The 54,687-nt window shown below is 44.9% G+C and overlaps 2 protein-coding genes across 3 annotated transcripts; one reads left to right on the top strand and one right to left on the bottom strand.

The window, feature by feature from the left end:
• The first annotated feature begins 1,639 nt into the window (after positions 1–1,639).
• LOC124676019 (myricetin 3-O-rhamnoside 1,2-glucosyltransferase UGT709G2-like) lies at positions 1,640–3,356 on the top strand. Its single transcript, XM_047212101.1, has one exon. It carries the CDS (start codon positions 1,806–1,808, stop codon positions 3,237–3,239), a length of 1,434 nt encoding a protein of 477 aa, XP_047068057.1. The 5' UTR covers positions 1,640–1,805; the 3' UTR covers positions 3,240–3,356.
• A 12,511-nt stretch (positions 3,357–15,867) lies between these two features.
• On the bottom strand, positions 15,868–26,812 carry LOC124670668 (protein VASCULAR ASSOCIATED DEATH 1, chloroplastic). Of its 2 annotated transcripts, XM_047207139.1 has the most exons (18): positions 26,642–26,812; positions 26,458–26,520; positions 25,757–25,807; positions 24,925–24,990; positions 24,002–24,097; positions 23,829–23,930; positions 23,631–23,728; positions 23,355–23,518; positions 23,214–23,254; positions 23,052–23,139; positions 22,884–22,970; positions 22,711–22,765; positions 19,457–19,523; positions 18,680–18,776; positions 17,032–17,093; positions 16,902–16,944; positions 16,499–16,767; positions 15,868–16,402 (listed from the first exon to the last, which is right to left on the bottom strand). In XM_047207139.1, exons 1-18 carry the CDS (start codon positions 26,804–26,806, stop codon positions 16,166–16,168), a joined length of 1,851 nt encoding a protein of 616 aa, XP_047063095.1. In that variant the 5' UTR covers positions 26,807–26,812; the 3' UTR covers positions 15,868–16,165. The 2 variants fall into 2 exon arrangements, with proteins under 2 accessions (XP_047063095.1, XP_047063096.1); XM_047207140.1 differs by lacking the exons at positions 15,868–16,402; positions 16,499–16,767; positions 16,902–16,944; positions 17,032–17,093 and adding an exon at positions 17,100–17,350.
• Between the last annotated feature and the right edge of the window lie 27,875 nt (positions 26,813–54,687).

The following is a 54,687-nucleotide window of genomic DNA, read 5'->3' as shown; positions in this document are numbered from 1 at the left end:
GGCCACTCGCTGCAATTATTTCTCTCGCATTTTACTTACTCGTACTTATTTCATCCGTTACATCAAAACCCCCGAATACTTGTCCGTGAGCATTTACAGTGAAACCTTCATCGAAACTGCTTGTCAACACCTTCTGCTCCTCGTTGGGATCGACATTCTTACTTATCGAAGATACTACGATACACCCCCTATACTTGTGGGTCATCACTATGGTATATGTTTATATAATTTAGATAGAAATATGGTTGTATCGGTGTGAAAATAGACACACACAAAATAAGGGCAACCGGTCGAGGGGTGCCGATGGGGTCAGTCGCCCCGATAGTGTTAGACATTTTTTCGGACACCCTATAAGATGTCCTCTATTGGGACTGCTGAACATTGTATGAGAGACGTTGGTGAAGATGCTCTAGGAGAATGCACTAGAGCATCTTCATCAGATCCGGAAAATGGACTAGAACGCCTTTTCTGGTTTTGGGTTGTTTTGGTGCCCGATTAAATCCACGAAAAACGGCCCGGCCTAGATATTTTTATCTAGGTACATGATATCGGCTCACCCTCCGCTATATACCTAAGTCGGAGGGAGAGTTAGGGTATCAATTCCCGAGCCTCTTCGCGGCGCCAACGCACGAGCTTTGGTGAGAACTCCCACCAAAATCGCATGGCGCGTGGCTCCTCACATCCCTCCTCTGTGGCAGGTCAAACGCGGTTCGTCGAGCACATAGCCCTCTCTCCGGCGGCGAGGCGGAACATCAACTTCGACGTTGCTCGGAAGCGGTGTGTGCTGCAGAGTCCTGTCATGCCAGATGCTCACACCCCCCACGTACGAGGGCTTCACAAGCATTCTTAAAGTGCACGAGGAGGTGTGTGCCCACCGTTGCCCGCGGGGGAGGGGGCAATGATGCGGAGGCGGGGAGCGGCAAGCGCGTGCCTACGTCATCCTCTCCCGGAGCAACCCGGTGGAACGGTGGGCCACAGTTGGGATCTACGGAAGAAGGTGATGCTTCCGCATAACCTCCGATGACATGCAGCGGACTGGGGCGCAAGGCGGAGGTAGTGAAGAATCCCACCGACGCGGCCTTGCGGTGGGGAGCCGCAGGAGGAGTGCGGCCTGCAGGGGATCCTCGAAAGCCTCAAGATCTATCACGGCTTCATCCGCTCTCTGGCGAACTCTGGTGAGCTCCGCTCCCACGAAGAGTTTTATGTGCTATTAGGGTTAAGGCTTGTGAATCTAGTTAAGTATCGAGATTCATTTTTTGTTTATGTGAAGATGAATTGTTTGTGTGATAAAATGACGATAAACTTGTTGAAATCCCAAATCAAAAAATCCACGTGTACATTTTTTGAAAGATATCCAATTTGTAATTTGCTCAGATAAAACTTTTTTTTATGGGATAACACCTTTCAGGAACTGTTTGGTGCTCTCCATAACGGCTAGAGAGGGTAGTCTCCATGTGCAGAAAGCATGTAGTAGTGGCCTACTGGTACTGGCCCTGCCCCCAATGATCTAAGCATGTGGCTCCAATGATTCACCGCCACATCAGAACAACAGACTACACCGGCCAATGCTTAAATAAAATATACATCAACGCGATTCACACCGATGGCGCTCCATATTAAAAGCTTCGCTGATCTTTATTTTTGTTGGCAAAGACTCGCCACAGGATGGAGTGAGTGGACTGCACTCAAGCTGAGCACTTGAGCAGAACTCCAAGAACTCAACACCAATATAGAGAACAGCTAGCTAGCGCACCGTTGAACCGGCCGGCCAGCAGGCGAGGAGGCGACGGCCGACGGAGGCAGACATGGCGCCGGTGCACGTGCTAGTGTTCCCGTGGCCGCTGCAGGGCCACATCAACTCCATGCTCCACTTCGCCGCGGGGCTCCTCGACGCCGGACTCCACGTCTCCTTCGTCCACACGGAGCACAACCTCCGCCGCCTTGACCGTGCCAAGGCCGCCGCTTCGCCACGCCTCCGCCTCGTGTCCATTCCGGACGGCCTCCCCGACGACCACCCCCGCTCGGTGGACGACCTCAAGGATCTCTCCAAATCCCTGATGACGACGGGCACTGTCCCGTACCGTGCCCTGCTCGCGTCGATGCTCTCTGCTGGGAGCCATGCCGCCGATGGCGGATTTCCGCCTCTGTCGTGCGTCGTGGCCGACGGCTTGCTGCCGTTCGCCATCGATATCGCGGAAGAGCTCGGCGTGCCGGCGCTCGCTTTCCGAACGGCAAGCGCGTGCAGTGTCTTGGCTTACCTGTCCGTGCCCAAGCTCATGGAGCTCGGCCAGGTCCCCATCCCTGTCGGCGCCGACCTCGATGAGCCGGTCCGTGGCGTTCCGGGGATGGAGGATTTCCTGCGGCGACGAGATCTTCCAAGCGCTTGCCGCCTCCGCGCCGACACCAACGCCGTCGACCCCCTGCTGCACATACTCGTCAACTACAGCACTCACAGCGCCAAGGCACGGGCGCTCATATGCAACTCCCCGGCGTCGCTGGAGGGATCGGCGCTCGCGCACATCGCGCCCCAGATGCGCGATGTCTTCGCCATTGGCCCTGTCCACGCCATGTGGGCGGCGCCGGCGCTGCCCACCAGCTTGCTGCGCGAGGACGAAGGCTGTATGGCGTGGCTCGACGGGCACGCCGACCGGTCCGTCGTGTATGTGAGCTTGGGGAGCCTCGCCGTCATTTCGCTGGAGCAGTTCACCGAGTTCCTGTCCGGGCTCGTCGGCGCCGGCTACGCTTTCCTGTGGGTGCTCCGGCCGGACATGGTCGGGGAGAGCCAGAGAGGCGTCCTCCAGGAAGCCATCGACGCGGCCGGGAACGACAAGGTTCGCGTCGTGGACTGGGCGCCGCAGCGAGACGTGCTCCGGCACCGCGCCGTGGGGTGCTTCCTGACGCACGCCGGGTGGAACTCCACGCTGGAGGGCATCGTCGAGGGCGTGCCGCTGGTGTGCTGGCCGTTCTTTGCCGACCAGCAGATCAACAGCCGGTTCGTGGGCGCCGTGTGGGGGAACGGGCTGGACATGAAGGACGTCTGCGAGAGGGCCGTCGTGGAGGGGATGGTGAGGGAGGCCATGGAGTCCGCCGAGTTAAGGATGAAGGCTCAGGCGCTGGCGCAGCAGGTGAGGCGGGACGTTGCTGAGGGGGGCTCGTCGGCGACGGAGTTCGAACGGCTCGTCTGCTTCATCAAGGAGCTCACAGTCAAGGCTGCAACCGCAAGTAACAACACCGTGTGACTTTGCTTCGGAAAAGTTTTCCGGGGGAAGGAACTGGTTGACTCGCTCCGCGACGTGTTCAAAGTAGGATCGTTTGTAATGGATGAATGAATAAAGTACTGTACTACTACTCCAGTATAAGCTTTCTTAAAAAATAAATGAAGCAAACCAACATTGTTGCGAAGCAAATTAAATCAAGGCAAAGGCCTAATTGGTTGAGGGTGTACCTATTTAGTGGATTTGATTTTCTAGTCCTTGAGACATGGTTGAAACGGTTGAGGTGGAAATCCTCGGTGAATTCGATATCAAATGATGCAGGGGTACCATCTTCAAAAGGTGGTGCCACTTGTGCTGCCACCGACGGCTGCTTGTGTTTATCTACAATAAAAGCTTCAACTAATTAATTTTTTGATCCAATAAAAATAGGCAATAAACATTTCTCTACACATTCTACAAAAGAATTTCCTCTAAATTGAAAAATTAATCATGCTCCTTAAGAAAAATAGTTCAAGACAAGACCTTCTAGATTGATAATGGCTAGAGATAGATCGAGAAATTGATGCAAATAAATGAGAGATTGGAGGAGAAACATACCTTTGATCGTTGGTGTGCCAACAATCAAATAAAAAATGAGTGGAGATGGAGATCCAATAAGATGTTTTGATGTGTGGAGGAAGAAGAAAGAGAGATTGACGATTTTAGGATTACCTTCCTCATATAAGGCGGTTGTGTACATGATACGGGTGGGCGGTAGGTCACAACCCTCACGTACTGAGTGTCGTTATCTGTGAGGTAGTCGGGCTCCCACACGATGATCTCGGTACGGGCACGCGGTACGGCCACATGCGCACGTACTAGCGGTCGTTAACCATGCATACAGTATGTTTATGTTATTTCGATGTTTTGACTTCGATACTCGGTACGGGCGCACAGTACGAGCGAGGTGCGTCCGTACTGGTGCTCGTTAAAACCTCTGTTCTCATTGTTAAAAATTAGAAATTCCATTTACTCAGATGTGATGCGGTATGGGCATGTGCTACGTTAAGGCCTCTATGAGTCTGCAAAACTAATTTTTCTTAGTAGAATTTTATACACGGCTTTTCACATCAACTAAACTTTGAAAATGACATTAAAATATATAACCAAAGCAGTACTTTCGTTGACCACGTGTTAGTGAATAAAATGGAGTGAGATTCACATGTTCTTCTCCTCTTTGCATAGGATCTTTGAGCACTCCTTATTAGCACACATAAAAAAACAAAACAAACACTAACAACAAAAAACTTCTTATTTTCACGTGAGTTTCCTCCCATAAAGCGCTTCTAGTTAAGCTCAATTAGCTTGACCTAGATGGTGATTATTTTGGTTTTAGAGTGGAACACCCACTCCAAAGTAATTAGCTCTTAAGGTTATGATCCCATCTTCATTATTTTTACCCTTCTTCTTTCTAGGGAAGTGAAATACAAATGGTTCTCTAGAGGGGAATCATATTCTCACATTCCCTTCATGCAAATTAATCAAGGTTCATTATTCTCAAAAATAGCCTACCAAGAATTATAGGCGCTATAAGATCTTCAAAACAAGATCAATAAGTGCGGGACATCCTTTGATGTTTATAGCAATATTTTATTTAATTCCCACAGGTTGTTTATAAGTAGAATGAGCTAGATGGATTTTTAATTCAGTAATCTCAAATGGAAAAGGTTTACTTTATCAAATAAACTTTTAGAGATTGTTTAAACACTCGCACCAAGATCACAAGTAATGTCCAATGTGTTTTACATTCTCAGGTTTGAGTCATCGTGAGAGGGTAAGAGGAGAATGAGCTGAAAAAGTAATTACGGTGCCACAACTGGTTAGTTGAAGCTGCCACCAGACCGTGAAAACAAGACTAGACTGATCGATGCCAAAATCAGTCAACTAGCAATGGAATGGATCCAGATGAAGAGTCCAACCGGTCCCAGCTTGGGTCAACCGGCCCGGACACCAGACCAGCTCACTGGATCACCCAGTTCATACTAGACCATGGTCGAATCAAGACAGGACTGGATAAAGTTTGCATTTGATTGGGACCTGCTCCCACTCTAGGTTGACCAGACCAGCCGGTCCATGAGTCGGTCTAACCAACTTGAAACCAGATGTCCTACAAATAGACCCTATGGTTCAGATGTTTGAGATTAGAAAAGATTGAGAATAGACACGAGCATGTGCTCTTGTCCCAAATGGCATTTGAAGGCCTCCACCGAGATTCATTTACTAGAGTTGTACAAGACTTCCCCAAGCACTTGATCTCTCATGTATGTGGATTCTAGTAGCCACTAGGTATCTGCCTTGAAGGGATTATACTTGGTGCTACTCTCTCCCCATGTATGGTTCTAACAAGGTTTTTCCAATCTCTCGCATAGGATTCTATCGGTAGTCGATCTCTCACCTGATTTCGGGTTGGTGGATTGGACCATGGCGATCAAACCAGTTTGTATGAAGTGATTCGTGTTTGTCTTCCATTGTGTTGTGTCCATCACGTGTTCTTTTCCCTCACGTGTCGATTCGTGAAGATTGGGCCACACCTTAGGAGTTGACCCTCATGACCTTGAGTCCCTGGACTAGTCAAAAAGTCAATGTGTTCTAGGTTCGACCAAGTATACAAAAGGAATATCAACAACTACATATTAAATAAATACATCATGAAAATACGTATAATGGTGGATATATTGGATTCATTTGGTATTGTAGATCCTCATATTTGTGTACATATGCTTGGTCAAACTTAAAAATAAATAACTTTTTGACTAAATTTACATGTATTTGGAGACGGTGGTAGTAGTATGTTGTGCTTTTATCACAATGTAAAGCACAACAAATACAGAATATTCCATGCTAAGTGTAGTAATAAAAAATTAACCTTCAAAGGTGTATGTCCATGGACAAAATGCCTGGTCGTGGTTAAAAAGGCTGGTTTGTTTGTCATGTGAAGTGGATCGTTGGAGATCTGAGTATATATCTACAATGAGTGCATCAATCGGTGCCAGAGTTGGTGGAACCTGATTAAAAGTAGAAGAACTATTGGTCCATTTTATTTTATTTTAACAACAAAATGAAACTAATAGTTGAAAATTATGGTATACTAGTTTTAACAACAACTAACAAGTAAAGCAAAATTAACTTGCCACAAAACTATGGAGAAGTGTTTGCATGCTTTCATTTCCTTGTTATTTTTTACCTTATTCAACGTTTTAGTGTGTTCATATGGAGCGGGAAGCATACCTATATTTCCTTATGTTTTGCTGAAATCCATCTGTTCCACTCTGTTCTGTTCATTAATCATGACAGGGTTCATACCAGGGCAAACTTTTTTTAAAGAAAAGGCATATGCCTGACTTCATAAATAAAGCCAGCAAAGGTAGTGATACAACCAACCAAAGTGGACAACGGAAGGTTCAAGTAATAAGCTATTACGACCCAGTGAAAATAAAATTACAAATAACATCCAGGAGACAAGGAGCTCAAGGGGGTGGAGCTAGAGGACCAATTTTATGATCTCTTGCAGCTTCAAATGCATTTTCAGCTTCATATGCCTTTTCAGCCCGCTTGACCAAACCGAGCAGAACTTTAGCCGCATCAAGCCTAATTTTACGGGCATTGTACATTTCCTTATAGATTTCCAAGCAAGGCACCTTCATGATTTTACGCTTATATTTAGGTGCATCATCCCTGAACCTCTTCAACTGTTGTTTTCGGAACAGCTGAAAGAAAGAAAGAAACACGCTGGCATTAGCTGAATGAAAAGCTGACATCCATTGCATGCACATCCACAGGATATTACTGCTTACCCGTGTGGCGGCTTCAATTTTTTTTTCAGGGTAACATATCACCTTAAGCGCGGTCGCAAGTTTCATTAGATCCCAGCCACTAGTATCGATGTGGGAAATTTTCTTAATGCGCTCAGCAGCACCGCACAAAATGTAATTATCTTTATATTTGTTCACACAAAAATCACACTCGTATATGACGCCTGCCATCTCAATGATACGTTTAGTAACCTGGATATAAAGAGCATTGCTACGTCAATAATACGGGAAAGAAAAACACGTGCAGGCAAAATTGTGGAAACAATATTATTGCATATATAATTGTAATCCATGCCCCTACTCCCCCTCCTTCCTCACCGCATTGTCAGGACCTAACCGTCGCCTGTTTCTTCTCCTTTCTATCTATCTACTTGACAGTTGACACACAAATTTCGTGTCCGTGCAAAAAAAAAATGCATATACTTTGGTCAGTGGAAATTAAACACAGGGACCAATAAAGCAGGAGGCACTTGGATGCCACACATATAGGAAAAGAGGTGATGATCGATGGGCTCACCATCATATCTGGTTTGACTTCAAAGCCATGGAAATTCAGGAAACACTGCATTCCTGCACTCATCGGGAGGCGATCCTCGTTGATCAGCTCTGGATTTTCCGCAGGCACCAACTTCCGCATCTGAAACTTCAAGCCCCACATCAACTCCTCCACAGCAGGACCATACAGGCAGGGTATGCCCTGGAATAACAATCAACAGAAAAGTTGGTGCTCAAGATTGATCACAGACGTTACTGGTACTAGCAAACAAGGGAGCTTTAATCTAACACTACTAACCAAGTCTTTCTCAATGATTCTTCTGTACTCTTGATTTCCAACAGCTAGTGTCTGCCCACGGAGAACCATATGTTTCCGGATCATTGCGGCAAGCGCTTCACTGACACCAGTGCTTGGATTAATGGCGCTGGCCTTGTCCTCAAAAGTTTGAAAGCCTTTCAGCCAAACAATGGCCTGTTAAACGAATGACCAGATGAGATTGTGTTCATATATACTTGTTTGTTCATTCAGACGCAAAGAAGAATAAATAAAGGGACAGTCTATTTGACACTCGGTTGTTTTTCAATTCATCATCACTCGATTTTTCTTCCAATCAATTGATGACACATGAATATTTTATTTATATTCATGAAAACTGGAATTTTGTAATTTATAATGTACATACAAGTAATTTACATGCAATTTACAGTGGATATACATTTACTTTACATGTAATTACATTGTTAGTGGTTAGTAATTTTACTCCTAATTTACATGTAAATATGTTGTAATATGCGTAAAAGTAAGAGAGTAAACAAAGAAAAAGGCAAGTGACCCAGTCAATTTACCACACGTGCAATGGACAGAAAAATCTGAGTGTTGACGAAACAAAGAACACTCGGTTGTCAAATAGCAAAAGTGTAAATAAAAGTTCCAAACATGGGCCAGGCAAGATCGCTGCAGAGTTTAACCTGAGCGCGAACATCATGATAGTAATAAAACATTAAAAATAGAACCAGGGGACAAATTAAGGTGTACACTAACTTTTATTTTGCCGACGAAGTCTGCCCAGATTTTCTGCACGGCATAGAGAATTAATACAGCAAAAAAAAGTAAATTAGGTCGACGAGAAAGAAAGATGTACAACAAGAGAAAAACAGGCGGGAAGGAAGAATGAAACAAGCAAGTACCTGGCAGCCATCTGGTTCAACGATCTTGCTCCCGTCGTAACTGAAAATTGCAAAGCCAGAGGGCGTCTCACAGAGCACCGAGAGCTGACCATAGTTCCCCAAAACGGCAACTGGTAAAACAGCAGAATTCAAGCAAATTCAGTATTACAAGGGGAGGAAAAACGTAAGTTTGAATGATAATATTTCAAGCGTGAAGTCAGTTGTTGGCTAAAGGCTCTCTCGGATTCACCAACGCATGCAGCCTAACCACAAAAGCCCTAGGCCCTCGCTAGCGGCAGTTAGTACCCTTCCGCCCGAATCCGCGGCTCCGGAGTAGATCGACACCGGCGATGCAGCGACCCTACCCCTGGATTCGTCCAGGGCTCCGCTCAACCCCCCGAACACTAACTACAAGGTACTCCGTAGAAGGCACTAGGGTTTCCTTCCGGCGTGGGTGGCTAGCTAGGTGGGGCAAAGAGAAGAGGATGGCCGCGGGTGGGACGGCTTAGCTCACATGGACTCCCCTCCGCAGGCGCCAGCACGTCTGTCACAATCTCCTCCTCATTCTCATCGTCGTCGTCATCGTCATCATCTTCTTCCTCCACGATCTCCAAGTCGCTCTCCGAGTCCGTATCCCACTCCGAGTCCGAGGACGTTTCCTCCTCCATCTCAAAGTGCGCCTCCTTCCTCGACTCCGAGGGCGTCTCCTCGCCCTGCAGCGACTTCTCCTTGCCCTCCGCCGTCGAGGCCTTATTCCCCATACCCCTCGCCATCCACCGCAAGATCTAGTATATATGATCGACCTCTGGTGGGCGACCTCCACTATTATAGTAGGAGTATATACTTCAACCGACACGATACGATTTTATCCCTTTTTTGCATGCATGTTTGTTTTTCTGACTCTTTTTTTTTTTTGAGAAACACAGTACAAACGCAGGCGCTCACATACACGCGCATACACTCACCCTTATGAACGCACACACGCACATCCTACCCCTATGAGCACCTCCGGAAGACCGAGCCGGCGGATTGGATCTTGAAATTGACGAAGTCACCACAGGCGCCTCGCTGTCGACGGGAACGTCACCTCCCACTGAAAGAATATTCCGCCTTTATGAGACACACAGATGTCAAACCTGAACTTGAATATATATATCATGGACTCCACAACCACTCTTATCAGCATGGGCGAGGCTAAACAAAAATGACAAACCTCTTCTAATCTGACGGATCCTCCTTAATAGGGCACGTACAAGATACTAGAAATTTTTGAGGTTTTCAAACTCTTTTTTCTTCCATGAAATAATCTAGTAGTACTTTGTTGAAGGCCGTCAAAGATAGATAATAAATCATAGACTTGTAAATACTAACGAAGATTTAAAAGAAGATAAGTCTCTTATTTGTTTCTCTCTCCTCCAACTTCACAATTATCCTACATGTGCCTTGCTCGGACTGGGAATTTAAGCCGGGGAAGATGAAGGATGCAAGCTTGCCCCCATAGATGAGAGCGGAGCGTTGTTGGTGCGGAGATCTTGCAAAGGTAAAGGACTTGGAAGATTTCTTTGATAAGTTTGGTATGAAGTTTTTCATGTGTACCGACTATGATCATGATGCACCGGCAAGCTCGGCGTACCCGAGGCCTCCGCTATGTTTTAAGCATGGGTAATAGACATATTATTTGTTTCATTTTTGTTTGTAGTAACTTTCTTATTTTTGTTGTAGTCAAATGTATCTTTATTTCAGTTTTAGTGTAGCATTGTATTCCTGCTAAAATATTTCGCGCCATAATTGTCCCGCCTTGATTTTCGCGCAGTTATATTCTCTCCGATTATTTTAAGCCTGGAGAGCAAGAGTAACATACCAGGCCAAACGACCTGGGAGATGTAGGAGGGCACACCTCAAGCCCCACAGACGAGGAATCTTGAGAGATGTTGGAGCCGTATTGCATGATGGGCAAGCCAAGGGACTCCACAGTGTCGTAGCAGCGGTCACGAGGAACGGCCAACCCCATCTTGGTCGGCGAACCCTTGGAGCGAGTGGTCAGCACCGTCCCGGCTAGAGTAGACTGTCCCACAGGGGGCACCGAGACAGAGGGTGTGGCAGGGCCACCCCATGTGGCATGTAACGGGGCATCACCGTCCCTGTTACCGACCGAGCCATTCTCCGAGTCGCCGCCTAAGGACATATCATTCTCCTCAACATCGTCGTCGTGGCGTGGCTGGTCCGGGTCAGGAGAGGGAGTCGTGGACCTAGACTGCTCGCCGTCGCCCGCCACCTCGACCACCAAGGTTTGGCCACCCTTTCCGAAGAAGAAGTGTGGGAGGGTACACACCAGCTTCGACGGATCAGGGTGCGGGATCAACATGTGAACCGGGCCCAACCCCGGAAGGGAGCGGGATTCCACAGTGACAAGCTTGCCAATGGCCTAGGAAATCAGCTCCATGAAGGGTTCCTTCCTCGCCTCCTCTGGAATGTCGTGCACCAGAACACAAACCTCGGAGAGAGTAGCAACGGTCTCACGATCCAAACACGATGGCTTGATAGACACCTTGATGTTTTTGGTTGTCAGTATGGTCATCTCACTCCAAGATAGGGCGCGAAGAAGCTCGGCCTATGGGAAAGCCACCGCAAACTCGGAAGGCGATATCTCCCTCACATTCCACATGCAAGTCAACTCCAACTGAGCGAGCTCGGCGCAGATCATGTCAACCGTCACCTTCATAGTCAACGAAAGATCCTCGGGAGCACTCTGATCTCGACCAGGTTCTGCAGAGAACGAATGTCCGCCCTTCCCATATCGATGTAGTAGAAACGTCTGTCGATCCCGTGTCCCAAATACTTGAGCACCTCATGCTTCCTACGCCTGAAACGGCCAATGCACGCGGCAGCCAAGTGTGAAGCTTCACCATAAAACAAGCATCGTTCCGCTGCATGTTCTAGCTCCGTGCAGTCGGACCGGTAGTGCCCCATCATGCCACAGTCGAAACAGATGTTCGACATCGACGATTTCTTCCTGCTATGACGATACCTACAACTAGGTACGGCCATGTTCATCGCACACATCGGCATGCGACTACGCCGTAGGTGGGTGCCCAACCTGGCTCCCTCCCACAGCACCCCCAACTCCGCCTTCTTCTTGGGATTCTTCGCAACAGCAGCAGCAATAGTAGTGTCGACTCCCTCGGGGCCGCCACCAACTACGTGGAGACGCTCCCATGGACACTGTTGGTTGCACCGGAGGCGTACTACCAAGAAGGGGCCCTCAAGGACCCGCCGGATAACGATGACGACCTCGACTACGAGCCAATGGAGGTCGGGATCAAGGGGGAAGAGGCCATCCAACGCGACATGGCCGTCTCCAAGGCGGAGGAGCGCGCCAAATGGATCGAGCGCTCGCGGTAAGAGGCCGCACCGTCGCCGCCACCTTCTCTGGCGGCGGTAATGTGTAGCCGCCGCTGTAGTCTTCATCGACCCTAGCGAGGAGGACTAGAAACCACCGACGAGGAGGGCATTATCTACTTGTTTTTTTCTTTTTTTTAGTTGTGAAACACGCCCTTTTGAGCCCCGTATTAATGTAAATTAAGTTTTTTTTCCATTAGCACACCTTTTTTTACGGATCGAAATAGTTGAGGCTGCTCGCTACCGCAAACGGATCGAAACCTCAATCGTGTCCACGGTCAACCATGTTGCTCTCACCTTTCTGCTAGGCCACCATGTAGCATCGTCCGAAAAATCTGCCGTTTCCGTGATTTGAAAACAGCTAGCCCGCGTAGCACTGGGACTGCTCCAATGAAATACACGTTTCGTCGTCTCTACGCCGCTTGCGCCTGGCCGATAAGTACTCGACTACTCGTACGCGTATCCGTATCCATATTAATCGTATAATCTCCGCCTCCCTCGAAATCCTTTTGGTGATCCGCGAAACGATTGGAATATACGTTTGATAGCGTAGTCTCCACGCCGCCTGACCGGCCGTGAAGTACTCGTACACGTATTATTTCCGGTCCGTCTACATACCCAAGTACCTCTCTTCTTTTTCCCCACGAAATTCTAGGGTTTCTCGCGATCTGCCCAAACGATCCGCGAAACTCAGCAATGGCGCTCGCCGCAGACTCCGCCGTCCTGGACCTCGACGAGAAGGGCAACCCTCGGGCGCTCCGCCTATTCGCCTGGCTCGTGGAGGCCGAGTCTCTCTACTGCGCCGCCTCCGCCTCCCGGCCCGCCGAGAACGACCTCGTCAGGAGCTTCCGCGGCGGCGCGACCCCGGAAGTCCGGATCGTCGATTTCCTGGAGCTCATCCAGCGCTACCTCCACTGCGAGGGAGCATCTACGTCCTCGCGGCGGCGCACCTGACCCGCTTCATGCGGAGCCGCGCCGCCCGCGAGGCGGGGATCCGGATCGAGCCGACCACGGCGCACCGCCTCGTGTCCGTGGCGCTCCTCGTCGCCGGCAAGTTCGCGAGCACTCCGTACCTGCCCAATAGCCAGAAGGTGCTCCCGGTGTGCTCGCGGCAGTCGATCCGGCCGGCCGAGTTCGCCGCGCTCGAGCGGTCCTTCCTTCGCGCTATCGACTACCGCCTATTCGTCAGTGACGAGGAGTTCCTCAAGTTCTGCGGCCGCCTCGAGGATGCGCCGCGGCGCACCAAGAAGAGGAAGGCGGCGCCGGTGGAGGAGCCCCGCCGCGTCCGCGCTTCACCCGGCGTGACGGCGTCTTGATCGATCAGGTGGTTTCGTTAATCTTTCCATTTTCCGCGTTCGATTTCTTGTCCTACTCGAATCTCTAGTTCATTCTTTATTTCTTTCTTTTGGAATAGTCTGCTTCTGTCTTCGGTTTACTGCTTATTTACAGGTTGAAGATGGAGGGAGGCTCTACTACACTCTACAGTAGCTGATGGAGTCTAGTCGATCGATGATCCAGTTACCTGAGGACTGACGAGATGAAGTCCATGTGCTGGTTAAGTCCACCTAGTTGTGTCTGAGTCAGTTAATGTTGAGACGTTGAGTCAGCTCGTTGTGTCGAGTTAGTCGAGTCAATGTTGAGTCGCTGAGTCACCTAGTTGTGTCTGAGTCAGTCGAGTCAATGTTGAGTCGTTGAGTCACTAGTTGTGTGAGTCACTCGAGTCAATGTTGAATCGTTGAGTCATCTAGTTGTGTCTGAGTCAGTCAAGTCCAAACACTTGTTTTGTCCCAATTGTTTGGAAAATATAGTCCAAGACTTTCTGTGTACTCCTTGCGAAGCATTCGGAGTTGGATAAATAACCTATACCTTTATGAGGTGTGTGTAATGCTTGTGCAAGATTTGAAGTTAAATAAAAACTCTAATTTTCCCTATGTGTATGACCACTCTTGTCACCCCCTTGTTTGTTTTGGTGTTACACTGTTTGGTTGGCCAAATAAAAAAAATAGAAAGCCATCATGCATGGCTAGTTTGATTAATCATCAAATAATAGTTACATAGTGTGTAAAATAAAGCTAAGCGTTTCATCGACCCAATTACAAGGAAATGCAATATTTAAACTCAACCTTCCGGATCAGACTTGCGCTCATAATACAATCAGCATAAATCGTAGTGTCATGATTCCAAATTTGATCTTTACTCAAACAGTACTTACATTGGTACATTTGGATTGCGCCCAATCAACATTGCAAGTTCAAGGCCATCTTGCATTGCATATGCAATTATAGCACCAGCGGCTCCAGTGAAATCATCAATGTTGAGTGCAGCATCTACGTTCAGTTTCAAAACTTTGCTCTTGGCTTCTCCACGTCTTCTTTTCCTCACCCTATTTCAAGGCCGGTAAGCTTTTGCAAGATTTGCAGCTAAGGCACGAGTAGACATAACACAACTAGGGAGAGTAGGTGTATTTGGAGTTGATCACGTACGAAGGCCCTGGCATTGGCTCTTACAAGTGTTCCAAATTGTGGTAAAATCATTGAAAAATATATATTTCTTACTAAGGATTCAACATTAGATAATCCTTTTTTTTTTTTGAGAGCAACCACATATTTCATTAATCAAACACCAAGTTACATGAAGCAACACATGTGGAAACTAAAAAACAAATCGGGATAAAATAATTATCCTGAATTTGCAGATAAAATCCTAAAAGATCGAGAAATACAAAACGATCCCTAGGGTTTCCTGCAACCACTGTAGCCAGCGGCCGCCGTCCAATTCCAACGCCACTGAGACGAACGCAAGAAGAGACGCCGAGCCTCCACCTTTGCAAGATCCAAAAAAAACACCATCGCCAACGAGGTTTTGTGAGTCGATGAACAGGCCTACTGCAAGAAGCGAGGCACATGTCGCTGTGGCACGTCGACCGGGGGACGTCCCCGTGCTTTCTTGGACCAAGATACGCCGCCTCCCATCGACAAAGTCGGAGAAGAATAGCATAACCACCACCTCCGGACCATCATCTTCGCTCCAGAAGAACCACCTCGCCCCGGCCCCCTGCGCCGCCGTGGACAACGACAAACGCGAGTGACACACGTCGAGAAACAGATCTCGCCAGATCTGAAGAACGACGAGAAGACCAAGCTGCCGACCTGAAAGATCGACAAGCACACGTTGCCAACAACTCCGAGACGCCGCCGTGAAGGTCGCCGCCGGTGTGGGAGTGGAGTTGTGGCAGATTTATTTGCCCGGGCGCCGCTCCCACCACCCCAACGACGCACCATAGGAGACAAAAACAAACCCTAACTACTAGATTAGAACGGAGGAACGAGGTTCCCCCTTCCTCATGCCGCCGCCAGAGCGGCAAGCAGAGGAAGAGGAAAAACCAGGCCCAACGCCCTGGCCGGAGATTGGGAAATTGGATCGCCGACGCCGCATCGTGAGAGCGGACGGGGAAAAACGGTTCGGTTCGGTTGACCTACACGACTAAGTGGGACTACTTTTCCTCACCCCCCCCCCCCCCCCCCCCACCCCCCATTAGATAATCCTTCTTCTGCCACAATGCCACATGATTCTTGTGCAACATTTCAAGTTATATAGTAAGTCTATTTTTCCATATGTGTATTGCATGATCGCACATCACAGTTTGTCAGGTGTAACTTGAGAACCCCTCCTCAAACAAATGTGAATCTGCAATCTCCATGGACTATATTATCAGCGACTTTGCTTGCTTCTCAAGTCACTTCTCAAGTCATCAGAAAATAAATATTCTTCTGCACCAATGTTCGTTGAGGCACACCACCAACGTGCTGTGCCGTCTTATAAATACACCACCCGGCCACACTGGGGCGCAGTCCAGATATGTACATATCATCAATGCTATACCAGGATTTCGCCTTAAGGCAACGTTCCTACAACAACCCTCACCCTGTACTCATGTAACTGTACGTTCACTAACACACAACAGATCACAAAGCTCTCGGTTGCAGGCAACCAACTACGTCCATATTCACCTTGACCTAACAGTAATTGTATTTGCGGTCATGAGCGACTCCTCAACCTCTCCAATCTTTCGATGTGAGACTTGAGCCACGCAAACTCATGGCGCATCTTCTCCATGTGCGCCTCCGCCATCTGCATCTCCTCGCTTAGCAAGCTGACTCGCTTCTGCACCCACTCCATGCTATCCTTGCTATAAGAAGCAAAGCTGCTCGCAGAGGCCTCAGGACTGACCATCAGAACCTTCGGGGATCTAGTGAGTACAACTATGATTGTTACCTGCAATAAAATACAGTGTCAGGAAACAGCTCTCTGCCAAAAAAAGGGAGCATTCCCCATGATAAGATGAGTGCAACCAAAAGCCATAATACTTGCCTGCATCAAGATAATGATGGCCACCAGAAACACTGCTAAAACAGGACCATATTGACTCGATCTCATATATGAGACGATCGAACCCCACAATTCCTGTGAAGTTGAACCTCTTTCTATGCTTTGATGATGACGTTCAATAGGAGGAACCAGGGTACTTAAACCAGAATCTTGTGGTGCAGAAGCCATGTATGTGACTGTATTTTCCGTAGGATTTTCAATATTCAAAGTAGGCTCTGTTTGAACATCGGTGTTGGTCGAGGTGGAGGCTCCTGCGAGAAATGAAATCGTTCAAATGTGTGAGAATCACACATATTTGCTGCAGACGAGGACGTCGTTTGGATCAAGCAAGTCGAAACCACAGCAAAAGCATCCACAAGTGATAGTGTAAATTCCATGCACAAACCTTTCAAGCGAGAGCTGCTATCCTGCTTCAAAATATCATGGCCCTAAAAATGCGATGGGAAGGATTATTTACAATTTGGAATATAAATAGAATCTGCAGTTATATGGTCTTGGGATTAGAAGAGACGTACAAGCTTGATCCAGAGACCGAAAACTTCGCGACATTCATCCTTTGTTGATTGCTCTATTTTCCCTATAATTTGAAGACAAAGAGTATAAGAAGCAGTAGTACCTCGGGTTTTGACTAAGGAAATGATCTCTTAGGAGTAAGAATAAGCTAATCACACTGCAGAGGCAAGAAATATATCTTAGAAACCATTCCATAGAAAGTAAAAGATGTAGTTAGACACTAAATTTGATCCACCCTGAGGCATAGCCTAGTGTGGGTTTCCAATCTTGATGATGGAAAACCCTTCACCAACCAGAACACCGGTAAATTGTCTTGGGTTCCTGCTAATGCAAAGGTGTGTAAGCTTTTTTTTCTAGTGGTACCAATGTTTCAAACATGAGATGATCATGGTTGGTTATAGGGCCAGGAAAAAATATGCAGTTCAGTTCAACGCCTGGTTACAAACTCTATAGACCACTGTTTTTAATCTATTTTAGCCTTTTATAACTCTGAATATTTAGGATTTGTACATAACTTTGCCCTTCATTACCATAATAAGCTGCAGTACGAACTTTTCCTACAGTTTTGCTGTAACAGAAAATGGTTCAAAACTAAAACATCTGTGCAGAGAAGTCTATATAGCAAAGGAACGCCTTGGTTTCACTTGCACTGGTAACATGATTATCCACTAAATCTGGAGACATCAGGGAATTCATCTCAAGAATATACCAGAGCGAAGTGTTCCATAAGATGCTAGGTGCTAATGAGTGGCAGAACGGCACCTAGCACCTAACCGCCTATTAACCAGAACCAGGTGAGACTAGGCCGACAGCTAGGCAGGTTAGGCGGGCACCTTTTAGAACACTGTCTAAGAGTCAACTACCCACCTCACTTTATTCAATGGAACTACAGAAACAGCACTTATGTCCAGCAACTGCAGTCAAAAGGCAAGGGCAAACACATCCCATAATATTGCATCCCATAATGAGTACCAAAAATACATTCAGGATTTAGAAAAAAGAAGAAAGTTCAAACATCTCCAGTAGAGAACTGATTAACATTGTGCTCACGCTCCTCACCTTCAAGAGTGGATTCTTACCACCATGCTTAATTAAGTTGTGCTATTTATTATATTTGGTGAAACTGAGTATATTTAGTCAACTTTGGTGATTTAAAAACTACACCAGGAAAGTCCTACTGCCTAGAGCTGGCGCCCGTGGGCTCAGGGTCGTCCTGCCATCGACCTGGGATGTGCACTAATTTCCTTGTACTAATTCTGCATTATGCCTCTTAGGAGGTTTGTAACCAAAACTTTTATCTTTTCAATGAACTGAAACAGAAAAGTCCTTTGTGATTTCTCGAGAAAGTCCTGCTGCCTATTTTAGGAGAAGAAAACTACACCCGAAAAGTGGACCAAGGTACAACCCTATATGTTAAAACACAGCCTCTGCAAATAAAAGTATAAAACACTCAAGAGTTTATTTGGTCTGACGCTTATCAGCATATAAGCCTCTGCAAATAAAACACTCAAGATTGGGCCAAGCAATCAGCAGGTAGTTAGCTTAAATTCTAAGTTGATATCCCCTTTCACTGAGAAACTGGCCAGTGGTAATATCAAGTTAACTGTTTGAAAGCACTAGAGCATTCAAGACCGAATGGATGTATCTTACCCCTAAATATGGTTCTCTTTGAGAACGCAACATTAATATATATCCTGAGGCAGCAACTGTTCTCATCTAGGCTATCTTGTTCAACATCCCAGATTCCCTGTGAGAAAAATAGGTCAACAATAATTACCATGCAGTACCCAAAATGAAAGCAACACAATAGCATAGCTAAGCACACCATTTCAAATTTCCTACAACGACATATATCTATGTGTCTGTACGTAGAGAGAATGTTAGCATCCATAACATTCTGTATTTCTAAAATGAACACGTATATGCCCCTTGGCTGACATGTCATAGACAGGGGCATATAAGAGCTAAACCCTTTCCTATAAAAATAAAATTTTATACCAAAAAATACAGATATTTCGTTTATAACAACATTAAGAGCTTTAGAAGAAAATTGGAAATTTCAAAAATATCATATTTCATTGACCAGAAAATCTTGAATTGATGTTCATGGAGGTGCTCGTTTTTAACTAGTTTCATATAGGGGCGGACTAGATTACAGGAACATAGTGAGCAGCACATGCCATGATGAGAAATAGTATTAATGTTTAAAAATAGATCAAAGTAAGTTCAATAATGTTTAAAAATAGAAAGCAATCTGCATTAAGAGAGATCATGTGCATTAACTCCAAATGAAGTTCAGATAGAGGTGTGAATCATATTTGTCGTGTTGTTATCCAGTGTACAATGTAATCCAGTGTAATGACAAATATTTTACTGGGAAAAGTGACTCCAAGCTAGATGAGCCAGCATTGTAATTGGTTTCCTGACCTCAACAATGAAATGATCCCCATATGGTGCATCACCAATTTCCTGAGATGTCTGAATCACGACATGGCTGTGGACAAGTAAACAAGAAAAAATAAACATCAGGAAGTCCAGCATAAATCATTTATTAAGGGACAACATAAAAACTATTTAGCGCATAACACAAAAAAACAGCTTACTTAACTGCCCTATGATATCGTGTTCGCTTTTTTAGGGGTAAACTTAACCCTGTGATCTTCAAATAATGGATCACTTTTGCCCCGAAAGCCAGTTTGAAAAGGGTTTTGCCACTTGTGGCATCACATGGGTGTTAACAATGTTAGTATATACTTTGTCATGTATAAGCCATGTATTTTCCCAGTTGTATAAGGGGATTTCTACATATTTACAACCTGTAAAGGCGGTATGTGCATATATATCGTCTATGGCCTCATGGAAAGACAAGTTGCAGATTTGCTGGCTTGGTATCGAAGCCCAAGTGTTGTTTTTTCACTGCAGGCGCAACTTGTAATCTCCGTCACATAGAGATCGGTCTTGATTTTGGTTTTCTGATCGATTTCCCCGTGATTCTCCCCTCAATTTCTCCCCACCATGCCATCAGTTTGCTTTCTCTGCTCGATCTGCTGAGTACCTCCACCGCCGTTGCCCGACACTTCCAGGTAGCCCTCGCCACTCCACTCCATTTGATGGCCGTTCCCTGCTCCTCCTATCGACGACATCCATGTACCCAACAGAGCTCTATGACCTTGCTGGCTCCTGCACGCCGCTTGTCACTCCCTTGCTAGGAGAAGCGACAAGGAGCACTTGCCGGTAGCCGCTGTCACCCTAGGTATGCACTCAGGATTCCGGCCACCACTTGCTGGTTCCGCTGTCAGCAACCAGGACCATAAACTTATTTTCTCGCTCTGATGCCCCATGTGGGGGAAAATCTCCAGCACCGCCTAGTACCGGCAGCGCCCTCCTACGCTGATGCCCACGAAGAGAGGGATCACCAGGTTTTCTGCTGCTCTGCTCGGTGCTCATGGCCTCAGTTCGGGTGACCAAGATCCAAAGAAAAAAGTACAATGTCATCTTTGGGCTTTGTTACCACCCTTTGCTGTCTGTTGATTTTTTTACGGCATTAAATAAACCAACTCTGCTGCCCATATGTGCATTCACATGTGTGGTCTTCGTCTTTGAGACGTCCTCTCTGGTGAGGTCTCCAGCCCACCACTCCCGGTTGCCCTTGAGGAGCCTTTGCCTACTTTTTATATATGTTCCTTATATGTTTCTCTGTCTCTTCAACAACTTGGGCGGACAAAGAGAATAACGAGAGGTATCTGGAGGGAGGAAAGATGTTGAAGCTTGATGATGTCACATCATCATCCATGTGTACTTTGATGTGGCAAAACAGGTTATGCGGATCATCCGATTGTTTACACTATTGGTCCAAGCAATAATCAATTGGTAATGGAACAACAGGGAACATCAGTGGCAAAATAGGGGCTTAAGCGGATGAACATGATATTTGATAACCATCCATGGTATCTCAACGGCTAGGAAAAATCAAACTCAGGTCTTAATTAGTTGGTAATAAAACAACAGGGAGGTAAGAAGGCCTGATATGTTAGTGTACATCTTCCGGGACGAAATGTGCTACAAGAACAAAGAGTGTGCTAAACTCAACAAGAAAGAAGAATAAGTTATAGGTAGCATAATCATTTTAAGATGGAAACAACAATGGGGCATGGGCACTAGCAAACTCAATTATCAAATTAGAGTACGTATATTACAATAGACTGCAAATGGTATGAGTAAGCTAACATTCAATCCCAAATAATCAATCAGATCAAAACCCAATTTATTCTGGTACAAAGACAGTTCTAGTTCAGGTCATTTTAGGAACCACCAACAGCAAGTTCACACAAAACACACACACACACACAAAATAATATCTAATATCGCATCTGACTTTTGACTTCGTAACCATAAATAACTAGTAGCTAAGTACCCCTTTGCCATGAAAGATCATGTATTAGATTCAGTCTGCTAAAAAGTCAATCTTTTTATCAATATGTATGGACACTTCGATACAAATATTTGTTGTCTTCCTTTACCTCTTCTCCCAACCATATATGTATTTTTTCCCATCCTCAATGTCAGAAAAGGCAAATGCTATTCACCCATGACCCTGCTTCAAACTCCTCCATGATTAGGCACCATCACACATGGCATGCAGCAATCTCACTTTGCCTTGTAGTAAGATATTTCTCCTTCATAGTCAGTCACCAGATGCCCTTGCATCTGTCGGCACCACCGACTTGACTTGTCATGCATGGGGATGGCCATTGCTATATCAAGTCCTCCCTTTTATCTCGTCCTTCTACATAACCTCTTCGGTGAGGTTTCCTCTCTTGGGCACGCTTCTGCATCGCCAGGGACTCCACCTTGCAACCATATCTACTCCAGTTAGGTCCCCTCCTACAGCTCCACCTCAATCGTCCATGCCGCATTACGTTGAATATAGAGAAACCGAGAAAGAGGTTTACATTTTGAAACTGGGCATGAGCTCCTACAGTTTCCACCAAGTTACCTCTCGAAGACTGTTGTATTCTCCGCTTTCTTCCTAACCATGCATCTCAATCTTTCACCATGTTATTCCTCTGTTTTCCTTGTCTCAAGCTCTTCTCATTATCCCCGTATGATCTTGGTTCTACCACTATCCCGCTGTCCTTCGTCCCTCGATCTCAACTTGTCTTCAACTCTAGTGCGACAGAACGAGAATTAATTCGATACTCCCTTCGTTCCTAATTCTAAAGAGTATTTTTTTTTCACAAAATCCAATTTCTAAGATGTATGTATTGCTTCTCTAGTCTTGGGAGTTCTGATTGTACCCCTCCAGAAATAATCCTAGGTTGTTGCCTTTGTTACATGCACGCAGGAATTACGGCTCCCCTCCACTCATTTCCTTTTGTATCTTGGAAGAAAAAAGATGGGGCACAGGGACGATTTTAGCTGCAGGAGGTCTTGCTGGATGCATGATAAGGAAGAAATGTGATGGGCCCACGACTGGAAGGTTCATTAACAAAATCCCCATAATTGGCTCTAAACACCGATCTAACCAGGGGTAGCGAGTCAGGGTGAAAGGAGTGTTGTGGCATTTTCTGTGATTAGTTAGATGTGAAACCACCAGGCATTCACCAACTCCATATAATAGTAAAAGATCACAGAACAGCATTGTTTGACTACCTACAAAAGAATACTAGCATTAAACTGACCTGTTCTTGTATATACGAAGCTTCTGAACCTCCTGACATGACCCAAATTTTGCACCTAAACACAATTTAGAGGAATTAAAATAGATGATACAATAACATAATGCAATTAAGGCACACATTGACACATGAAATGCCAATTATTATATCCATCAGGCAAGTGGTTCTAGACATACCAAGATATATTTTAATTGGGTGCAAGAATGAGACATCTCTTACAATTCCTCCTTGCTCGTCCAATCGCCATTTGGAACAACTGAATTCTGCAGGTCATCTTAGGTCTCAGTAGAATATATTACCGATTAAAGGCGTTAACTGGAAACGGAAAATTAATTGGTATTAACCTTTGTCACCACACTTTTTGTGGAGATCATCCAAAAAGCCAAGGGCACCATCAGAGAATAACAGATCAAAGAGAACTTCCACAGGCACCTGTTATTAGAATGTTAGTAGGGTGATTTTACGTTAATACTTATAGCAGTATAAATAAGTGAAATCTTGCAAACCTGAAACTTAGACTCCGCGATCAAAGTATAGGATTCGGGTACTGGGGAGAAAATGTGGATAAGCAAAATACTTAAGTAATAAAAAACTATCAAAAGAGTTAATAGTATCAAGAAACAAAGATAAGGGAAATTCAAACAAACCATTAGGAGCATTGTCATCAAATGGCTCCAAGCTGAATGGGTTAAGTGATGCAGCGATCTCTTCAGTTCCATCCTCTGGCACTTCTAAAAACCTTTTAGAAGTATTGATGTCTGAATCGCCACTATCAGTATTACCGCTCATGACAGCTGTAGGACTGGAAGACCTACAATCCAGATAAACTCAACTGAGTATTCACAGATATCATAAAGGAAAAAAGTTAACTTGATGGTGCTAAACCAAGAAGCAAGTCATTCTAGTTCAGCCTGTAAATAAACCTGTTCAATGGCGACGAATCCTCATCCTGTTTAGATTCTTTTCCTTCATCCAACAAAACATAGCCATTTTCGTCACTGCTGCTTGCTGACTTTGCATCCTATGGTGCAGTACAAGAGCAAGTACAGGTAACCTGTTAGAAATGAACTTCTTTGTAACTTGTTAGCACAAAATAAATTGATAGAAACAAGTTCACTAACCTGACGTTCACTGAGCAATCTAGCATCACTGACATGTTGTTCCCAACCATCTACTATGACACGATATGCATCATCGCGTGCCAAGAAAGATCCAAAAAAATGCTGCAAGTAATCATACTTGAGTGCGTGACATCTAAAATACACTAGAAACTGAGGCAGTGATATATCCTTACCCTCTTTGCACCAGCGACAATTTCTATGGCATTAGGAAAAATAGCAGCTGTTTTTGCTTTACGAACATCAGTGACTTCCTGCAAAGCTATAGTTTTCTGGATAGAAAACAATATCAGAGTACTGCAGTCCATAAGTATTTTAACAGTATGAACAATAAATAGGTTCATCAAAAATTATTATATGCAACTATAAGATACTTAATGAGCACCAGTATAAGAATGTAACTTTTGAACATCAAGTGACAAATTCAAATTGACTACTCGTCATTGAACAGTGGTAATGTAACAAAAGGCTAACTTTATCAGTATGTAATACGGTAAATATGCGATTAAATAGTAACTTAGTTGGACAAAACACCCGCAAGTTTCCAGTCCAATTTTATGTATCTGTTTCAGCTGTTCAAAATTGGGTTGATCGTAGAAAGCGAAAAAAAGCTTTATATTTAATACAATGACCACAGAGAAGATGGGAAGTAGTAGATGAAGCTACCACGAACTCAGGCTTAACAAATATTAACAGAGTTGATTCCTATGCGATCTCCAAGATTCTAACTGTTTTAGCTTACAACAAAACAAAATACACTGCAGAAGATAAATCAGTGCAGAACAAAGATCAAATGCTGTTTATGATGGCACACTGAAATATAAAATTTCTAGGCGCGGTTATAGACTAATATAGTAATATAGACGAAATGGCTCCCAATTCTCAAGAAAATCCTTTGAGGGTGATGTTTCTTTATATGAGTTAGTGCAAGAAAATGTGTCAAATGATACAAGCAACTATGACCGATGGCATCTGCCAAGTTCCTTTACACTTTGGCAATATTCGCGAAGTACATAAATTGATGGATTATCTACTGCTAGCATTGAATTAAGCAACCAAAAAATAGTACACATGATGGGACTGCCTTCAGGTCAATTACCTTTGTTTCGTATCCGAAAATGTTAGAGTAGAAGCATATATGGTGTAGAAATAAATACATGTGACCCTGTAAAATAATGTATATTTATTAAAATCAGAAAATCCTGAACACGGCTGAAACTAAATATTTTTTTCCTAGGAAAATGAAACAGCTAAACTAACAATACAATTTTACCATCTGCAGTTGACAATTAGCCCAGGGAATCTTGAGGAAAGCATTAGCTATAGTACTAGGCACTAGATTGCCGGGTAATGTGGTTTTGCTATGACGAAATGAACGAACAATTGTAAGACAGAAAAGGTGGAAACTGGTGTTAGCACCTTTAACACAATGCCATATATGCCTTTCTTAGCTGTTGGGAAGCCTCTTAATAATTAATCAATCCAAAGCATTTGTTTTAAACAAGCTCACTGTCAACTCTCTCATTTAATTGAGGGAATACAGTTGTCATACTAACAAGAGAAAAGAAAATCCTCACAAGTCAAAATTTCGATGAATTTTTATGTATGTCCATGCATATATACATTTATATACCAATGGAACAAGATTGAATTGAGTTGTGTTGGTCTTTACATGTCTTAAATCAATATAAGCAAATTCAAACAAAGATAAATCTAGACCAACATAGTTGACGCAGTGCAAGTTGTAAAACTTATATCTAGTCCAACTCTAAATTTCTAATATAGTTGATAGATCATATGGTAGACCTTGAATTCACTCTAAATGCAAGCAAATGTTCATGGGAGTAGCACATTATATATTGTCGAATTTAAGAGAGGCGTAGGTGAGACATAGTAAAAAAAACACAGGAATGAAGTGAAAAACAAAGTACCTGAAGAAGAATATTTTCTTGGAGCGCGCAGTTAAAATCTTGCACAAGGACCTGCAATACATCAATACCGAGTTAAATTGGGCGGAAAAATTACGCGAGGTCACTTGTGACTATGAAAGGGTGACATCGAAAGCATAGTTACCAAAATGGATATTCAGTTCAAGAAGATATTAGAAAATTCTACCCCACGGCCAACCATAAACAGTAGACTAACTAGCTGAATTACTCTATGATCAAAAGATGAACTTGGCATGTTATTGCGGTAAGACGTGTTGGACTGACAATTTGTTTCCCCAACAGTATGCAAAACCCATTTATCAGACAGTCCCTCGATCAATCAATTGTCAAATGTAAGGTCGTGAAACCAGAAACTGGCTACTGATTCAGGCAAAATCCACGAGCAACAGCGAGTGAGCCACAATTATGGCAAGCTGCCTCGAATCCATCAATGACTGAACCATCAGCACCAATGCACATTCTACTGATGATTGGTGCCCCAAATCCCTAATGAGAGCCCAGATTCATTGTCGAATTAGCAATGATGTGGTTTTATCTGTGGGGAACAAATAGTCATGAATCGAATAAAATCCCCTCGACCCCAGCCCGGCCAGCTGCGCACGCAATTTCTTTAAGAAGGGGCGCATCGCAATCCCAAGCCAACAATTCAGATCGAACAGAGGAAAAAAGCGAGCGCGAATTACCTCGTCCGACGGAAGCCGGAACATAAGCCTGTACTCCTCGCTCTTGATGGCGAGCATCGGGCTCTGCGGGATCAAACCGCACCGCATTAGAAAAAAACGGAGCAAAAGAAAAAAAGCTTCCCCAGAAGGGGGGCAAAGCAGTAAGATTCCGACAAGCTCCAATCCCGAAGCAAGCGCCACCCACCGAGACATCGCCGTCCCCGGAGCGCGCGGATAGCGGGGACGACACGGCGTACGCGTCCACGCCGCCGGGCGGCGCCGACGCCAGGCGCCGCGGCGGGGAGGCCGGCGAGGGCGCGGTGGTGTCGGTGAGGGCGCGGCTCGGGGAGGCCACGGTCGGGGACGCCATGTCGGCGACGGCGCCGCGTGCTCCGGGGGGCGGAGGGTGGCCTCGACGTCCGCGGCGCGGTGGCCGGCGGCGAGACGGCGAGCGGAGCGGATGAGGTGGTGGGGAGGGGAGGCGAAAGGTAGGTGAAGTGGGGAGAAGGAGTATAGAGAGAGGAAGGAGGGTTTGAATAATAAAAGCGACGGGAGGCGCGGTGCAAATGGCGACGGTGACGTGTTCCGGCCTTCTTCGCGTCGGGTTGGCCGACTTGCAGCGGTGGTGGGCTCGGCACCCGGAAGGAGAAGGGGGAAGGAGACGGACCCAAACAAGGAAAGAAAGGTTAAAGATAAAAATAAAAAGGACTGCCATAAGAATCACATGATCTCAAGCTATGCATACATGATACCATGATACAACTCCTCACAATTCCAATTTATAAGTTTTTAAAAAGATTTCAAAAGTTATTGTTAGTGTCCACAGGATGCATAGAATTTTATTAAGAACCAAAAATTAAAGGTAGGCAGAGAGCAATGGAGAAGATAAATGGAAAAGGATTATGTTCTTTCGAAGGTTACGTTGTTAGCAACCTCTGGTATCTCTGCCGTAGGATCGATCGCTCGCGCCTCCAACCGTCCAGGTGAGGTGGGCCCTCCAACCGCCTCGCAAAAGTACAAAGTGAAAAAGGTAGGCTTATCTGCTTAGTTCGGCCAGTTGTCTCCAATCTGTCTTTACCTATCTCATATTCTCATGTCGTCACGCCTGAGCACCACCTCGCACAGCATTAGCTCCTCTTCGGTGGCGCCCCTTCGGCCACTCCACTGCCCTCGTTCCTCTTCTCCTCTGTCGCCGCCTCCGTTCCTCTCCAGCTTCATTGTCGCCTAGATGACCTCCACGAATGCGCCCGTAGCTCCTTTGTCGGCGCGCCCGTGGCGGATAGCTCCTCCGACGGCAGGGTCCGCGCCTAACCTGCTCCTATCTTCGACGTGTGCTCGCGCCTGGTTCCCCATCCCAATCGACCTAGGATCGTGTGCACCCGGTGAGAGGCTCCCAAGCACCATGGCCTCTAAAGACAACTCTGACCTCCATCTTCGTGAGATGTTCTCCACCTGCCGCGCACGCCGGAGATGTACCAATCGCCATGGATGGGGTACCCCACCTTAAGTTTATCCTTTATTTTAGGAAGTCACTACGAATCCATGCGAGCGGTGTTGCAAACTATGAGCAACGGTGCTACAAATGGTCAATGGCGTTGTTGTAAACTATCAGTGGCGGTGCTGGAGAAGGTTAGTGGCGGTGCTGCAAACAGTCACCGACGGTGACCAACAGTAAGAAGTAAGTGACGGTGATGCCGGCCAGAGTTGGGATGATGTCGGCATGAGTAGTTGACGATGCTACAATAGTATAAAATTTTGGATGTAAATATTATGCGGCTTTGCTACTTTCGTACAATATTTTGGCTACAAAGTCTCCGGTGAGGTCGGTTTAGCTTCAATAGCACAAATTTTTTGTTACCAGGTCTCTAGCGGAGTCTCCGGTGAGGCCTGTTTTGCTTCAATAGCACAAAGTTTTCGCTACCTGGTCTCTGGCCATGTCTCCAGCCAGCTGGTCTTTTCAACTTTATTTCTAGGGAACCGTTCTTTTGCTTCAGTGAGGCAAAAGCGGAGGGGTTTTGCTGCGACGAAGCAAATCCAGGATTTTGGCATAAACTGAACACGTGTCACGCTTTGGACTAGGAGGCCGGGGGAAAATATCCTCCGAAGAATTGCTAGCACTACCCAAGATAAATCCAACCTGAATGATGTCGAAAAATGACAACCGCAAATGACACTATTCATATATCAATTTTTTCTCCATGTGTATTTAAATCTGGTTTTAAAAATTTAAGGGATTGCAATTACACATCTTGTGAACACTCTCGAAAAAATTCAAAAAATTTAAACCCTTGTAAATTAAAATTTTAAGAGATGGTATCAATGTATCATGTGATATTGTCCCCTGTATAATGGATGTAAAACGTGGAGGAAAGTACATTAAACAAAAACGGTGTGCAATTGTGGACCTTTGCCGAGCATTGTGTACGTTGTGCTGTCAATGTATACTATAGCCAACAAAGGCGGCTGTTTATTTCGTGAGATGAGAAGAAAATGTTGTTTAGTTACAAGTTGCTTTCTTAGAAAAAAAAAAGATGAAGGTCAAGCCTCTTTGTATATACTGGCGAGCTGATCTCGCTATCGATCCAAAAGTATAAATAACTCCCAACTTATAGTCTACGTTTGGTACTAGCGGCCAGCACCAGCAGACAAGGGGAAATCATCTATTCCACTTGCAACGGAGAAGATATGAAAGACTTATCTCGTCGATTCTCCATAGGAAAATCGACACTTATCTCGCATTTGCAACAGATTTGTTTGTCTTTCTCCGAAAACTAAGGTCTCTCTAGTCTCCGCTCTACTGTATGCATTCTCCATCCAGCGGTCAGTGACAGCTAATTAGTAGCACTTGGAGAACCAAGGAAACAATTATGGGAGAGAGATCGAGATCGCGGGCACGCTACGACGGGGCTTGTGAGTCTCCTTGGGCCGTCGTGGCAGGAGGGATAACACCAAGCGTGTCGGTTTGGCAAGGAAACCCGACGACGCACGGACCGGCGGCGGGGCCCCGGTGGCACGTCGACGCGTCGGCGCGACGGCGACGTCCGGCTTAACGCGAGAAGTTCGGCACGTTGCTGAGGGCATGTACATTGGTTCAGACGGATGGTGTCTGTAGTACTAGTCCATGTCATCTATAGACAATACTATAGACAATGTATACAATAGTCTGTCTGTAAGTTGTCTATTTTTAGCCATAGCTATATGTGTCTATAAATTATAGACACCCTTCATACAACAATAAAAATGGTGTCTGTAAGCTGTCTGTAAGAAGTCTAGAGGCTGTCTGGAACTTTACAGACAGCCTCCTTCTCTCTCCTCATTCTCTTTCCTCCACATCACCAAAATCACCTATAACTACCTCTTACAGACAGCTGACTCATCACCATTGTACATGCCCTGATGGTGGCTCCCGCTTTTTACGCTGCATTGTGGGCCAACAAACGAACTATTGGATCAGGTGCTTTCGACAAGTTAATTAAATGGTTGCGTTCCATGTTTTAAAAAAATGATAAAAGAAAATGTACGGAGTGAAACAAATTTGATGTCCAAAAACCTACTCCTTGTATTCATATTAGTTTGGTACATATCTAGAACTAAAAATACATCCATATTATTAGTTGCTGCTAATATGAATCATAGAGTACTAATTTTTAGGGTCCTAAGATGAAAAGCAGTGTTGCAAAAATAATTGGACGGCCTCAAATTTTGGTATCTTGTACTACATATTTCGGTGCCCCAAAACAAAACACAGCCACACGCACGCCCAAGTCCTACATGGAAATTTAATCCGGGTGACCACAACCACCCTGTCCTCTTCCTTGGTCGTAACAGCCTTGGATCGCTCCGCCCCGCTCCTCCGTCATCCCGACCTAGATCGCTCTTTCTGCAACTCTAGATGGCCACCCCTACCCTCCACTAAGGTGAATTGGGATTCCCCGTCAAGCCTCTAGCCCGCCACCACCCTCTGATGGTCATTGATGGGACCACGCCATCTTTGGGGCTCGATCTAGTAGCCTGGCGGGTGTCGCACGGCCTGCTCGCGACTGGCATGGCCGCTTTGACCTCCCGCACGCAGGCGAGCGGTCGGTTGCTACTTGATGAACTATTTGTGTAAGAATTCATGAAGTATTTGTGTGTCATGTAAGAGTTAAGCATTATTTGTGTTTTATTAGTTTAAGATTCATTTGAGATGAGTTTCATATTGTTTGTTTCAGACATGTTTGTAATCGTGGAGAAGAGAGCCATGTTTGAGTGCCTTAAGGTGCCCTAAAACAGTTTTTAGGTGCCCTAATTCACTCTGTTTGTTGCTCTTAGCTCCATGGGAGATAGCCCAATGGTCTCTCACTCTCTCACACACACACACCGGCATTCGCATGAGGGGTTGATTTCAAGCAAGGGTCACGAGCTTGGTATGTGCACAAGGGCTAGCGCTTGTATGTTTCCAGCAACCAATAAATAACCAGGCCACCCAAACATCTGAATTGGAGTCATCTGAATACCAATTCATAATTCCAAAGATGAATACTGACATCCAAATGGACAAGGATTTGGTGCACATGGGCACCAGTGCTCCCTCCACTTTTAGCTTTTTGAAAATTTTAAAACCTGACACTTCTATGTTTTCAAAAATTATGGCGTTAAATATGTGGATAGATATGTTCATGAGACGTATATGCAAAAAAGTCCCGGTAAAAAATACTATAAATTTTGTGAAATACAAAATAAACTATCTATATATTTGACAAAAGAATACACTATCGTAATACTATTTTACTACCATTTATTATCAGAAATTTAACTTTTTATATTGTTTAAAATACACAGTATTTTTAACGGGATTTTTTTGCATACACCCCACCCGTATATATCTATCTATATATTTTAACGTCATGGTTTTTTGAGACTTAGAGACATGAGATTTTAAAGTTTTCAAAAGTCTGAAAGAGAGAAGAGCACCGGTGCTCATGTGTTAAAGACGCTTTCTGCATCCAAACACCAATCCATGATTCCAAATCCATAGACGAATAACAACGTCTAAACGCAGTCACAAACAATCAAACAAGGAATTAACCACAGCCTCTGGCTCGCGGAAGGTTTCGGTTTTTCTTTTGTAGATCTTAGCAGTGTCTTATTTAGAATGGTGAGGCGACGACTACATCCTGACACTACTAAAAAAACAACTATAGACAGGTGGCTGACTCGTGGAGCACGTAAAGGATTGTGCGCGTAAATGGTTGTGCGCCCGTGTGTATACTCGTGGCACAACATAAACCGGTGTGCCATGGCTGCTAACTTGCTGATGGGGCACCTTGATAAATGGTGCACCACATGTATTCTTGGGCCAAGTTTGCAGGGTTGGGCCCCTTACCGGTGGCGCACCAGAATGGGGGTGTGCCACATGTAAGTGAGGGGTCGGGACTATAGGATTGGATCCACCATACCCGTGTGATACGTTGCAAACGTATCTATAATTTTTGATGCTCCATACTTGTTTTACATTAATTTCTATATGTTTTGTTTACGCTTCGTGGTATTTTATACATTTTCTGAAACTAACCTATTAATAAGATGCCACAGTGCTAGTTCCTGTTTTCTGTTGTTTTTTATTTCAGAAAAGTTGTACAGAAAATATTCTCGAAATTGGACGAAACAAAAGCCAAACCTCCTATTTCTCCCGACCCGAAGACGGAGTCCAAAGAAGAGAAGGAGAAGTGCTGGGAGGTGGCCACACCATGCCTAGGCGCGACCTCGCCCTTCCGCCTATATATTGCCTTCCGACGCGAAAACCCTAAATGAACCAGCCTCCATCCACGAAAATTTTCGTAGCTCCATCGCCATCGAAGACAAGTTTTGGGGGGACACAAGTCTCTGTTCGGGCACCCTGTCGAGTGATGACCCAAAATTATAAGGGATCGCAACAGTCTTCGAGGGAAGTAAAACCCAAATTTATTGATACAACATAAGGGGAGCCAAAGAATATTTATAAGCTTTAACAAATGAGTTGTCAATTCACCTGCACCTGAAAATAGACTTGCTCGTAACAGTTTATCAGTAGTAACAGCTTTATAGCAGTGGTAGTAGTGAAGTAACAGCAGTAGCGAAATAAAAATAGCAGTAGCGATGATTGCAGTAGACAACATGATTAAAATACTGTAGGCACGGGGATGGATGAACGGGCGTTGCATGAATGAGAGAGTCCATATAATAGCAAGACATAGGCATTGCAAGTAATAATGATATAAACATCCTAGCATGATATAACCATAGGTTTGTGTTCCTGTTTAGTCGTGCGTGTTCGCAATGAGAAACTTGCACGACATATTTTGTCCTACCAGCCCGTTGCAGCGGGGCCTCTAGGGAAACTACTGGTAATTAATGTACTCCTTTTAATAGAGTACCATAGCAAAGCATTAACACTCCATGAACACACGTGATCCTCACATCATAGTCATCCCCTCCGGTTATCCCATTTATTGTCACTTTGGAGCCTCGGGTTCCGGACAACAATATGTGTATACAACTTGCAGATATGATCAAAAATAATAATTATCATCATGATTCAATAACATGTTCAGATCTGAGATCATGGCACTCGGGTCCAAAGTGACATGCATTAAGCACAACAAGTTGCAACAATGTCAAAAATACTAACAACGGATACTAGGCACTATGCCAATAACAATCTTATAGCTATTACATGACCAATCTCATCCAATCCCTACCATCCCCTACAGCCTACAGCGGTGAATTACTCACACATGGATGGGGGAATAATGGATGGTTGATGGAGAGGCGTCAGTGATGGCGATGGCGATGATCTCCTCCAAATCCCTGTCCCGGCAGGGTGCCAGAACGGAGTTTCTGGTCCCCGGATTGGGGTTTCTGGTGGTGGCGGAGCGCCGAAACTCTTTCTGGAATAACGTCGAACCCCCCTCAGTTTTCAGGTCAGGAGGCTTATATAGTGCGAAGGAGAGATCGAGGAGGTGGCCGAGGCGGCCAGACCACCCCTTGGCGCGGCCAAGGCCTGCCCGGCGCCAAGGGTAGGTGTGGGCCCCTCGTGTCCCCCTCCGTCTCGTCTTCTGGCTCCGAGAGTCTTCAGGTGAAATATGGGTTTTTCTATATTTTACGGGAATTTTTCTGAAAGTTGGATTTCTGCACAAAAACGAAACACCGGAGCAATTCTGTTGAAAATAGCGTTAGTCCGTGTTAGTTGTATTCAAAACACACAAGATAGAGAGCAAACAACAGCAAAAATGTTTGGGAAAGTAGATAAGTTTTAGACGTATCAACTCCCCCCAAGCTTAGCTTATTGTTTGTCCTCAAGCAATTCAATGACAATTGTGTGCGATAAAAGAAACTTTCACGAACCTGTTTGCTTCATATGATGTATATATTCTCACTACATGATCAAATGCTCAGGCAATTCATAATAAGAAGCATGCAACTAAAATAATCAATAGTTATGCAAGTCATGAAAGGATACCAACACAATAAGAAGAAACATGAAACATAAGTATTTGCAGGATTGCAATATATGATATGATAAAGTGGTATCTCGTTTGCCCTATTTGTGGAGCAAAACATAAATGTCGAGGCACCTCTGAAGTTCAATAGAAGACTAGAAGTAAAAATATCGAAAGATTCAAGCATCACAGTTATACCACAATTAATCTTATTCCAGGACAAGCACATTAAACTAAGAATGATAGTTATGCTTTCAAGAAAATGCTCGAAGAATGGATGGTGACTCAACATAAAAGTATAAGATTGGCCCTGCATAGAGGGAAGTAAGATTGCTCATTTGCTAGAGCTTTTCATTTTAAATGCAATAGGAGTGTTGAAAATATATTTTTTGAGAAGCACAACTCATGTCAACGGTAGTGATAAATAATATGGCTCATGCATAAAACTTCCTATAAGCTTGGTTGCCTCGTGAATAATATACTAATAGTGCTCATACCTTGTCCTAATTAGATTGGATTTTCATGGATTTTCATCGCATACATATGTTTCAACCAGGTGTCACAAAGGGGCACCTTCTTCCCTCTTGTACAAAGATCCTAGGAGATGAAACTCATTTGATTTCTCAATTTTGATGAATCTCAACTTTTTGGACATCTATACCAGGAAAACAAGGACAACAGATATTTTGGATGTCCAGCTAAAACTTCTACCATGTGAACATGGCTTTAGTTGGCGGCCCAATGTTCCTCTCTAACAATATACATTCTCCAATCTTTGCAACGCATGGTAAATCCCCCTTACTTCAAACGAGATGTGCATGCATAGTAATTCACACGATATTCAACAAGGGCATATTGATGGTGTTCCCCATGACATCATGGTTATCATACAACAAGCAACTTATAAGAACTAATAATGCATAAGTAACATAATCCTTACCACAATGGTTTTTTGGACTAATTTCACATGAGCTATAAATTACACAAAACAAGTGATAATTTTTTAAAGGTTTAAAGGTAGCACACAAGCAATTCACTTTGGAGTGGCAGCGAAATACCACATATAGGTATGTATGGTGAACACAATTGGCACTTTGGTTTCTATTGGTTGGATGCACGAGTAGATCTCAGAGCAAACAAAGGCTAGCAACAGACTAGGAAGCGACAATCGAGAAAGCAGTAGCTGTCATAATCATGTTTGCGAGAGATAAAATTAACGGAAGCATAAAAGTAATACAAGAACTCCGAAGCAAGAAAAATCATCGAGGCTTAAATGATTTTTGTTTTAGTCTTATGCATGCTTGAGCATGTGCCAAGTCGATTCAAATGAAGCATTCATAGGAGGATACCACAATGTCATATTGTTATATGAATAGAGCAATGCAAGCAAACATCTATATGACATGTTACCTAATATTAGTAAATTGGAACTAATCATGAGAGAGCATAAACTACTGATACGTCCCAAACGTATCTATAATTTCTTATGTTCCATGCTAGTTTTATGATAATACTCACATGTTTTATACACACTTTACATCATTTATACGCATTTTCCGGCACTAACCTATTAACGAGATGCCGAAGCGCCGGTTCTCGTTTTGTGCTGTTTTTGGTTTCAGTAAATCCTACACAGGAAATATTCTCGGAATTGGACGAAACGAATGCCCAGTGGTCTTATTTTTCCACGGAGCTTCCAGAAGACCGAAGGAGATACGAAGTGGGGCCACGAGGTGGCGACACCACAAGGCGGCGCGGCCAAGGAGGGGCCCGCGCCGCCCTATGGTGTGGGCCCCTCGTGCGCACCCTGACTCTGCCCTTCTGCCTACTTATACTTTCCGTCGCGAAAACCCTATTACCGAGAACCACGATACGGAAAAATTTCCAGAGACGCCGCTGATGGCGTGTATTTCACACGTTCGTTGGGCAACCCCAAGAGGAAGGTATGATGCGCACAGCAGCAAGTTTTCCCTCAGAAAGAAACCAAGGTTTATCGAACCAGGAGGAGCCAAGAAGCACGTTGAAGGTTGATGGCGGCGGGATGTAGTGCGGCGCAACACCGGAGATTCCGGCGCCAACGTGGAACCCGCACAACACAACCAAGCTACTTTGCCCCAACAAAACAGTGAGGTTGTCAATCTCACCGGCTTGCTCGTAACAAAGGATTAACCGTATTGTGTGGAAGATGATTGTTTGCAGAGAAAACAAGTAGAAACAAGTATTGCAAGCAGATTGTATTTCAAGTAAAGAGAATTGGACCGGGGTCCACAGCTCACTAGAGGTGTCTCTCCCATAAGACGAACAAGCATGTTGGGTGAACAAATTACGATTGGGCAATTGACAAATAAAGAGAGCATGACCATGCACATACATATCATGATGAGTATAGTGAGATTTAATTGGGCATTACGACAAAGTACATAGACCGCCATCCAACCGCATCTATGCCTAAAAAGTCCACCTTCAGGTTATCATCCGAACCCCTCCAGTATTAAGTTGCAAAGCAACGAGACAATTGCATTAAGTATGGTGCGTAATGTAATCAACAACTACATCCTTAGACATAGCATCAATGTTTTATCCCTAGTGGCAACAAGCACAACACAACCTTAGAACTTTCTCATCACTGTCTCAGGTGTCAATGCGAGCATGAACCCACTATCGAGCATAAGTACTCCCTCTTGGAGTTAAAAGTAAAAACTTGGCCGAGCCTCTACTAGAAACGGAGAGCATGCAAGATCATAAACAACACATAAGCATAACTTTGATAATCAACATAACAAGTATTCTCTATTCATCGGATCCCAACAAACGCAACATATAGAATTACATATAGATGATCTTGATCATGATAGGCAGCTCACAAGATCCGACAATGATAGCACAATGGGGAGAAGACAACCATCTAGCTACTGCTATGGACCCATAGTCCAGGGGTAGACTACTCACTCATCACTCCGGAGGCGACCATGGCGGTGTAGAGTCCTCCGGGAGATGATTCCCCTCTCCGGCAGGGTGCCGGAGGCGATCTCCAGGATCCCCCGAGATGGGATCGGCGGCGACGGCGTCTCGCAATGTTTTCCGTATCGTGGCTCTCGGTATCGGGGGTTTCGTCACGGAGGCTTTAAGTAGGCGGAAGGGCAAGTCGAGAGGCGGCACGGGGGCCCACACCACGGGCCGCGCGGCCAAGGGGGCCGCGCCGCCCTAGGGTTTGGCTCCCCGTGGCCCCTCTTCGTCTCGTCTTCGGTCTTCCGGAAGCTTCGTGAGAAAATAGGCCTCCGGGCTTTTATTTCGTCCAATTCCGAGAATATTTCTTTACTAGGATTTCGAAACCAAAAACAGCAGAAAACAACGAATCGGCACTTCGGCATCTTGTTAATAGGTTAGTTCCGTAAAATGCACGAATATGACATAAAGTGTGCATAAAACATGTAGATAACATCAATAATGTGGCATGGAACACAAGAAATTATCGATACGTTGGAGACGTATCAGCATCCCCAAGCTTAGTTCTCGCTCGTCCCGAGCAGGTAAAACGATAACAAAGATAATTTCTGGAGTGACATGCCATCATAAACTTGATCATACTATTTGTAAAGCATATGTAGAGAATGCAGCGATCAAAACAATGGTGATGACATGAGTAAACAAGTGAATCATAAAGCAAAGACTTTTCATGAATAGCACTTTAAGACAAGCATCAATAAATCTTGCATAAGAGTTAACTCATAAAGCAATAATTCAAAGTAAAGGTATTGAAGCAACACAAAAGAAGATTAAGTTTCAGCGGTTGCTTTCAACTTGTAACATGTATATCTCATGGATATTGTCAACATAGAGTAATATAATAAGTGCAATAAGCAAGTATGTAGGAATCAATGCACAGTTCACACAAGTGTTTGCTTCTTGAGGTGGAGAGAAATAGGTGAACTGACTCAACATTGAAAGTAAAAGAATGGTCCTCATAGAGGAAAAGCATCGATTGCTATATTTGTGCTAGAGCTTTGATTTTGAAAACATGAAACAATTTTGTCAACGGTAGTAATAAAGCATATGCATCATGTAAATTATATCTTATAAGTTGCAAGCCTCATGCATAGTGTACTAATAGTGCTCGCACCTTGTCCTAATTAGCTTGGACTACCTGGATTATCACCGCAATACATATGCTTTAACCAAGTTTCACAAAGGGGTACCTCTATGCCGCCTGTACAAAGGTCTAAGGAGAAAGCTCGCATTTGGATTTCTCGCTTTTGATTATTCTCAACTTAGACATCCATACCGGGACAACATAGACAACGAGATAATGGACTCCTCTTTTAATGCTTTAAGCATTTGACAACAATTAATTCTTTTCTCATTAGAGATTTGAGGATAATTGTCCAAAACTGAAACTTCCACCATGAATCATGGCTTTAGTTAGCGGCCCAATGTTCTTCTCTCACAATATGCATGCTCAAACCATTCAACTCAGTGTAGATCGCCCTTACTTCCGACAAGACGAACATGCATAGCAACTCACATGAAATTCAACAATGAGTTGATGGCGTTCCCCGATAAACATGGTTATCGCACAACAAGCAACTTAATAAGAGATAAAGTGCATAATTACATATTCAATACCACAATAGTTTTTAAGCTATTTGTCCCATGAGCTATATATTGCAAAGGTGAATGATGGAGTTTTAAAGGTAGCACTCAAGCAATTTACTTTGGAATGGCGGGAAAATACCATGTAGTATAGGTAGGTATGGTGGACACAAATGGCATGGTGGTTGGCTCAAGTATTTTGGATGCATGAGAAGTATTCCCTCTCGATACAAGGTTTAGGCTAGCAAGGCTATTTGAAACAAACACAAGGATGAACGGTACAGCAAAACTCACATAAAAGACATATTGAAAACATTATAAGACTCTACACCGTCTTCCTTGTTGTTCAAACTCAATACTAGAAATTATCTAGACCTTAGAGAAACCAAATATGCAAACCAAATTTTAGCATGCTCTATGTATTTCTTCATTAATGGGTGCAAAGCATATGATGCAAGAGCTTAAACATGAGCACAACAATTGCCAAGTATCACATTACCCAAAACATTTATAGCAATTACTACATGTATCATTTTCCAATTCCAACCATATAACAATTTAACGAAGGAGAAACTTCGCCATGAATACTATGAGTAGAAACCAAGGACATATTTGTCCATATGCCACAGCGGAGTGTGTATCTCTCCCATAAAGTGAATGCTAGGATCCATTTTATTCAAACAAAACAAAAACAAAAACAAACCGACGCTCCAAGAAAAAGCACATAAGATGTGGCCGAATAAAAATGTAGTTTCAGGGGAGGAACCTGATAATTTGTTGATGAAGAAGGGGATGCCTTGGGCATCCCCAAGCTTAGACGCTTGAGTCTTCTTGATATATGCAGGGGTGAACCACCGGGTGCATCCCCAAGCTTAGAGCTTTCACTCTCCTTGATCATGTTGCATCATACTCCTCTCTTGATCCTTGAAAACTTCCTCCACACCAAACTCGAAACAACTCATTAGAGGGTTAGTGCACAATATAAATTGACATATTCAGAGGTGACACAATCATTCTTAACACTTCTGGACATTGCATAATGCTACTGGACATTAGTGGATCAAAGAAATTCATCCAACATAGCGAAATAGGCAATGCGAAATAAAAGGCAGAATCTGTCAAAACAGAACAGTTCGTATTGACGAATTTTAAAATGGCACCAGACTTGCTCAAATGAAAATGCTCAAATTTAATGAAAGTTGCGTACATATCTGAGGATCATGCTCGTAAATTGGCATAATTTTCTGAGCTTCCTGTAGGGCAGTGGGCTCAGATTCGTGACAGCAAAGAAATTTGGAACTGTGCAGTAATCCAAATCTAGTACTTACTTTTCTATCAACGGCTTAACTTGGCACAACAAAACTCAAAACTAAGATAAGGAGAGGTTGCTACAGTAGTAAACAACTTCCAAGACACAAAATAAAAACAAAGTACTGTAGGTAAAAACATGGGTTGTCTCCCATAAGCGCTTTTCTTTAACGCCTTTCAGCTAGGCGCAGAAAGTGTGTATCAAGTATTATCGAGAGATGAAGCATCAACATCACCTTGGGCTTTACCCTTACCTTTCTTATTGTTTTTCTTTCCCTTTGGTTTAGGAAATATACGAGTTTCTCCCGGTATAGAGGTGAATTTCAAAGTGCCTTCTCCAACATCAATGACTGCTCCCAATAGTTTCAGCAGGGATCTTCCGAGTGTGAGTTTTCCTGTTTCAACAACAAGATAATCAATAGATATTGTTCTTCCACAAATAGTTGTATGCACACCTGCGGCTATTCCTTTAGGGGTTATAGTAGAGTTATCAATGAGAGTTATCTTTTCTCCTCCTTCTTCAACTCCCCAAAGTTTCAAAGATTTATAAATACTTTCAGGCATAAGGCAAAATTCATACATAATATCACAGTAGGCATGGAGGGTTCGATCACCGATAACAATTTTAACAGAAGGATCCCACAATGAGAGTTTAGAGTTCACTAAGACTTGTTCAAGACGATTACGAACGTGGCAATAGTTATCATTCAAGCGAGATGTACTTATCTCCGAGTATTTAATCTACTATATATGCTAGCGAGGATCGAATCAAAGTTATTAGCTGAATCATATGATGCAACCAACTTCTTTATGGCATTAAAAGCTTGATCCCCATTGCAATGAAGGAAATCTCCTCCCACTAAAGTATCCAAAGCATATCTATAGCGAACCATAAGACCAAAATAAAAATTACTAAGGAGCAAACTTAGAGTCATTTGAGGTTCAGTTTCACGATAAGAAGTAAAAATTCTAGACCAAGCATCCTTAAAACTCTCCTCATCCCCTTGTTTAAAAGTGAAGACTAATTCTTTAGGCGAAGAAGTAACAGGTTCAGAGCTAGACATGGTAACAAAAGTAACTAATTTTTTTTTTTGTATTTTTAATATAGAGTGCAAGACAATAAAGTAAACTAGATAAAGTAAATGCAAGTAAACTAATTTTTTTGTGTTTTTGATATAGAGTGCAAGACAGTAAATAAAGTAAAACTAGCAACTAATTTTTTTGTGTTTTGATTAGTGCAGCAAACAAAGTAGTAAATAAAATAAAGCAAGACAAAAACAAAGTAAAGAGATTGAGAAGTGGAGACTCCCCTTGCAGCGTGTCTTGATCTCCCCGGCAACGGCGCCGTAAAAAGAGCTTGATGGCGTGTATTTCACACGTTCGTTGGGCAACCCCAAGAGGAAGGTATGATGCGCACAGCAGCAAGTTTTCCCTCGGAAAGAAACCAAGGTTTATCGAACCAGGAGGAGCCAAGAAGCACGTTGAAGGTTGATGGCGGCGGGATGTAGTGCGGCGCAACACCGGAGATTCCGGCGCCAACGTGGAACCTGCACAACACAACCAAGCTACTTTGCCCCAACGAAACAGATTGAGGTTGTCAATCTCACCGGCTTGCTGTAACAAAGGATTAACCGTATTGTGTGGAAGATGATTGTTTGCAGAGAAAACAGTAGAAACAAGTATTGCAGCAGATTGTATTTCAGTAAAGAGAATTGGACCGGGGTCCACAGTTCACTAGAGGTGTCTCTCCCATAAGACGAACGAGCATGTTGGGTGAACAAATTACGGTTGGGCAATTGACAAATAAAGAGAGCATGACCATGCACATACATATCATGATGAGTATAGTGAGATTTAATTGGGCATTACGACAAAGTACATAGACCGCCATCCAACTGCATCTATGCCTAAAAAGTCCACCTTCGAGGTTATCATCCGAACCCCCTCCAGTATTAAGTTGCAAAGCAACGGACAATTGCATTAAGTATGGTGCGTAATGTAATCAACAACTACATCCTTAGACATAGCATCAATGTTTTATCCCTAGTGGCAACAACACAACACAACCTTAGAACTTTCCGTCATCTGTCTCAGGTGTCAATGCGAGCATGAACCCACTATCGAGCATAAGTACTCCCTCTTGGAGTTAAAAGTAAAAACTTGGCCGAGCCTCTACTAGAAACGGAGAGCATGCAAGATCATAAACAACACATAAGCATAACTTTGATAATCAACATAACAAGTATTCTCTATTCATCGGATCCCAACAAACGCAACATATAGAATTACATATAGATGATCTTGATCATGATAGGCAGCTCACAAGATCCGACAATGATAGCACAATGGGGAGAAGACAACCATCTAGCTACTGCTATGGACCTATAGTCCAGGGGTAGACTACTCACTCATCACTCCGGAGGCGACCATGGCGGTGTAGAGTCCTCCGGGAGATGATTCCCCTCTCCGGCGAGGGTGCCGGAGGCGATCTCCAGGATCCCCCGAGATGGGATCGGCGGCGACGGCGTCTCAGTAATGTTTTCCGTATCGTAGCTCTCGGTACTGGGGGTTTCGTCACGGAGGCTTTAAGTAGGCGGAAGGGCAAGTCGAGAGGCGGCACGGGGGCCCACACCACAGGGCCGCGCGGCCAAGGGGGGCCGCGCCGCCCTAGGGTTTGGCTCCCCGTGGCCCCTCTTCGTCTCGTCTTCGGTCTTCCGGAAGCTTCGTGAGAAAATAGGCCTCCGGGCTTTTATTTCGTCCAATTCCGAGAATATTTCTTTACTAGGATTTCTGAAACCAAAAACAGCAGAAACTGAGCAATCGGCACTTCGGCATCTTGTTAATAGGTTAGTTCCAGAAAATGCACGAATATGACATAAAGTGTGCATAAAACATGTAGATAACATCAATAATGTGGCATGGAACACAAGAAATTATCGATACGTTGGAGACGTATCAGCCGCCGCCGCCAATCCCATCTCGGGGGATTCAGGAGATCGCCTCCGGCACCCTGCCGGAGAGGGGAATCATCTCCCGGAGGACTCTACATCACCATGATCGCCTCCGGACTGATGTGTGAGTAGTTCATCCTTGGACTATGGGTCCATAGCGAGTAGCTAGATGGTTGTCTTCTCCTCTTGTGCTATCATGTTAGATCTTGTGAGCTGCCTATCATGATCAAGATCATCTATTTGTAATGCTACATGTTGTGTTTGTTGGGATCCGATGAATATGGAATACAATGTCAAGTTGATTATCAATCTATCATATATGTGTTGTTTATGTTCTTGCATGCTCTCCGTGGCTAGTAGAGGGTCTGGCCAAGTTGATACTTGTGACTCCAAGAGGGAGTATTTATGCTCGATAGTGGGTTCATGCCTCCATTGAATCTGGGACAGTGACAGAAAGTTCTAAGGTTGTGGATGTGATGTTGCCACTAGGGATAAAACATCAATGCTTTGTCTAAGAATATTTGTGTTGATTACATTACGCACCATACTTAATGCAATTGTCTGTTGTTTGCAACTTAATACTGGAAGGGGTGCGGATGATAACCCGAAGGTGGACTTTTTAGGTATAGATGCATGCTGGATAGCGGTCTATGTACTTTGTCGTAATGCCCTAATTAAATCTCATATTAGTCATCATGATATGTATGTGCATTGTTATGCCCTCTCTATTTGTCAATTGCCCAACTGTAATTTGTTCACCCAACATGCTATTTCTTATTGGAGAGACACCACTTGTGAACTGTGGACCCCGGTCCATTCTTTTACATCTGAAATATAATCTACTGCAAACTCTGTTCTTTGTTGTTCTTCGCAAGCAAACATCATTCTCCACACCATACGTTTAATCCTTTGTTTACAGCAAGCCGGTGAGATTGACAACCTCACTGTTAAGTTGGGGCAAAGTATTTTGATTGTGTTGTGCAGGTTCCACGTTGGCGCCGGAATCCCTGGTGTTGCGCCGCACTACACTCCTCCGCCAACAACCTTCACGTGGCCTTCATCTCCTACTGGTTCGATAACCTTGGTTTCTTATCGAGCGAAAACTTGCTGCTGTAAGCATCACACCTTCCTCTTGGGGTTCCCAACAGACGTGTGTCTCACGCGCCATCAAGCAATTTTTCTGGCACCGTTGCCGGGGAGATCAAGACACGCTGCAAGGGGAGTCTCCCACATCCAATCTCTTTACTTTGTTTTTGTCTTGCTTTACTTTACTTTATTTACTGCTTTGTTTGCGTTCTCTATATTGAAAACACAAAAAAATTAGTTACTTGCATTTACTTTATTCTGTTATCATGACTAGTCCTGTAGCCGTTACTCTATCACCTGAGGAATCGATCTTTACTTTTAAACAAGGGGGTGAGGAGAGTTTTAAAGAAGCTTGGTCTAGAATTTTTGATTCTTATAGTAAAACTGAACCTAAAATGACTCTAATTTGCTTCTTAGTAACTTTTAGTTTGGGCTTATTCTTCGTTATAGATATGCCTTAGATGTTGTAGTGGGAGGAGATTTCCGTCACTGTGATGGGGATCAAGCTTTTAATGCCATAAAAAAATTGGTTACATCATCTAGCTCCGCTAATAATTTTGATTCATCTCTTGCTAGCATTCATAATAGATTAAACACTCTCGAAACAAATATATCTTGTTTAAAAGAAGGGTACAACCAGATTCGCGAATATTATGATTATGTTCCAGTAAGCTTTGAACCTTCAATGTGGGTGCCTACTATTAAAGTTGCTATTTGTGGTGAAATTTTTTATGCCCGTCGTGATATTATGTCCGAGTTCTACCTTATGCCTAAAAGTATTTATGAATCTTTGACACTTTGGGAACTTACCGAAGGAGGAGAAGGAATAACTCTTACCGATAACTCGTTATAATTCCGAAGGGAATAGCTGAAGGCGTGTTCACAACCTTTCTTGGAAGAACGGTATCCACTGATTATCTCGTTGTTCAATGTGTAGGGACAGGACAAATCACACTTGGAAGATCCCTGCTGAAACTCGTGGGAGCAATCATAGATGTGGGGAAACACACTCTAAATTTTACCTCTACACCCGGATGCGGTCATATATTCCCTAAACCAAAGAGTAAGAATAAGAGTAAGAAGGGTAGGCGCAAAGCCCCTGGTAAGATGTAACATCCCAGGTTTTTCAAAAAGTAAAAAACTTGCATGCATGCATGGCATCTTTGCATTTGTTCATTTACACATAAAATGATAAGCACAAATATGACACAACCATAGCTACATACCCTAATTGCAGAGGTCCTAAGTTTCTACCATGCTATTTTAGTTCAAAACCTTGTTCCCTGTTGCCCAAAACAAAGCCCCAATTTTTACAAAAAATTTAGAAACTGGTTTGACCCTATTTGGATTCCTAAAACAAAAGTTATGAAGAAAACAGTAAAAAGAAAAAAGGAAAAAAACAAAAAGAACAAAAAAAAAACGGATCGGACCGGCCAAGATGGGCCAGCCCGACCGCACGACCCACTTTGGCGGGAGAAACGGCCCGCTATCGCGCCGAACCGTCTCTCTCTCCCCTTCCTTTCTCTCCTCTCACTGACCGGTGGGACCCATCTGTCAGCGGGGCCCACCCGTCAGCGTCGTCCTCTACCTTGGGCGTGTCCGACCCGCACTCTGCCGCCGCCGTGAAACCTAATCGGGCCGGCCCCACCTCGACGTCCGTGTCGTGGGGCACACGCATGCCCCCCTATAAATACCGCCGCGGACCCCCGCCTCCTTTTCCCCCAGATCGCGCCGCCTCTAGCGCTGCCTAGCGCCGCCGATTTCTCGACGGAGCCGCAGCCACCGCGCCGCCTCCAGCCGCCCTTCGCGGCCACCCTAGGCCGCCAAACGCCGCGCCGCCGCCACCAACCACTCTGCCGCGCCGCGCCGCACGCCGTAGCCGCCTCCGCCGCCGCCAGATCTCGCCGAAAATGCCACCACCGTCGCCTACAGCCGCCCGCCGCCGTCTTCCCCAACTCCGGCCGGCAGGTGAGCTCTCTCCCCTTTTCTTCTTTTTCTTTTTTTTTTCTTTTATTTGCTTTTTCGTTTTTAGCCGTAGGATTAGATCTAACGGATCACACCAGTGATCCGGCCTAACCGGTACTGACCAATCAGGTCACGCCACGTGGCCTGCCCAGTCAGCCCCTCCTCAGTCAAAGCAGTCAAACACGTTTAAATTTGAATTTAAATGCCAGATTTGTTGCACAACTTGTAAATTCAATATAAAATCAACCACTGGGCCAAATTTTACAAATTTTATATTTTCGGAAAGCTTACAATCTGTAGTACACAATTTTGCAATAATACTGTATAGGTTTTGTGTTAGATTTTGCGTCATAATTCAAATAGTTAAATTAAGTCTTTCATACTATAAAATTTGTATAAAATAATCTACTGGCCCAAATCTTATGATTTTGTACTTTCTGGAATCCTCAGAATATGTACTACAACATGGAATAAAAATTGTACAACTTTGATACGTGCACAAACTTGCTTTAGTAAAATCTATTCAAATCAGTAATTCGAGGATAATTCAAATTCTATAAATCGTTTTCGAATAATTCCAATTGCCCTATTCTTGTGTTACTGTAGCCTATCCAGGTAGGTCAAATTCATATTTTTACAACACTTAATGCTTGCTGTAGCTAATTAATAAGGTTGTATATGTAAAGTAGATACTCGATTAATGGTTTTTCTAAATCAAATTAAATGTCCAGAATACTTTATTAACATTGCACCTATCAGAGAACACATAATGCAACACTTACACACCACCCCTCTTGTGAAGTTAAATTGTTGCATAGCATGCATGCATACATGTCTATGATTGTTCATATCGAATGTTTGTTTATTTCTGTTGTGCTTGTTTGAATAGAGTGTGGAGGAGATCAAGGTGGTGCTTGTGGTTGTTGTGATTGTGCGGGTTGCTTTGATCAAGGCAAGTGACATTCAAATCCTACTTATTTTAATTATGCATTAGTGTTTTGAAACTAGTATGCATGGTAGGATTTTGTTTTCAAAAGAAAAGTATTATGCTATGCTTAGATCCTAGTAGCGTGTAGCCACCTCTTAAACCCAACTTGCTAGGATTATCGGAAGTGACTTAAAAATGATGAAAATGCTTTGTTTCACTTGTTGGTTAAAGTGTTGTTTGAAAAATTGAAAGTTAATAACCTTAATGAAACACCTGGGTGGAATTGGTGTGGCTTTGGATTATGTTGAGTGGCTACCTGGGGCTACATACCTGGCAGTGAAAACCATGGTATGTGGTGGTGCCCTGGGGGGTGAGTACACTTGTGGGTTGCCACCCAGGAACAAAGAGATTGCTATGTCTTCCGTGTGTAGTGTACTTCTAGTGCAACCACAATACATTATGGGCTCTATCTTAGCTAAGTACTTAGTGGGAAACCTTGCCTGGGTACCGCCAGAGGGTGGAATTTTGGGCACGGGCGGATCCGGTAGGTGGAGGGGCTACTAAGGAAAAGCTTCATGGTGACCTCGTCCTGGCCTTAATGAAGATGAAGAATTTTGGCAAAAAGGCTTGGTTGCGAATTGTGGGTAAAGAGCGCAACCTCTCGAGAGTTAAACCTAAGATCTTAGTTGTGTCCCCGGTTACGGACAATTTGAGTCTGTAGACAAGGAAGTACGGAATAATCTCATCACCTTTTCTGAATGATTAAAAGTTTGTGTAGAAACATAGGACGAGATTTTCCCAGGGCTACATATCTGGCAGTGAAAACCATGGTATGTGGTGGTGACCTGAGGTTTATCCTAGTTGAGTGGCCCCAGGGCTACGTACTCGGAAGTGAAAACCATGGTATGTGGTGGTGACCTGGGAGTCATCTTGACTTTGTGCCCTTTTTGTAAAAATCTTTTCAAGAGTTATAAAATGTTTTGTTTTAAATAAAATATAGGATAAAATTAGCTTTATGCAAATTTGCCTAAACTCCACTTGCCAAATATCATGTAGATAGTCATGCCTAAAAACATTCACCATATAAGTGTCATTTGCCAGTACATCATTGTACTGACCTCCATTCGTGGGGCTGCATATTCAAACGTGCAGGTTCGTCTGAGGAGGATTACTAGGTAGGATCTCGAGTCTACATTCCAACATGTCTGCCTGTGGCGCATGAAGATGATGGAGGCTCATTGAAGCTATTTCCGTTGTGTTTGCTTTGAACATTTATATTTGAGCTAGTCTATTTGACTATGCAATTTGTAAGACATTATTTTATCTCCTGAGGATCTATGTTGTAGTAAATTTGATACTATTGCTATGATTACTACATTTGAAATGTGTGTGCTATCAGTGATCCCGGGAATAGCACTATACACAGGTATCTTGCCTTTATTTAAAAGGTAGGGTGTTACGGAATGGTATCGGAGCATAGTGTTGCTCGTAGGATCGAGACCCTAGGATTTGGAAAACCATAGGATAAAACTTGTTTCAGTTATAATTATAAAAATCTTAATTCTTCACTTATCTATTCATTTGATTCTATTCTAACCTTGCCTCACTTTTCGAAATATAGATGGGCACCTTCACCAAGCTCTGGGTCCCTTACCCCGAGGACGACACCCCTTTCAGTGACACGCTGTCCCGGGTGTGCAGGTCTCTGAGTATACGCGCACCCATGTTCCGCGGGAGAGCCGTGATATCTGATGTACACGTCGTGGAACGCTGGGAGATCGAGACCACCATTGAGGGACGTCTTGTTCTGCCAGTTACCGACTGACATAGGCATCCCAAATGGGCCTGCCGAATATAGTACCCGGGGTTTATTGAAGGCCCACTACCCGAAGAATAAGAAGACTCGAGAGCCCAAGATGTATTTAAGGAAAAGATAGAGTTGTAATAGGAAGTGTTATTTGTAATCCGGCGGGATGAGTTAGAAACCATCCCGGACTCTGTAATCCTTGTATAGCACGAATCCCTCGGCTACACCTATATAAAGGGGGGTCGAGGGACGAGAAGATCATCAAATCATTGTCTGCAAACCCTAGTTTTCATATTCGTCGAGTACTTTTCGGCTGAAACCTTCGAGATCTACTTGCCCTCTACTTCTAACTAAACCCTAGCCTACAATCCATAGGCATTGACAAGTTAATCCCTTGTCAATTGGCGCCGTCTGTGGGAATTAGAGGCGTAAGGAGCTGATCTCGATGGCACGTTCAAGATCTTCGACATCGTCAACCGGAAGCAATACTATGGATCGAGGTAAACAGATCGCTGCTGGTCTTGTTGATTTTGTTCCTCACCCACCCTCCCGTTTGGATGCATATGCGTATCTGGCGGAGCCCTTGGAGATGACGTTCGGAAGATTCCACTTTCGCGTCGAGAAGGAAGGATCGTATCGTGTCGAAATTCCGATTTCGTCGGGATCGTCGGTGGTCGATTCTGACTTTTCAAGCTATGCATCGTCAACTGAGTCAGAAGAAGAAACTTCGGCAACACGTTACGTCAGCATCAGAGCAAGAGAGAAACTCGCCAAGATCTTCAGCAACGCATCGTTTGAGTCATCTGCGGACTCATATATAAGCGATGGCTCAAGCAATGTCGACAGTTACGACTTCATCGACAAATCTCTCACAGTGGGCAAGGTCTTCATCAATCTCAACAATGATGTCACCGAACCCAACATAGATCTGAGTACAAAATATCATCAGATTTATGCTATCGAAGATCAAGAGGAAACATCGGAGGCCTTCGACGAGTTGGGAAATCCTTTTGTCGATCCCTCGGATCTAAGGAGAGGTATGGGCACTAAATATGTCGGGCCCACACCACGCGTCAGAGTTCAACTTCCACAGGCAGCCTGGGATAGAGCGGCAAAAGCCATAGATGGTTCAGAACCAATGACGACGACAGCTACAGCTCAAGAACTGCAAGCTTATCAATATATGCGCCGCCATGTGGTGTGGAGGGCCCACGACCCCTTTCGCCTCCTTTTCTTCGCGAAACCCTTCGTCCCGAAGACCTAAGCCACATGGGGTACCTCGCGAAGAGTTACAGCCGCCTCTGCGGGGCGGAGAACACCAGAGAGAAAAGAGCTCTCCGGCGGGCAGGAATCCGCCGGGGAAATTCCCTCCGGGAGGGGGAAATCGACGCCATCGTCACCGACATCGAGCTGGACATCATCACCATCATCATCATCTCCACCATCATCACCGCCATCTCCTCCGCAGCACCTCGTCACCGCCGTAGCAATTTGGGTTTGATCTTGATTGTTTGATAGGGGAAACTCTCCCGGTATCTAGTCATACTTGTTGTTGATGCTATTGAGTGAAACCATTGAACCAAGTTTATGTTCAGATTGTTATTCATCATCATATCCCCTCTGATCATGTTCCATATGATGTCTCGTGAGTAGTTCGTTTAGTTCTTGAGGACATGGGTGAAGTCTAAATGTTAGTAGTGAACTATGGTTGAGTAATATTCAATGGTGTGATATTTAAGTTGTGGTGTTATTCTTCTAGTGGTGTCATGTGAACGTCGACTACATGACACTTCACCATTTATGGGCCTAGGGGAATGCATCTTGTATTCGTTTGCTAATTGCGGGGTTGCCGGAGTGACGAAACCTAAACCCCCGTTGGTATATCGATGCGGGAGGGATCGCGGGATCTCAGAGTTTAAGGCTGTGGTTAGATTTATTCTTAATTACTTTCTTGTAGTTGCGGATGCTTGCAAGGGGTATAATCACAAGTATGTATTTAGTCCTAGGAAGGGCAGTACATTAGCATAGGTTCACCCACACAACACTTATCATAACAATGAAGATTATTTAGCCGTATGTAGCGAAAGCACTAGACTAAAATCCCGTGTGTCCTCGAGAACGTTTGGTCATTATAAGTAAACAAACCGGCTTGTCCTTTGTGCTAAAAAGGATTGGGCCACTCGCTGCAATTGTTACTCTCGCACTTTACATACTCGTACTTTATTCCACTGTTACATCAAAACCCCCTGAATACTTGTCTGTGAGCATTTACAGTGAATCCTTCATCGAAACTGCTTGTCAACACCTTCTGCTCCTCGTTGGGATCGACATTCTTACTTATCGAAGATACTACGATACACCCCCTATACTTGTGGGTCATCAGGCTTGTGCTGCCTAGATCGCAAGATGCGATCTAGGCAGCATGTCGCTTACCTGATAGAAACCCTCGAGACGAAGGAGTTGGCAATGCGCCGAGATTGGTTTGTTTTGGGTTGAACGTGAGTTGTTGTTTATTCCATAAACCCTAGATACATATTTATAGTCCGGGGGACTTTCTAACGTGGGAATATCCCCACCGTACACGAGACAAACTCTAACTTTTAATCCATGACGCAATCTACTATAAAAAGATACACGGGTAAACTAGCCCAAATTCTCCATATAAGGCCGCTTCGAAATCTTCCACGTGTAATCTTCCAAGCCCATCTCTCTCGCGGCCCACCTCCTGATTTGACCAAAATCCGGTGATAACACATGCCCCCTGGTTTTGGCAATGATAATTCCAAAACCACTGCGTTTTTCCTTCGAAGGGTCATGTCGTGGCGAGAGCAGAGCCGTTACAAGCATCCGTCATCATTATGCCCTGTCTTCTCGGCTTCTCTACAAATTCGACAGCTTTGGCGTCGATTCCTTGGAAGCTGTAATGGCATTAAACCTTCACCAGTATTTCTCATTATTTAACCGTGCCGATCGGTTAGCTCTCTTTATCCTCTATTCCATCCCAGCCATCGGCACCAAAAAACCCTCTCCTCCTCGTAGCAATGTCTTCCTCTTCCTCTTCCTTCTCAAACCTCTTCCCCCAATCTTCGCCGAAGAAGAAGAACGAGGACAGCCTTCACCCCGCGGTGAACCCCTTCTCCTCCGACAAGGAGGAGAAAGAAGGAGAAGCAGCGAAGGCCAAGGCCTCCCCCTCCGCCAAGCTCCCGCCGAAGAAGCGCTCCCGCATGTGGGCGGACAGCGAGGACGAAGATGATGACGAATAGGACGAGGAGGAGGATGACTCCTCCTCCTCCATCGGGTATCCGCCGACCAAGCGCTTCCGCTCCTGGGCGGACAGCGAGGATGATGGTGATGACGAGGAGGAAGAGGCTCCGGCCAAGGGCTGGGGCAGCAGCGACGAGGAGCTCCTCGGGAGTAGCGCCGACGACGTCGACGGCGGCGATGACGAGGACAGCGACGACTAGTAGTATAGGACTAGTAGTAGCAAGTGCACTAGGCACCGGATCCCTCTTTTGAGAGCCATCGGCTCTTTCTTGTAAAGCCGCTCCTTGGAATTAATGAAATTGTTCTTTCCATTCATCCTTTAATTACTCCAATTTCATTCCTTCCGCCTGTCATGCTAAGACCGATAGCAACGCGTCGGACTTCTTTCCTTTTGGACGCCGATGAAACCGGATTCTAATCAGCTCGTAGGCTCAGAACTTCTCAATTTTTAGGCTGCGATTGGATATCTGACCAAAATTCTTCGCAATCCCTTAGCCGACAACAACTCATCGGCTATTTTGAGAATCCAGTCCCTTTCCTTTTCTTGCAGCACCAACACGAGTCCAAGCCCTGTACTAGACGACGGCTTTTCCTTCCCAGTTCCTCCCCGAGACGATCATGATGCGGCCGCGGCCGAGGCGACTCTAATCGGCTCTTAAAAAAAAAAAGGTCTATTGCCCCCGAGTCTCGGCCAAGGCACGACGGAGACGAGGATACGCAAATTAGCTCGTATGGACCTGGGCTTGATCATATCCGAGGGAGCTTCTTATGCGAGCCAGCCGATTCGAACATAAATCGGCTTCCCAAAGCAGAGAGCCTTCAAGGTGAGCTGCCCCCCGAGCTTCTTCAGTTCTTGCCGGCCAGATCGGCTCCTCTCCTTTGGTGGATCTGATGCGACTCATCCTTGACCTGATCCGCACGCCCAGGCTGCTCCTGACATTGTTCTTGAAGAGAGGATCTGAGCTTCCAAACTACTCCATTGAGGAGTTCCTTCATAAAAAATCTCCCTTTGTGCTCCATTGACCCTCCGATCGTAACGATTACTCCTCTTGAGTCGATGGCCATGCATCGGTTTTCATATCCTTAAGTCGATGTCTGCTGCATCGGCTTTTCCAAAAATGTTTTTTTATTTGGCCGATTTTTCTTAATCGGCCCCCAATGTTTCATTGCACGTATGTTCTCACATGTTTATCTGCACATGTTCATCTGATTATATGCCCCCGAGCCGATACCTGCTCGGATGACTGCGGATATCGGCTTGTATGGATAGCCGAGCACTCGCACTTGCACGTCGGCTTCGCAAAAATCCATGCCGACTCTCGTCTGCCGACGTGGCCACTGCTCAGTAGATCGGTGCTGAACGCAAGCAGAACATGTGATGAAGGTAATTTTGGCCGATTGCCGAATCCGCCTCCATATCCATTTGAGCGCTGTCCGAAGGTTCCGTAGCGTTCCTTCATAATTTTTGGGGCCGATCACAAGGATCAGCCTTGCCCGATTTGCTCATTGGTTTGATCTTGCTATTCGGTTAGGCTGGATAAAACCAACCCAACCTCGACTTGATGCGCTTGTCTGTCGTCCACCTTGAGTGCATCGTAGAGTCGTGGAGCACTAAGCTCGTCGGCAAGACGAGTACCATGTTTGTGCCGGCCGATGTTTCATCATCGGCTTTCCTTTGTTTGGGGCGCCACTCCATTTTCCGTGGACGACCCTCTTCATCCAGGGTTCGCTGAACCTTTGCAGCCGGATCAGGTCGTGCCTTCCTTAGCGTATGCAGGTATAACCTTTCGGCTTCCTCCGGGCCGCGCAACCGCCGAACCTCGCGCTTTTGGGAACGGCTGAGTCCGTCGAGGCACCACCTTGGCCGGTGGTACCTGTCTTCTTCTACTTCTCCCTCGTCTTCCGAATCCTCAAGATCTGCCCAACGAGGTGACTCAGGCGCGTTTGCTTTGTGGCGGGAGAGGCCCTAGGCGCTCGAACACGGACACGTTGGCTGCCTCCTTCTTCTTCTTGTTGCATTACGGGCAATTGCCGATTGTGGGCAATCGGCTCATTCCTGAATCCCAGCGAGTGTCCGAAGAAGGGGCAGTCCCGTGTCTGGCGTTGTCATCTTGCTCCCTTGATTCTTCTTTGGCACAGCGCTCGTGCTCCTCCTCATCGCGATTCTGCCGACGATGTCTTCTGGCTTCTCTAGCCAGACGATCTCCTTCATCATCATAGTTGGTCCGACGGCGTTGGTCATACTGACTCACATATTTGTTGAGGAGGTGATCAGAGAGGGGTCGCTAATATCTTATATTCTTCACCTCTCCCTCTGTGACGTAGCGCTTGCCATCATGACGGAGCCGATCGCGTGGAGCGGCCTCCTCTGTATCCTTGCTATGAGAGCAGCTGCCCTCATCTCCATCTTTGCCGAGTGGTTCCCGAGTCCTACCATGTTGATGCCGAACGAGGGACCCGGCTGGCTACCCTCGGGGTAGGTGACTTCCACCATGTTAACGGCGGGGAAGGGTTGGGTGTCGACCTTCATGGCGTACTCGGTTGAAAATTAGCCGCCCCTTCTCTATCGCCGCTTGGATGTGCTGACGCCACACCCCGCAGTCGTTGGTGGCATGGGAGAGCGAGTTGTGGAATTTGCGATACGGCTTTCCGTTCGGCTCTTTCGCCGTGGGGAACTTGAGACCTTCGAGGAATCGTCAATTGTTTCTCCTTGAGCAGGAGGTCGAAGATTTGTTCGAGTCTTGGTCACGTCAAAATCAAATCCCACAGGCGGCCCCGGTGGCTTTACCCATTTGCGGGACACGGGGGTTCCTCCTCGAGTCCACTCAGCCCTTCGCCACTTCTTGGTCTCCCGCGGGCACTTCATCTTCCTCTCGTATCGACCATGACTAC

Source organism: Lolium rigidum, chromosome 7 (genome assembly GCF_022539505.1).
Source record: "Lolium rigidum isolate FL_2022 chromosome 7, APGP_CSIRO_Lrig_0.1, whole genome shotgun sequence".
NCBI lineage: Eukaryota > Viridiplantae > Streptophyta > Magnoliopsida > Poales > Poaceae > Lolium > Lolium rigidum.
Note: the sequence above shows the minus strand (reverse complement) of the source record. Positions and strands in the feature narration are given on the sequence as shown.

Excerpts from the sequence above, each read along its gene's own strand:
- LOC124676019 (XM_047212101.1), top strand. The coding sequence starts at position 1,806 with ATGGCGCCGGTGCACGTGCTAGTGTTCCCGTGGCCGCTGCAGGGCCAC.
- LOC124670668 (XM_047207139.1), bottom strand. The coding sequence starts at position 26,806 with ATGGCGTCCCCGACCGTGGCCTCCCCGAGCCGCGCCCTCACCGACACC. Across the intron at positions 19,524-22,710 it reads CTTCGTATATACAAGAACAG|CCATGTCGTGATTCAGACAT; the intron begins GTCAGTTTAATG and ends ACTTGTCCACAG. Across the intron at positions 16,768-16,901 it reads TAGCAGCTCTCGCTTGAAAG|GAGCCTCCACCTCGACCAAC; the intron begins GTTTGTGCATGG and ends CATTTCTCGCAG.